The sequence below is a fragment of the Hemicordylus capensis genome, chromosome 1 (genome assembly GCF_027244095.1).
Source record: "Hemicordylus capensis ecotype Gifberg chromosome 1, rHemCap1.1.pri, whole genome shotgun sequence".
NCBI classification, from domain to species: Eukaryota; Metazoa; Chordata; class Lepidosauria; order Squamata; family Cordylidae; genus Hemicordylus; species Hemicordylus capensis.
This window is the reverse complement of record NC_069657.1, coordinates 139,052,529-139,124,617: the sequence shown is the minus strand read 5'-3', so window position 1 is coordinate 139,124,617 and position 72,089 is coordinate 139,052,529. Positions and strand designations below refer to the sequence as shown.

At 44.5% G+C, this 72,089-nt stretch overlaps 1 protein-coding gene and 1 pseudogene across 1 annotated transcript; one reads left to right on the top strand and one right to left on the bottom strand.

The window, feature by feature from the left end:
- The first annotated feature begins 26,208 nt into the window (after window positions 1–26,208).
- On the top strand, window positions 26,209–50,464 carry LOC128339393 (acyl-CoA (8-3)-desaturase-like). Its single transcript, XM_053283212.1, has 12 exons — window positions 26,209–26,433; window positions 32,695–32,805; window positions 37,898–38,095; window positions 38,940–39,041; window positions 39,345–39,473; window positions 40,141–40,198; window positions 40,879–40,955; window positions 45,770–45,867; window positions 47,676–47,772; window positions 49,831–49,910; window positions 50,108–50,233; window positions 50,376–50,464. The coding sequence occupies exons 1-12, from the start codon at window positions 26,209–26,211 to the stop codon at window positions 50,425–50,427; spliced, it is 1,353 nt and encodes a 450-aa protein (XP_053139187.1). The 3' UTR covers window positions 50,428–50,464.
- LOC128341338 (uncharacterized) lies at window positions 40,997–41,097 on the bottom strand (annotated as a pseudogene).
- Window positions 50,465–72,089: the final 21,625 nt, after the last annotated feature.

The window sequence follows — 72,089 nt, the reverse complement described above, 5'->3', positions numbered from 1 at the left end:
CTTGGTAATGATTGATCACTTTAATCATAAGTGGAAGACCTTGGTTAAAAATAAACTTCTTCAACTTGGGTTCTCCCATGAGGAAATTCTTAGATGAGGACATGATCAGGCCTGGCAGGTTATTAAGCAGTTTATTGCCAATACAGAATTACAAGTGGATACAGCCTCTCTAAGGAGTGGTATCTATCTGGGGAAACAACTTTTTAATTCCTAACTGGCAGCATATTTAGATAATATTCTTATCCCTAAATTTAGGTGTCCGTTTACTCTTGCCTGCCTAAACACCCTTCCGACGGCTGTTAGGGATGGTAGATATAAGAGGATACTATTTAATTTAAGGATTTGCTCCTGTGGAATGGGTGCCATAGAAACTAACCCTCATGCTATTTTGTATTGTAAATTTTATAGCGATGCTTGTTTAAAACTAATTTCTCTTCTTTTGGGGAAGTTTCCAGGTCACTCTGATGAATTTTATTTAGAGTTTTTGTTATCTAACTTTTATAAAGAGATCACTTTCAATGTAGCTAGGTTTTGCTACATTGTTTGTATTACACATTCTAGTCTTATGTAATGTTTTTTGTTGTACTGTCTGATCTATGATCGTAATAAAGTTGATCTATCTATCTATCTATCCCTAAATGCCTGCCTGAAGGCAGTGATGGCCTGGATGAGAGGTAACAAGCTGAGGCTGAATCTAGATAAGACGGAGGTACTTATTGTGTGGGGTCAGAACTCGGGAGATGATTTTGATCTGCCTGTTCTGGATGGGGTCACACTTCCCCAGAAGGAACAGGTGTGCAGTCTGGGGGTGCTTCTAGATCCAAGCCTCTTCAGGGCACAAAACATACAAACCAGCAGTCAAGGGGGAAGCCTGTGCAGCAGTCTTGTCTGCCAAAGCATTTCCTTTTCCCACGTCAATCTCCTGGCCACATATTTGACAATAGCAGCCTGAGAAGGTAAAAGGACAGCTGATAATAATGCAGCTACAAGTGCACCATTTTGAACAGAAGTGCCAGCAGAGGTTAGAAATCTCCACTGCTTCCAGATCATTCTAAAATCATGAACACAGCCAAAAGCATAGTGAGAATTAGTGTACATCAGGGCTGCTCAACTTTGGCCCTCCTGCAGATATTGGCCTACAATTCCCATAATCTCTGGCTATTGGCCACTGAGGCTGGGGATTCTGGGAGTTGTAGTTCAAAAACAGTGGGGTGGGGGCATGATGAGCAGGCCTGGTATAGATGGTAGCTGAACGGTCTTTCCTAAGTATGCATGAACAGGTTAAAGCCACTAGTTCAGCTACTTGGGCAAATGTTTTTGATGGCAAAGGGGCACTTTCTAGGACAGAGTACCAGGTACATACAGCATAGCCAGCTATAACTGGACCTTTTCATTCCTCATGGAGGAGCCATCAACAAATAGGATCCAGTCTGGGTTCTGTGATGGAGTATCATGTAGATTTAGGCCTGGTGTCAGCAAAACGGCTGTAGTTTCTGGACAGTCATGATAGTCTTCTGCTTCTAAGTGTGCCATCATAGGTAACAAAGTAGCTGGAGTCTTTGAGACAGGACAATGTACAACAGAAACATGTGAAAAAGAGTAAAAGTAAAAGTAACTCACACTCAGTGAGGTGACTGGCAGAAAGATGTTGCTTTTTTACTCTCTGCTATTATGCAGCAACTAAATGAGGGGCAGAAACAGTAGCTCCTCAACCCAGAGAAGAAGGTAGAAAGGGAGATGCATCTCCCCTCTCAACACACACATAAACACACACACCAGAAGAAGCTAGACTTGGGGAAAGAGCCCTCTGTAGTGTCTGGGCAATATCTGGCTGTTGCCACTAATTATTATTCTCACCCCCCCCAATCTGCCCGAGGCAGGCATACTACTGGTACGTCAGCCAAACTATTTGTACACAATTGAGTTAATTCATCACCCATTCCTGAGTTGGCTGCTGGTCAACTTGATTGAGTGTAGAGGCACTGATTTCAGAAATTGTTATTAAACGTGAAGTTTCTTGACTGCTCTCTTATATCAGGAAATCGTTTTATTAAAATTTCTAAGGTCCCCTGGAGTCCATGGGGAATGTACTCTTACCAGTCTGCCACGTGGGTTCAGGAGTTCACGCAATGGAAGCTGAAGGAAGTCCAAATCTGATTCAGTCCCATTCCTTTGCTGCTTGCTCCCTCTGTGCCCTGGTCTGAACGGGGACCCTTCAAGAGACTAAGACCTGAATGCTGGTAGTCTGGTGGTTCTGTTGTATTCATAGTTGTGGTTTCTGTGGGGCTGGTTCCCACAGTAGGTGTTCGGTGGACCTGGGGATGTACCACTTGTCATGATGGTGATAACAGTCCAATTACTGTTGTTACTTGCACTGCCATCAGTGATTGTTCTGCTGGGGGCAATGGAGGAGGTAGAAAGCCTGAAAAGAAATCTACCAAATCTTCAACTGTTTCTTCTTCCTGAGAAGAGGCTTTTCAAGGTTGAGTAGGTACAGATATAACTTGCTGTTTCAATTTTATCCTGGGAGTCCCTCAGACGTCTCACTTGAGATCCATGAAATCTTTTAAAACCTTTTCATACCAGCTGAAAAAGCATGCCCTTGGATTGGCTAATTTTAGACCCTAGTCCTCCCAAAGCCCTTCTTACATGTATGCTTTTATTTTTATCAAACCTTCCTTCCAAAGGAAATTTGGCTGGCATCCCAGCCTTTGGTGGAGTGTTGCCCTCAGACTGCCCACTCCCCATTTCTCAGTCCCAATGAGAATTTACCTACCTGGTCTGATTTTGAAGGATTTGTTAAAATTGGGATAGAGTGTCTTAGTCCAGGCTCATCCTCCACCGAGGAGGGCCAAGCACCAGGGATTTCAAAAGGTCCCTTTACCTATTTGTGCAAGCTTGTGGGGCTGCTTTCAGTCCGTCTCTGCTTTGGGTGCCCCAGATCCACCCAAACTGTGGGAGAAACAAAGCTCCACAAATGTAATTGATCACCTTCAATCAGATTTTATTTGAGTTCCTATACACACTTCAGCAGAAAGTGGGCCAAGATAATTATGAGCAGTCAGGCTGCTGATAGGCTCAAGGCCAAGAACAGAGTTTCTCTCGCATATTTATACAAATCAGTTTTTTAGTGTACGTGCAACCTTTCAGATACTGTACATTGCACATATCCAACAGGCAATAGGGAATTTCATTGTGTTGCAACAAACTAGCCATTGTTCACAGCCTTGCAATTTATTACATTTCTGCAGCAAATTTCTTTGTCCATTCCTACAGGTTTAGCTGAGGCACCTATTCATGCAAGCAACACTGTACTTTCCAACTGACCTTTTCTCGTCTCTTGGCACCATTTTATGTGAGCGCATGAAACTGCAGGTGCATCCTCAAACAGAAGCACAGCCTGGAGGACAGAGTGCACCTGGACGGTGAGGCTGGTGGAGCAGTGGGGGAGAGCAGTGTCTGGGCTAGTGAGGCAGGGGTGGGGCTGGCTAGTGGGATGGAGTGGGGCTGGCAAGGTGGATGGGGCTGGCATGGTGAATTCATTATAAAACCATTTCTTTTTCATACACACAATTATAAATTATAATTTCCATAAATAGAAAAAGGCCAAGATCTCTGCATGTTAAAGCTAAATTCTAAATAATCTTAGCATAATATAAGTCATGATGTAATACTTAAAATAGGAGTGCAAAATAATGAATGCAATCAGTACATGCTATCAGTACTCTTGTCTGTAACAGTGATGCTAATTATTATACCTAAAAACATTCTTCAAGATAACTCCCATGTAAACAAACCATTTTTCAAATATGAAACCATATGGTACTAAATCTAAAAATTTATCAAAAGTTAATTATATGAGTCATGGTGGTATCTTGCCCTCCTTTAATGAAGCACTTATTATAGCCTCCAACCAACTGCCTATACCCTCCCTGACAGATTTCATTAGCCATGAATGGCAAGGGTCAAGAGCGCATGATGTTGTCTGCACACTGCCCAGGATCTTGTCCAAATCTTCAGGCTGCACTAACGGAAAAGAATCTAACACAATAGGACTAGAGGGTACCTGAGACATGTCTGCTGGAACTGTCAAAACCCTGGAGTCCAAATCAGCACAAAGAGCCAGGAAAAGGAACAGGACTCAGTTGCCTGGACCATTTCCCCTTGTAAATACCTGCCCAACTCCCAACACCATATCTTCCTTTGCCTGCTACCCATGAAATCACCTCAGACCATCCCCACTCTTCTGCACTAGACCCTAAGGATGGGCACGGAAATGATTCCATGCACTCCCAGGAGGGTGGGGGTGGGGTTTCTTTAAGGGACAGGGAAGGTTCTTCCTACCTGTCCCTCCCTGCCCCACTGCTATACTCCCTCCAGCACTCGCTTAAACTGTGTGGGCGCAGGACTGCAGCTCCCTGTTTTGCAGCCCTGCACCCACACAGTTCAAGTGAGAGAGGGGAATGTAGTGGGTCAGGGAGGGACAGGTAAGATGAACCTCCCCTGTCCCTTAAGGCAACCCCCCACTGCCCTTCGAACCAGCTCAAATGCCAACTGATCGTAACAGTTTGTCGGAACCAGTTCTGTGCACATCTCTACCAGACACATCTCCCCAGCCCAACCACCCCCAGTTCCTCAGTTTCAGTAACAGTAGGCACAAGAGCAGCAACTACATGGCAAAGCTACCTACACCAAGGAATGCTCACACCACTCCTGACTACCCCCCCCAAAAAACACTCTAATCTATATGTTACCTTCACTCATAAAATACTGCTCCCTAGAGTCAAAAGGGGAGAGATTTTTAACCTAAGGCCTCCAACATGGGGCAAGCCCAGAACAAGAACTGATTTCACCAGTTCCAACCCACTCCCATTGTTGGGGACACCCTGACCCCAACATTAAAAATGTAGAGCTACCAACCTAGAATTATATGGAAACCAGACCTGTGTCTGATTTCATTTTATTAAGGAATCAGTTAATGCCTGAATTCAGATGACCTAACCAATACATGATACCCAGACCTCATGACTGCCTGGTAAATGATTTGTGAAGGCAGGGGTAATCTATCATTGTTTATCAGTGCTTGTGAAACTCACAAGAGACACAATGGGTCAGGCTTAATTACCAGGCTCACACTGCTAAAATTAACTTGCTCTCCAGTAATCCCCTTACCTCGCTGACAGGATGCTTCTGTCTTAGTCAAATGTATTGATTAACTAGCCACAAGCATGTAGCACTTAGCACTTAGCAATAGCAATAGCACTTACATTAATACACCGCTCTATAGCCGGAGCTCTCTAAGCGGTTTACAATTATTTTAGCATATTGCCCCCAACATTCTGGGTACTCATTTTACCGACCTCGGAAGGATGGAAGACTGAGTCAACCTTGAGCCCCTGGTCAGGATCAAACTTGTAACCTTCTGGTTACAGGGCGGCAGTTTTACCACTGCGCCACCAGGGGCTCCACCACCAGGGGTACCCCTTTTTGGTGTTACTTTAAACATTCTTTTGTTATAATTACACACTAGATAGATGTACACAAGAAGTAATTTAATTGCTGTCTCACACAATTAGATCCTTTCACTAACTCCTCTGACTTTTAACATTCTTGGGACAAGGCAGGAGATAATGTAGACCCATTTTGGGGAATGACCATAGAACAATATAATAGAGTAAGATCCTGTGTTCCCTGACTGACCAAATATCCTGAGCTAATTTTGATAATTAAAATACAATATCCAGAGGATAACAGGAATGGACACCTTTTGTGATCGAGGAGACTCAATGGACATCAAAGGATGAAACCACTATAAGAAGGAGTCTCTGGACATGGCAAATTAGCAATCTGTGCCTACAAGATAGGCTTGTGCATTTTGATTGGGGTACAAAATGTTTTGTGCCCAAAAATGGCAATTTTGGAGGTTTGGAAACCAAAACAAAATCAAGAATTAAAAAACAGAGATTTTTGTTTCAAAATCAAAATGACTGTGTTTTGGACAGAATGCTTTGTTATTTGGAAAAGCATTGCAATTGAAATTGACTTCTCTGACTCTCTCCACTCCACCTGAGGCACTGAGTGATTAGCTGAAGATAAGATATGCAAAAAGTTGTTGAGCAGGTTTAGTTAAGTATGTGTTGTATTCAGTGTGGTTGAAATGCAAACTGACTTTGCAAAGGGATTTGGAAGACAGCATTTTGAGACAGAAATACCCAAATATCTTTGGGAGCTCAATGCAATTCCAAAGTTCTTGCTAAAAGCCATGGTATAAATTGTGTGGAGAAGCTTTTCGAGAAGCTGGTTAGGAAAGTTCTGAAATTACACAGGTGTTTCTTTCCAAACGTTTAGAAAGAATCTCTTGACTTGTTCAGGGCTCTTTTGAAGAGCTCTTTTGTTTTTCTTCTGATTTTTATGAGTTATAGTGATGTCTAAGTTTTGTTGGTCAAGTTGAGCAGTCTAATGTAATTTAGGCCACAATGTAATTTGGTGGGACATGATGTTTAAGCCAGTGGTTCACAACTTTTGCCATTGCAGGGACAGGTCATCCACATGGGACTACAGGAGACAAAAGGAGTGGGGTGGGGAATATCCCTGTCAATTTATTGACATCCCCAGGAATCTTAGTTCCTTCTCTCTTTCTTGTAACCATGATCCATGGTTTTGCACTTTCTTAAATGCAGTGATGCTAAATCTCAACAATTCTGAACAGTAGGCTGGTTTGTTTGGGCTACGGCTCACTCCACTTCAGTTAAATGAACATTTGAAGCTGTTCCATAGTACCAAGGCAGTTTTATTTTATTTTATTTTATTTTTTTACATTTTATATCCCACTCTTCTTCCAAGGAGCCCAGAGCGGAGTACTACATACTTAGGTTTCTCCTCACAACAACCCTATGAAGTAGGTTAGGCTGAGAGAAATGACTGGCCCAGAGTAACCCAGCTAGTAACATGGCTGAATGGGGATTTGAACTCAGGTCTCCCCGGTCCTAGTCCAGCACTCTAAACACTACACCACACTGGCTCATTGGTCTATCTTGCTATCTCAAATGACCTGTGGTCACAGTTCCATGGGGAGGGAGTGTTTTTATTGAAAGATTGCTTGAATCCACAAATGGGTTGTGCTGCTGTGCTAGTGCCACAGGGACAGGCTTCCGCCCGCTGCAAAATTCTCAAATAACTGTGCCAAAAAATTAAGTGTCGTTGTTCATCATTCTCTTCACTCTTTCAACTTGTTTATGTGGGGCTTCAGGGGCAAAACAGTGGGTTGGGTGGCAGTGCCCCAAGGGTAGTGCACCCAGATTCCAAATAGGGCAAAGGACTGATTTCTTAGGAATTTTTGAGGTTTATGCGTCTTTAGATTTTTCCCCATAGGGAATAATGGAGGTTTCAGCAGCCCCATAACTCAACCTGGGGGGCACTGGGATGGCTCGAAGTGAGTGGTGGTGTAGTGCACAGAGGGTGCCAACCTCCCCCACCCCTCCCCCCCCGGCGTGAAACTATACTTTCCCTGAAACCTCCATCATACCCTATGGGGAAAATCAGAAAGACGCGCATACTTCAAAAATTCACCAAAAATCAGCAGCTTGCCCAATTCCTTTGAAATTTTTGTGGTAGCTTCCACTCATTGGTTACTATAACCTCCACCCACTCTTTTGACCATGTGACCTATTTTTAAATCTGAATTAATTCAGATTCAGATTCAGATTAATTCGGATACAAAACAAAACTGGGGTGATTTGGAAGGCATAATTTTGAACAAAATACAAAATGGGGTTGATTCAGATTTTGTACAAATTGAAACAGAAAAAATACAAAACGCGCAACCCTACTACAAGCAATACTTGCTCATGAGTGATCCCAGAGTTTGCTGCTCAAAGCCGCGGGGCTAAGGCAGGAACTCTTTCCAGGAAGAAGGGACTGTTTGTGACTTCTGCTGTGCAGTGAGAAATCAAGACTCCCCCAGCCATGATACTCCCAGCAAGCTTTGCCTAACCAGCAGATCTGTGCTCAAGAGCCACCCCAGAGTTTGCTGCTAAAGCTACGGGGCTAAAAGCAGGAACTCTTTCCATGGACAGGAACAGTTGGTGACCTCTGCTGCATAGTGAGAGGTCAAGACTTCCCCAGCCATGGTGCTCTCACTCTCCGCCTCACTCTGAGCAAACTACCAGCAGCCTGCTTGACTGCTTGAAGCTTGCATTGCTCCAGATCCTGCTCTCCAGCTCCTGAGTCTCTTTTTCAGCTAAAGCCTCACCACTCTCAAGCCTCTGACCTTGGTAATATGCTGCTTCCACAAGCCTTGGATCCCTCTTTCTTTCTCTCCCCCTCTTCCCCCGACCGACTCTTGATGCCAGCCACACCACTCCTGTACCTTCCTTACCTTCCCCTCCCCTTCCATCTATATCTGAATTATGTTAGGCTTAGGAAGATTTAACACACACATACACACATATGATAGTTAGGAACACTGGGTTAATGTTGCTGCTATGATTTAAATATATTGCTAGTAATACTGATTGAATGTTCTGTTTTCTGCTCAGTTAGATTGATACTGCTATTCTTTTATACTCAATAAAGCCCACTGAATCATTTAGGAGTGTTTTTGATCTTCTTTCTACCTTTGCGCCCAAACTATACATGGCCACCATATAAAAGAACTGGTCACTTTGTGACACTGATGAAACAAGCCTAATTTCATATGCTAGCTCCTGAGTATATCTAGTATACAAATCAGGCTTGGTTCACAACATCACTCCAGAAACCTCCAAAGGAAATGGCCCTCAACCTTAAGACAAACCTCTACCAGCAACTGGCTGGCAGAGTTCCAAATGGCCAATACTGAGGAGGTACTACTGTTACCCTCAAATTCTTCCATGCCTCTGCAGCCAATCACCACCACTGAGAAAAATGATAAACAAAGTCCCTGGGCCAATGTCTTTTGGTGCTCTGTGCTGAACTTTCTAGCTCTTTGTTGAAAGCAAGGGATGTTCATTTTGTTCTTTCTGCTTCTGAAGCTTGAGTCTGCTCACCTCAAGGCTGAGAGCCAGAAGGACAAGAGTCCTTGTGCTTTGCCCTTGTGCCCATGCCCTTAGCACAGCATGCTCCTATGTGGCAATCACATGGAGGGATGAAGCAGAAGCAAACATTCAGGGCCCCACCCAACAGGACTGTCTTCCCTTCCCTAGGCTCTGTCAAAACCTGTTAAGAATAGCCCTGCTGGATCAGATCCAAGGCCTATCTAGTCCAGCATCCTGTTTCTCACAGTGGCTCATCAGATGCTTCTGGGAACTCCACAGGCAGGAGACAAGGGCATGCCCTCTCTCGTACTGTTACTCCTCTGCAACTGGTAGTCAGAGGCATCTTGCCTCTGAGGCTAGAAGTGGCCTATAGTCCTCAGACTAGTAGCGATTGATAGACCTCTCCTCCATGAAGTTATCTAAGCCCCTCTTAAAGCCATCCAGGTTTTTGGCTGTCACATCTTGTGGCAGAGAATTCCATAGTTTAATTATGTGTTGTGTGAAAAAGGACTTCCTTTTGTCTGTCCTAAATTTCTTGGCAATCAGTTTCACAGGATGACCCCTCGTTCTAGTGTTAAGCGAGAGGGAGAAAAATCTCTATCAACTTTCTCCAAACTATGCATGATTTTACAGACCTCTATCGTGTCTCCCCTCACTCAACATTTTTCTAAACTAAAAGGCCTCAGGTGTTGTAGCCTTGCCTCATAAAGGAGGTACTATAGGCCCCTGATCATCTTAGTTGCCCTCTTCCAGTTGACAATGTCCTTCTTAGGATTTGGTGAGCAGAACTGAAAGCAGTACTCCAAATGTGGCTGCACCATAGTTTTGTATAAGGGCATTATAAAATTAGCAGTTTTATTTTCAATACCATTCCTAATTATTCCAAGCATGGAACTGGCCTTTTTCACAGCTTCCGCATACAGAGCCAAAACTTTCAATGAGCTGTCCACCATGACCCCCGCAAGATCCCTCTCCTGGTCAGTCACTACAGCTAAGATCCCATCAGCATATATGTGAAGTTGGGTATTTTTGCCCCAATATGCATCACTTTACACTTGCCAACACTGAACCACATATGTGTTTTGTTTCCCGCTCCTCCAATTTGGAGAGATCCTTTTGGAGCTCCTTGCAATCTCTTTTGGATTTCACTACCCTAAATAATTTGGTGCAATCTGCAAACTTGGCCACCTTGCTGCTAACCCCAACTTATAGGTCATTTATGAATAAATTAAAAGCACCAGTCCAGGGGAATCCCTCTTCTTATGTCCCTCCATTTATACCTACCCTCCAATTGTCCATTTATATTTACTCTCTGTTCCACACATGAACCTTTCCCCTTATCCCATGACTGCTAGTTTTTCTCAAGAGTCTTTGATGAGGAACTTTGTCAAAAGCTTTTTGAAAGTCCAGGTATACTATGTCAACTGGATAGTTTTGTTGTGGGTAAGCCGAGGGGGGGGGCTTACCTCCCCACTCTGGTTCGGGTCTCTTGGTTAGGTAATTTGCCAGACACCAGTATCAGAGTTTCAAATCAAACTTTATTGCAATAACACAGAGCTCAAAAGGAAGGCGGCCGCCCCGATTTTGGGGGGGGTACCTCCTTATATAGCATGCTGTTTTACAATTTATTTTTGCACCTGCACAGTTTAGTTCAACTGGTTTCTATATCTATATATGGTTATACATTTGGTTCTACAAGCCTTGATTTGCTGAGATGGTTCTTCATGTTTCTCCCCGCTCCCCTTTTCCCGAGGAAGGGCATGCCTATCTCTTTCGATTTTCTAACTAAAATTAAGTTTCGTTTTTGCCTGGCGAGTCGGCCTTGAGTTTCTAACTCCTTGCGGTCGAGTCATGTGCTGTCTCAAAGAGATAGATGACAACAAACTGCATCTTGTTACAAAGAGCCGATTGTTCACTTAATCTCACACCAACTTGAGCACGAGAACCAAAGCAGGCAAATATTTCCGCCAGAGCATGCCTTTACAGAGCAATCACAAATCCCATCAGCGCAAGCAACTATCACGTATTTCATCTTTAACAGTATCCTTTATCCACACACCTATTCTTAAATAGCAGTCACCTGGAGGAGGTTGGAGCAGAAGCAAACATTCAAGGCCCCACCCAAGGGAACTCTCTTCCCTTCCCTCAGGCCTGAACTCTCTTTCCCTACCCAAGAAAAATAGATGACATATTTGTCTCATGGTGAGATAGTATGCCTCTGAGTACCAGCTGCAGAGGAGTAACAGCAGGAGAGAGGGCATACCCTCAACTCCTGCCTGTGGACTCCCAGAGGCATCTGGTGGGCCACTGTGTGAAACAGGATGCTGGACTAGATAGGCCTTGGGCCTGATCCATCAGGACTGTTCTTATGTTCTTAATATAGACCAGCTAATGGATTTTAATAGCTGGCCAAACAATAGAGATACCAATTTAACATTTAAGATAGAACATAGGAACATAGGAAACTGCCATATACTGAGTCAGACCATTGGTCTATCTAGCTCAGTATTGTCTTCACAGACTGGCAGCAGCTCCTCCAAGGTTGCAGGCAGGAATCTCTCTCAGCCCTATCTTGGAGAAGCCAGGGAGGGAACTTGAAACCTTCTGCTCTTCCCAGAACGGCTCCATCCTCTGTGGGGAATATCTTACAGTGCTCACACGTCTAGTCTCCCATTCATATGCAACCAGGGCAGACCCTGCTTAGCTATGGAGACAAGTCATGCTTGCTACCACAAGACCAGCTCTCCTCTGGATACAATATGATGTAAAATGTATGAATTATTTAGATGTTATAGTATATAAACAGGAAGGATATCTGAATGTCTAAGAAGACACAGACAGAAACTCCTTCTCCTTTTCCTCTCTCTCCTTTCTGACTCCGCGCCCACCCCCACCCCTCCACAGGATGCCCACTGGGACAAACTTCTCAACAAAACATAAAATATAACTAGATAGATAACCCCTACTAACTGGGCAAAGAGGCACCTTTTTAATGTGGTGATTCTCTTTATTTAGCAGAGGGAGAGTAACTGGCCCTGTCCACCCCCAGCACAATACCTCCACGGTGACTGTTGCTGGTGTCTATCTGATGTTTCTTTTTAGAGTGTGAGCCCTTTGGGGACAGGGACCAATTTTATTTATTTATTATTTATCCATGTAAACCGCTTTGGAAACCTTTGTTGAAAAGCGGTATATACATGTTGTTGTTTGTTGTTTTTATAGAATAACCAGAATTGAATTGATTTAAAATTTGGTGACAAAGTCTTGAAGTCTTTTAGGTGGTCTCCTATCATGCACACTTCTCCTAATTCTTGGGTATTCTGGCAGAGGAGCTGTGTGTTATGTTCCTTCTGGTACTGAGGATTGTCTATCACTTTCATTAGCCTCAACTGTGAGATAAAAACTGGAGACAAGATCAAAGTCCTTTCCTGTTCCTCTCTGGAGACCAGACTCCCTTTCCTCTTTTCTCATAGTGTGCATGCTGGAAAGTCTCAAACTCTTCCATTTCTTTCCTTCATCCAATATGACAGCATCTCCTTGGATTTCGATTATTTGTTTTTGTCCAGAATATTGAGAACATCCCTTTCTCTAACAATCTTTATGTATGCAACCACGGCGGCTAGAATAGTATATGCGCAGAAATGGAAGAACAATGAAATGCCCTCAAAAGAAGATTGGCTGATAAAAACTTTGGAATATGCTGAGATGGCAAAACTTACAGTACTGATAAGGGATGAAAACCTGGAATGTTTTAAAGAAGATTGGAAACCATTCTTACTATACTTAAAGAACTATTTTTCTAATATTGATTTTTCAGCAGGGTTTGAAATTTAGTAATAATAGAAGGTTGAGTAGAGTAAAATCGAGTTTGTAAGGTATAGGATATATGTTTTGAATTACTATAGCAATGGTTGAATTGTATAATTAGTGATTCGCACAGATTGGCGAGCAGGAAGTCAACATTTGTTTAATTGGATGTAATGAGATTGTTATATTGTAAAAACCAATAAAAAATTTAAAAGCGAAGAATATTGAGAACATCCCTTTCTCAATGGAGTGAGAAGAGTAGTGTAGTGGTTAGAGCATTGGATGAATAGGAGTGGGAGGGGGAGGAAGAATCCCAGTCTAAATCCCGTTCTCAGCCATTAAACTGGTGACCTTGCGCCAGTGACATCTTCTCAGTCTAACCAACCTTGCAGGATTATAGTGTGGATAAAGGGGGAATTGTAGCATGGTAGGGTTGGAAGGCACCTTAGAGGCCTTCTAGTCCAACCCTTGTTAGTGCAGGAATCCTGCTTAGCTAGGAGGACAAGTCACGCTTGCTACCACAAGACCAGCTCTCCTCTCCTGCTAAACCAGCTCTCCTCTCCTGCATCTGGAGACTGTTGCCCTATCACATTCCATTCAATCTACAGCAGTAAGATTTGTAGTATAGTTAGTTGGAGTGGTGAAGAACATAACTGATGGGGAAAGAATCCAAGCCCCAAATCCCCATTTCAGCCATGAAGCTAAGCAGGTGATTTTTGTACCAATGGCATGTTCTCAGCCTAACCTACCTTGCAGGGTTTTTTTTTTTGGTGGATAAAAGAGGTATAATGGAATGTTAAGGCTGGAAGTTATATCTTAGAAGTCTTCTAGTCCAACTCCCTATAGAGCACAGGGATCTGCAAGAGCATCCCTGGCAGATGGCTCAACAGCTGTTTGAAAACCTCAAGTAAAGGAGAGCTTACCACCATACAAAGTAGACTGTTTCACTGTCGAACAGCTCTTGTGGTTTGGAAATTCATCATAACTAGCTGACCTAGCACAGAGCATCTGCACCCCTAGTTCTCCCTGTCTCCCCTCATCTTCTTTTCCTGCTCCCCCCTTCAGCCCCAGTTTGTGTGTCCCCCTTCAGTCCCATTTTGTTCTCCCCTGGGGGCCGCTTACAGCGGGTAAGGGGAGAGAAGCGGCCGCTGCTTCTCTCTGGCCCCCCTGCTTCTCCCCCACCAGTGCCAGTTCACTGGGTCGCCGCTTCTCTCCGCACCCCCAGTGACCGGCCGTTCATTGAGATGCCACTTCTCCTCCCCCCCCCCCGAGGCTGGCGGTTTGCTAGGCCACCGCTTCTCTCTGCCCCCCCCCCACTTCTCCCCGCTGGCAGCCAGTGGTTCACCGGGCTGCCACTTCTCTCTGCCCCCCCCCCAATGGTCGGTGGTTTGCTGGGCCACTGCTTCTCTCCACCCTGCCCCCACCGGCCATTCACTGGGTCACTGCTTCTCCCCCCCCCCCCGCCATCCCCGTCACTAATCGGCAGCTCGATCATGAACTCTCACGAGAGCTGCCACACATGGGATTAGCAATGGGTATGTTTAGGATAATTATATATATATATGTCTATGCTGAATCTGCTTCCTTGTAATTTCAACCCATTGGTTTGAGTCCTGTCCGCAGGGGCAAGGGAGAACAAGTCCACTCCTCTTCAAACATCTGAAGATTGCTTTCATATCCCAATATAGCGCCCACCCAATGTGCAGCAGTGAGATGTGCAGTGCATTGGGCAGAGTATTGGACAAATAGGACGGGTGGAGAAATAACCCAAGTCCAAATCAAAGACAAGCCCAGCTGTCTTCCCATACATAGCACAAGCAATGTGCAAAGTATGCTGTTTTCCATTTCATAATGTTGAGGTTGTTGTTTTCTTTGCAAAACACTGGAAATTTTCCTAACATACTGTCAGGGCCAGTGCCAGACTACTTTGCGCCCTAGGCTAAATTTATTTCAAATTGCAAGAATAGGTAATACATCAATTTTTGATTATCTTTCTCAAATACCAAAGAAAATATTATGGCACACAAATCATTTTGAACTAGAAGGGCACTTGGTATAGCACATACCTCCACCAAGGGCAACACAACCCTCAACACCACATCAAAATCTCACTTAGTGTGCCTTTTTTGTCACCAGTTCAATTTTGTCACCAGTTCAATCAGATCAAGTGCTGATGCCTGTTCATGTTCAATTGATATAGTTGCCAGGCCAACTAGTCTCTTTTGCAACATGGTTGAGCGTATGTAAGTTTTTATAAGTTTGAGCTTTGAGAAACTACATTCACCACTTGCCACTGATATGGGAAGTGTGAGAAGGATCCTTAGAGCAACGGAAACATTAGGCACATTATCCAGGAGTTCTTATTGTAGTTTGAAGCGAAGTACTCCTTGTGGCTGCATAGACTTTGGAAGTCTTCGAGCTATTGCTAGAAGTTCACAACACAGATCTTTAGCATCAATATCTTTGTTTCCATTATATATCAATGATTTTTCCAAATTCTTGCAGGCCTTAAGTACATCTTCAGTAGATTTTTTCTTTATAATTTATAAATTAAGTTTAACAGTATTGTTAGTGTTGAAAACAATGAACTGGTTTCCCCCCCTCATATTTCTACTCATTCTGGTTTCTCACACTCTTAACACATTGACACTCGACATTCTGCACCCCTCTGAGGTCTGCACCCTAGGCTATGCAGCCACAAGTCCATGCAGCCACAAGGAGTACTTCTCTTCATACTACAACAAAAACTCCTGGATAATGTGCCTAATGTTTCCGTGCCTAATGATGTCATTCATCCCAATTCAAGATGGCGGATGCGTAAATATTTGAGGTGCAAGAGTGTCCTAACTTGTGAGGATAGCAATTATCAATTAAGATTATAGTGAAAGGAAAGGAGGCTAATTAGTTCTCACCAGGACAACTTGTTTTAAACCCAGAAATGAATGGCAATGGACTGAGATTCCAGACATGGACCTCTGGTACACTCCATGGCACACAGATTTCACAATGAATTGAAATAGGTACAAACAGGGTCTGTTTTCATCCAATTCCATTGATTTTGAAAACAAATGCAGATGCTTTATTTGTGGGAACTCTCCCATGTCTGAGAACACCTAGTAGCCTTGAAAGTACCCCTTATGAAGCAGTGTCGACCATGTTCTGCACCTCCTTCAGCAATACCTCAATGTGCTCCCGAATCCTCTCTCTCTTTTTTTTTTTGGTGCTGTTGCTTGGTCAGAGGTAACACACTAGAGTAGATGATGATGATGTAAAATACAAAGCCTCCATTGAAGCAGTACTATGTCTAGACTTGGAAAAGAATATTCTACAGTTTGATTCCACTCCCCCAACATTCTGTACCTGCAGCAGGAAAGAACTGCTAAAAGAATAAAACTGCATCAGTAAATTCTCAGCCACAGATATTCTCAAAGACAGCAAACATTCAAATTCATAAAATCCTATGGATTCGGGGCAAAATATCCCCTGCTAACTTGGCAAAGAGGCACCTTTTTAATGTGGTGATTCTCTTTATTTAGCAGGGGGAAAGTAACTGGCCCTATTCACCCGCAGCATAGTGCCTCCAGTGACTGTTGCTGGTGTCTCTCTTGTGTTTCTTTTTAGATTGTGAGCCCTTTGGGGACAGGGAGCCATCTTATTTATTTGTTATTTCTCTGTGTAAACTGCCCTGGGGCATTTTGGAAGGGTGGTATAGAAATCAAATAAATAAATGAATATGATGGTTCTGTGAAAGTTTACATAAGTCTTATTTTACATATGAATGGATGCTGATTATTTCCAGCAATTACCAGCTTAGCACCAGTAATTAGTGTTTCTCTGCAGGGGAGGTAGAGTCATGCCTTCTCTGGAAAAGATGGTTTGTTTTAAGGTATGGGAGTAAGAATATATTTTTATTAATAAGTTTTTTTATTAATCTGAGCATTGTGCAAGGTCACTTGGGTACTAGCTTATTAGCTGAGAAGGAGAATTGGACACGAGTTCTTGTTCCACTGCTCTGAAGATGGTGATCTGGCAGTGCTCAGATTTATACAAAGAGATTGGTATCCTACAACACTAAAATTCTATTGTTTCCCTGTGGGTCCCCAGCTGTGGCTGGACTCAAAGGCCCATCACTCTATCATCCATTGCAGTAGGGCATGATAGGAGATGGAGTATAACACCTGCTGGATGACCAAAGTTGGGTAGTTCAGTAGCTCCAGGTCAGGGGTAGATCCTGAGGCTTGACGGTTGTGTCTGGACTTGAACACTCATTGCAGCAGAGAATGATGGGAGACAGAGTACACCTCCAGGTGGACCAAAGTTGGGCAGCCATGCTCCAGGTCAGGGTGGATCTTGAGGCTTACCAGCTGTGGCTGGTCTCCTAGGTCCATCACCTATCATCCATTACTGCAGGGCATGATGGGATTCAGAGTCCAACACTAGCAGGCCGGCCAAAGTTGGGCAGCCATTCTCCAGGATGTGGTGAGGTGACCATCCAGGCACCTTAATTTGCATACTATGCAAGTTGGCTTGTAGATAATTTGCTTATTATGCAAATCAACATGCGCACTTTCCAGTTGACTTGTATTTGCAATGGATATCTACCAATAATAGTTGCGGAAGTTTTTGCCTGACCATTTTCCTTGACATATGCTATGTCCCCTGATAACTTGGAAAACAGGCACCTTTTTTAACGTGGTAATTCTCTTTATTTAGTAGTGGGAGAGTAACTGGCTCTATCCACCCCCAGCACAGTACCTCCAGTGACTGTTGCTGGTGTCTAGCTTATGTTTCTTTTTAGATTGTGAACCCTTTGGGGACAGGGATCCATCTTATTTATTTGTTGTTTCTCTGTGTAAACTGCCCTGAGCCATTTTTGGATGGGTGGTATAGAAATTGAATTATTATTATTTCTTGTTTACACAGTCAGACAGGTGTTATTGACTGGTTTGTTTTATCCAGACATCGAGTCCTTCCCAAGGACCTGGGATGCCAGAATTTTATTGTCAATGGTTATAGATATCGTCGCAGAATATAGGCTGTTCCCAGTAAAGCTGCTTTTTGTAATTGGCTGATGGTGATTTCTGTGGCCCCTATGGTGTTGAGGTGCTCTTCAAGGTCTTTTGGAACTGCACCCAGGGCGCCAATGACCACTGGGATTATTTTGGTCTTTTTCTGCCACAGCCTTTCAATTTCAATTTGTAGATCTTTGTATTTGGTGATTTTTTTTCTATTTCTTTTGCTTCTATTCTGCTATCCCGTGGTATTGCTATGTCGATTATTTTGACTTGTTTTTCTTTCTTCTCAACTACAGTTATATCTGGTGTATTGTGTGGCAGATGTTTGTCTGTTTGTAGTCGGAAGTCCCATAATATTTTTACATCTTCATTTTCTTCAACTTTTTCAATTTTATGGTCCCACCAATTTTTGGCTACAGGTAGCTTGTATTTTTTGCAGATTTTCCAGTGTAGCATCCCTGCTACTTTGTCATGCCTCTGTTTGTAGTCAGTCTGTGCGATCTTTTTACAACAGCTGATTAGGTGGTCCACGGTTTCATCTGCTTCTTTACAAAGGCGGCACTTGCTGTTTGTGGTTGATTTTTCAACTTTTGCTCTTATTGCATTTGTTCTTAGTGCCTGTTCTTGTGCAGCCAGTATTAAACCCTCTGTTTCTTTCTTCAAGTTGCCATTCTTAAGCCATTGCCAGGTCTTGGTGATGTCTGATTTTCCACTTATATTGTGCAAATATTGACCATGCAGGGGCTTATTTTTCCATTTTTCTGATCAGTTCTTCTTTCTTGTAGGCCTGCTTTGTTTCATTGGTGTTTCATAGCTTCTCCTTATTGACCATTTTAAGTGCATCTTCTTCATTGTCCTTTATAAATTCTTCAAGGCCTCTTTTCTCCTCCTCTATTGTTTGATGGACTTGAAACATTCCTCTTCCACCTGAATGGCGAGGAAGGTATAGCCTATCTACATGACTGCGGGGGTGCAGAGCATGATTGATGGTCATTATTTTCCTGGTCTTATGATCTAGCGTCTCTAGCTCTGCCTGGGTCCAGTCTATTATTCCTGCAGTGTATCTGATAACAGGTATAGCCCAGGTGTTTATGGCTTGTATGGTGTTCCCGCCGTTGAGTTTGGACTTGAGGATTTTTCTAACTCTCCTGATGTATTCACTTCCAATTTTTCTTTTAACTTCAGTGTGTGCGATGTTATCAGCCTGGATAATGCCCAAGTATTTGTAATGTTCTTTCTCTTCCAGGTTCTTGATCTTGCTTCCATTGTGCAGTTTTGTTTTTGCTATTTTCCCTCTGTTCATTATTAAAGCAGCACACTTGCCTAGTCCAAACTCCATTGCTATATCGCTACTGAATATTCGGACAGTGTTTAGCAGTGATTCGATTTCTGATTGGGACATTCCATACAACTTCAAATCGTCCATAGAGAGCAGATGGTTTCTTTTACTTGATGTTTTAAATGCTTGGTATCCAAGGCCTGTTTTGTTTAGTATTTGTGAAAGTGGAGTCATGGCGATTACAAACAACAGAGGGGATAGTGAGTCCCCTTGGAAAATGCCTCTTCTAATGCTAACCTGTCCAAATGTCTCGCCATTGATTGTTAACTATGTACTCCACATGCTCATTGCTTTTTAAAATAAATATCTAAATGTTTTTGCTGACACCAGTTGTTTCTAAACATTTTAGTATCCATGTGTGAGGCAATGAATCGAAGGCTTTCTTGTAGTCAATCCATGCAACACTTAGATTGGTTTTTCTTCTCTTGCAATTTTCTAAAATCATTTTGTCAATCAGCAGCTGGTCTTTTGAGCCTCTGGTGTTTGGGCAATTTCCTTTCTGTTCAACTCGAAGCTGCTTGTTCGTTAATAAGTGTTGCATCACTTCATCTGCTATTATTCCAGTTAATAATTTGAACATGGTTGGCAGGCAGGTTATGGGTCTATAATTACTTGGAAGTGCACCTTTTGCTGGGTCTTTCATGATGAGATGAGTTTTCCCAGTTGTTAGCCATTGTTCAATATCACCTCCTTGCAAAATGTGATTGAACTGTTTTGATAGTTGTTTATGAAGGCTTGTTAGGTGTTTAAGCCAAAAGCCATGCAGTTCATTGTCATCTGCCACAGTCCAATATTTAATTTTCTTTGCTCTTTCACTTATTAATTCTGGTGTTATTATTAGATCTTGCATTTGTTGGTTACATTTTTTGACCTCTTTCATCCAGCCTGCTTTTTTATTATAATCTATTGGATTGTCCCATAATTCTCCCCAGAATTGCACTGTTTCTTCTTTATTTGGTGTTTCTATGTTTCTTGCAGTTTCTCCTTCTATGCTTTGGTAGAAACGTCTCTGATTCGACTGGAATTGGAGATTCTGCCTGTGTTGTGTAGTTCTGGCTTCATACCTGCTAATCTTCTTTGACACTGCTGTTATTTGCTGCTTTATTATTTCTAGGACTTCTCTAATTTTCCTTGAATCGAGGTGGTATTTTTGGATCAGATACTGTTTGGTGTTTTCATTCTTCTGCTTCTTGTCTTTCATATCTTTCAATTTACTAGCATCTGATCTAAGCCTGGAGATTTTATTTTCTAATCTAATCTTCCATTTAGGTGATGTACTACTTTCTTTTTTGACAGGTCCATTGATCTTATATCCGAGCTCTTGTGTTGTTATTGTTGCTGCACTGTACATTAGTTGGTTTGTTTCTTGCAAATTCTTGGTTGTTATCTCTGCAAGTGCAGCATTGACAACTTTTAATGCCTGAGCAAGTTGTTTTTTGGCAACTGTTTTTAGAGCTGGAAGTTGAACTCTGGTGGTTGTTTGGTTCATGTGCTCAGTTATTTTTTGCTTTAGTTCTTGTTGCTTTTCTGTTAAACGGCATTTGGATTTTTGAGGTGAAGGCAAAGGGGAGGTTGCCTGGTTTTGATTTTGAAACAGTTCAGCAACTGTGGTATCCTCTATTTCCAACACCTCCTCCATCTGCGCCTGAGCAACTGCTTCAGTTGGTGGTAATTCTTCTTCCATGTCTTGAGCCTGTGTTGCTCTTTGCAGTTCTTCCAGCTCAACTCCTGTGAATACTTTATTTCTTATTATGAATCTTCTCTGGTCTGCTAGCCTTTGTTCTGTTATTTCTGTATCTGGATGCTTCTCTTTCCAAATTTGGTACATTCTTTTTAAATAACCTCTTCTAGTTGGACTAGACTTGTAATAGCAGATCATTATTTCCTTGTTGGCATTTTTCGTATATATTTTTTTATGCTTCAGATAGGGGGTGGGGTGGATCCTGAAGTTTGCTGCTTGTGGCTGGACTCTGATACCCATCATCCATTGCAGCAGGGCATGATGTGATTCGGAGTCCAACACTAGCAGACAGGCAAAAGTTGGGCAGCCATGCTTCAAGTCAGGCGTGGGTTGCCCATCCTGAGGCTTGCCAGCTGTGGCAGGACTCAAATGCCCATGGCCCTAACAACCATTACAGCAGGGCAAGATGGGAACCAGAATACACCACATGCAGGAAGGCCAAAGTTGGGCAGCCATGCTTCAGGTCAGGCATGGATTCTCAGGCTCACCAACTGTGGCTTGATGCCAATGCCCATCACCCTATCATCCACCGCAGCAAGGCGTCCAACACTCACAGACAGGTCAAAGCTGGGAAGCCATGCTCCAGGTCAGGGGTTGGGTGGCCATCCTGAATCTCGCCAGCTGTGGCTGGACTCCAACACCCATTGCTCTATCATCCATCACAGCAGGGCATGATGGGAGACAGAGTACAACACCTTCAGACAGTCCAGATTTGAGCAGTCATGCCCTAGTTTGGGGTAGATCCTGAGGCTCACCAGCAGTGGCTGGACTCTATTGCCGATCACAGTATCAACCATTGCAATGGGCATTATGAAAGTCAGAGATGAACACCTATAGAAGGGCCAAAGTTGGGCAACCATGCTTCGGGTCATGGGTGGGGTGGCCATCCTATGGCTTGCCAGCTGTGGCTGGACTCCCAAGCCCATTGCCCCCATTGTCCATCACAGGAGAGTATGATGGGATTCTTAGTCCAACACTAGCAGGAAGGACAAATTTGGGCAGCCATGCCCAATCATTGCCAACTATTATGATAGGTGTTGGAGTCCAGCCACAGGAGGACCCACAGGGAAATAATAGAATGTTAGAGCTGTAAGGTACCAATCTCTTTGTATAAATATGAGCATGGCCAAACCATGGACTTCAGAGCAATGGGGAAAGAACCCATGTCCAATTCTACTTCTTAACCGCTAAGCTAACCAGTGATCTAGGCTGTGCATGAGAACCACTAGGATTGGGCTTGATTCTGGCAGAGCAGCACTGCCTAACCCAGCCTTTTAAGCTGGCTGTTAGTTGGGGTTAAGGGAACAAGCCCACCCTAAACCCAGGTTCCAGGATCATGTGTCTCCTCAGGCTGCACACAGCTGGAGGAAACACGGAGACTGGCACCTAGAGTACCTGTCTCCTGGGGGAATCCCCCAATGCTTGGTGCATAGTGCATTGGGGGATACCCTGGAGGCCAGGAAACATCATCCTTGCCCTCTGAAGATTGTAAGAATTTGGGAAGGGCATTTTCTATGGCCAGGTTGACCAGTCTGCTTGATAATAGTTTTAGGGAAAACTAGGTTTTGGGGGGCCCATGATGGCAAGAATGTACCTTCTAAGCTGTCTCTAATATCTGTTTTTCAAGCAGTTTCCAAATGTCAAAAGGTGATTTTTCAGAGGGCACACCAAACTGCATCTTGGCAACTTTCCCGATGTAAGGTGGGGTTCTACATCAAAAGGATATGACATTTTGACAGGATGGACATAAACCATAAAAGTCTCTGTCTGGTTCTTTTATGATGCATTCTTTTAAGGTAGAAGTTTCAAAGAAAACATCTAGGTGCAATTTTGCAGGTATCAATTATGCAAATTCTATGTAAAACCAAAGGTCAAGCATATTGGACAAATTGGGTTATAGGTTAAGGATGGTCTGGATTCTTCTGGCCAATCAATATTATGACAAACAAGGGGACAAAATTGAGTGGGTGACTCCAAAACAGGATATAAAGGTGGGGTGGCAACATACAATTAAAAAAACAAGGTTGAGTTTGCACAGCATTCACTGCCCATCTGGTTGGTCATGGGAATAGCTCCACTGTCTTTTTCATAAAAGGTATGAAGCAGTGGGGAAATAACCCATGTCCAATTCACCCTCTCAACCACTACGCTAACCAGGTGACTTTTTCCCAATCCCATGCTGAGATTAGTCAAAAATCAAATTGATTAATAATAATAATAATAATAATAATAATATCTTACTTCCATACCTTAAAACAAACTTTCTTTTTCAGAGAAGTCATGAAGCACTGGGAAAAGAACCCCTGTCCAATTTTCTTTCAAAACCAATAACCTAACCAGGCAACCGTGTGCCAATCCCATATGAAGATTAATCAAAAATTAAGTTGATTAATAAAACAAGTTGTTCTGGTAAGAACTAATCAGCCTGCTTTCCTTTCACTATAATCTTAATTGTTAATACCATCCTCACAAGTTAGCCCACTTTAGCCTTAAATGTTCACATGTCTGCCATGTTGAATTGGGGTAGATAACATCATCACAAACTACACATTTGAGGTGTTCCTATGTGTCCCAACAGCAGTAGTAAATTTGGTTCAAATTGGTTAGGTGGTTCACAATTTAGCCCACTTGCACCTCAAAAGTTTACACATCTACCGTCTTGAACTGGGGTGGATGACATCACCATGAACTATGCTGTTGAGGTGTCCCTATGTGACACTCACTATAACTGTAACATATTTAGTTCAAATCAGTTAGATGGCCCACAATTTAGCCCACTTGCACCTCAAATGTTCATGCATCTGCCATCTTGAAACAGGGTGGATGACATCATTAAAAACTATGCCACTGAAGTGTCCCTATGTGTCCCTACTGCTGTAGCAAATTTAGTTTAAATTGATTAGGCAGTTCATAAATTAGTCCAATTGCACCTTAAATGTTTATGTGTCCTCCAACTTGAACTGGGGTAGATGACATCATAATCACAAACCACGCCATTGAGGTGTCCCTATGTGTCACTCACTACAACTGCACCACATTTGGTTCAAATCAGTTAGTCCGCCCAACTAAGCTTGACTCCTTTCTCCTCTTATCAGAGGCAACAGCGGGAGATGCATACACTGTGAGTACCAAGAATAGATTTATGGCTCTTGGCACGGAGGCCCTCTCGCCCTCAGGCAAAGAGGCTTCTTCATGCAAGCTGGCTATTAAACAAGGCGCACCCAAGCTGTCTTGGAGGGCTGCTCATAGTAGCTCTCCAGATCAGCGAGATAGTGGTCCGACACTTTCCAGCCATGCATCCTGCCCCTCATCTGATCTAATCACTCAACAACACAATGACATCTGCATTATCTCAGCAGAATCTCTGAATCAAGCTGGAGGCTAGGGTGTGGATGGCCATTCTCTGTTATTGGCTCAGTCTATCCTTTTGCCCAATTGGTCTTGTCAACCTAACCCTACACAATGATTATGAATCTAGATGGATTCAGACAATTGAGACAAAAATAGCTACTCTGGGCCTTTCCCCCTTGACCTTGCTCAGCATGGGCTACGATCAGGCAAAAGCAACCATCAAGTAGCGCATTATAGACATTGAGTGCCAAAACGATCTCAGCAGGGTCCCAAAATTTCATATCAGTGATGGGCTTAGATTTTCTGCTTCTCCAGCAGCATACCTCACCCAACTGGAAGTTCCAAAGCACAGAAGTGTGTTCACTTTGGCTCGCTGTCATGGCCTCCCTTCTGGAGTGCTAGAAGGCTGTTATAGAAGGACCCCATTTGCTGAGCGACTATGCCCCTGTGGCCTAGGGCAGATCGAAACTACTGAGCATGTTCTTCTCTACTGCTTGTTCTATAGAGACATCCATGCCTCCCTCATCCTTCCATTGCTAAGCAAGTATCCAGGTCATCTGAGCCAATTCTACAGCTCCTTGCTACTCTCTGACTCTAAGCCTGCCATCGCATATAGCGCTTCCAGGTACTGTGTGGCTGTGATCAGCATTCGTCAGTGGATGACAGGCAGTGAGTCCTATCAGCCTTAATCTGACCCTCTGTGACTCTGGGCAGGCCCTGCAATTGCTCATGTGCCTCTCTTTTTACTGTTGCTTATAAACTTTAATCTGGCTGTTTTCCAGTTTTATTACTCAAGCTTTTATGTATTTCTGTCTCCTCATGTCTTTTAACTTTATTACATCCATTTTTATGCCGCTCCCCTTTTAAAAATGCCTTTCATGCATTTTTATGACTTTTACTATTTCTCAGGCTTTTAGGTCCTCATGTTTTTGCTGTATTATCTACTATTTTTAGTATTTTTAGTCCTTTTAGTATTAATTTAGTACCATTTTATATGTAATCACCTTTTATCTACTCTCACTTTTAACATGTAATCACCCTTATACTTTATGCTGGTCTGTGACCGTAATAAAGATTGTTTGATGGATTGACAGCCCACAAGTTAGCCCATTTGCACCACAAATGTTTACGCATCAGCCATCTTGAAGTGGGGTAGATGACATCATCACAAGCTACACCACTGAGGTGTCCCTTTGTGTTCTTTCAACTGTAGCAGATTTGGTTCATATTGGTCCAGGCAATGTGAAGTTGATTGTGCTGGGACTTACATACACATGGACACACACACTCAATGCCGGGTGATCTCATAAGCTTACTTTCCTTAAGGAAAGTATGCTAAAATATATATTCTTACTTCCATACCTTAAAACAAACTGTCTTTTTCAGAGAAGGTATGATTCTATCTCCCCTGCTGAGAGACTCTAATTTCTGGTGCCAAACTGGTAACTGATTTGCAAAAAGATGCAGATTAACGTTGCAGATGAAGCCACAGCTGTGAGAATTACTCAGAGAGCATCCTGCACAATTTCTCTTGCACAATTATTGGCCCCAAGAATAAATGGTTTCTCCATCGTTGTACTCAGTAGCTCATTTAAAAATCCCACTTATTATATATGTGGTTGTTTATCCAGTTCTAAGATTTGGTAAGAAAAAACATGAGCAGACATGATGGAAGGACACCTTAAGTTTTCTGAGGTGCTGGAGAAGAGGAGATTATGAAAAGGAGAGAGTAAGAGTAAGAAAAGGAACAAGGAGTTTTGAAAGAGAACGCTTGGAGCAACAGAATAATCAGGGCGGTTAGAATTGCTGCAACAGGCTGTATATAAAGCTTTTTTGGCTCACACATCAAAATAGAAAGGCACAGTTACTTCAGCTTCCACTAGACAGTGGAGAATACTTAGATTCTTGAAACCCAGTTCCAAGAGCTGAGCTGACAACAAGATGCCTCCTCAATCAGACACCACACTGAGAAATCCAGAATGCAGTCCAGAAGTTCCACCACAGCTTTTTACCTGGGAGGAGATAGGACTTCGCTCAGGCAGGAGAAACTCCAAGAAAGAAGGATGGCTGGTCATCAACAGGAAAGTCTATAACATCAGCCAGTTCTATCTGAAGCATCCTGGGGGCAGTCGCATCCTCAGCCACTATGCAGGACAAGATGCTACGGTGAGATTTTTTGTGGGAGGCAGAGCACATAGGGAGGATCATAACTCAGTTGCAGAACATATGTTTTGCTTGCATGAGTCTCAAGTACAATTGCCAATATCTCCAGCATCTCCTGGAGAACCACTGCCAAAGTAGGCAGTAGTGGACTGCTACTGGCCAACAGTCTGATTTATTTGGTCATGCATATCTGCTTGGCAATTAGCTATGACTGTGGGACAGAATGTTACTAACATTTAGAACAAGGAGGGCATAACAGGACAAAAAAAGCCAATCTTAGAAGAAGCAGCTTCTGTGCAAGATTGCAGTCGTAGGTTTCTAAACCCATCTGATGTATGTTCATTCATAAGTAAGTTGTCACCTTAATTTTAAACAAAGAGGTTCAAAGTGAATTTGGGAGTTCTTCCTCTGGCAAAATATTTGAGTAATTTTGGGGGAGGCCAAAAGAGTTTCATTAAAACCAACGAAATTTCTCAGGGTTCAGGGATGGGTGGGTGTTCTACTTCTTACTGAGTGTGTTTGGATCTTAGCTAATACACCAAGAACACTTTACCTTGGACATTGTATTCTAGTGTTGAAATTAATGTCAATATAAAATATTCCTCTTATTTGTATTTTTTTTCTTGCCAAAAAATTAGCCATTTTAGTGTCTAAAAACAGCAGGTATATTCAAACTAAATATGACAGACTTGCCACTAACGGATATAAAACAGGACCAGTTTTGCTTTTTCTCCAGGACTTCACTTCTGTCTTGTGATGCCAAGCAAGAAAATGCCAAACTCACACAACTAGGAAGAGAGAGACACCAGGGTACATGAAAAGAAAATTGCCACCCAGTAAAAGATGAAGCCTCCAGCACTATGCATTTGTACTTAGCACTAAGTCCCAAGATGCACATTGGTATTTACAGAATATGACTTGTCATTCATCATTTTAATAAACAGTGAGCACTGCAAAGACATTTAACAAATATAAAGACATATGCAATTTAATTAGTGCATTTATAGAGTTGGATCAATCAATCAGGGAATTAAAGAAAAGGCACATAATGTTATATTGTTATATTGTTAACCGCCCAGAGATGAAAGTTTGGGGCAGTGTACAAATTTGATAAATAAATTCAATAAATAAATAAATAAATAAATAAATATGGTGAATCTAAATAAAATCATGTTCTATTTCAAGACAGTTTAAGAAGAAAAAACTAGGTCAGCATCTTTTCTATCTTTAACTGAGTGTTCAGGATGGAATTGCTGTCTAGTTATACTGGCATGGCAGTGCCAGTATAGTTAAGATTAATAGTTGTTTCAATTATAAGTCCATTATAAGTCTTGATCATTCTATTAGTCCTGAACATTCTGTTGGATATAACATCTAGAATATCCAGCCAGTCCTCCAGAAATTTTGCACACATCAGCTAGGTGACAAATGCCAGTATTAGTATTTAGTAATTAGTATTTTTCAAATAATTAGAGTTTGAAGTCCCCAAACCTTTCACCCAAATTTTTTATGGCACACAACTGTGAATTCACACCAAGCATAAGGAGATTGAGCTTGTGCAAATTATTTTTTTGAGGCAATCTTCAGTGTGCCTGGATGTGTGTCCATTAACACAAGAATTGAAGTAGGAAATAGGAACTCTAAGTATAGGCAAGGGCATGGAAGCTGAAGGGTAACTATTGGCTAAAGCTTAATCTGTGTCCTTAAGAAAAGATTAAGCTTAATCTGTGCCCCTCTGATCCTGGCTGATAACTACAGATGGGAATGGGAGACAGCACTCAGGGAGAAACCTTTGTCCTATGGACTGTCCCCAGAGTACTTGTTGTCCTTAGGCTTAGCCTAAGCTAAGAGGGTAGTTGCACATAGAATAGAGGATGTGAAACACCAAAATGACCTCTGATTTCGACCGAGTGTATTATGTAAGTATCAGCTGTTCTCCAGCGAAGTATCCATCGGCACTTACTTTTTCTAGGTTACGGAAAGCATTCTTCAGAGCCAGGTATAATATGCTCTCCTTGGCAGTACTTTTTGGGAGGTATAATAAAGTGCCTCAAGCAAAAAGGATCTGTCTATGTGGTGAAGGAACACACAAGACAATACAGTACCTTATTTTATACTACTCTTTTTATAAAGACTTGTGTGGCAGGCTGATTACACCATTGATGTTCAACAGGGGATCTTTTCTCCTCTCTGATAAGTGTGCAGATACCACCAGAAAGGTAGCTAATTTTTGCTTGGCAGCCATTAAAACTAGGCAACAAAGAACCTCTGACAAGATTAGATTTGATCCTGTATACAGGACATTTCATTATTTTTTCACTTGACCTATTGTATTCATTGTATTGTAATGCTTCTAGGGGGTGTTCTGGGTTTTGGTTTTTGTATATCTGATCATTGATCATAAATAAAGTATCTCCTCCTTTTCCTCCTTGGAAACCTCTAGCAGGGTACAAAGATAACTGCTTTCCCCTAATCTCTGTTCCATTTAATCATCATGACTAATGTTCTCTGTTCTGTCTCTGTTCCATTTAATCATCATGACTAATAGCCACTGATAGGCCTGCTCCCCATGAATTTGTTTCATCCCCAAATAAAAGCCATCTAAGCTAGTGGCCATCTTCATGTGCTGAGGTGAACCCCATAAAATGATGAGGGACTGGCCGTATTTGCATGTAACATGAAATCGGAGGTGAAGTGACCCCTGGGTTAAATTTGTATACATCCAAATGCAGGCAACTACAGTTACAACAAAAAATGGACCCATGGTTTCTCTTCCTAGACTCTATTTTACCTTCAGTTTGTAGTGAGGTTGCCTGCCTGGACCTCCAATTCTGCCAGCACAGCATTATGTCTGAACATGGCACCACACCGCAGTATGGCTGCTTTTCCAACAAGAGTTTAGAGAGGAAGCTTCTCCCTCACTCTGGCCGCTATTGGCTGCTGGGACTGTCCTTCAGTAAAGAAAGAAGTCCTGACTGCAGAGAGGGAGCTCTCCATGACATCTGAATTTGGACAGGAGAGCAGGGGAGCGGTGGGGTGGACCCACTCTTCCACTTTACATGCAAATGCTGCCACTGTGTTGCATAAAGGCTTGTGAATGTGTAATCACATTCTGTTCATGGTAGAGATGATCCCATGGTAGCTTGATGCTGCCTTAGTGTCTTGTTGGTTTTCATCCTCTCTCAGTGGAGAGGGGAAAACCCCACAAAACATAGGTTATTTGTAATTTGAGTTGACAAAGGTAGTGGCTAATGGTGTGAGTTCTGAATCAGATATTGCCTTTGTCATGTGCTCAGTGGGTGGCCTCACTGGGTGGCCTTTATCGGGTGCTCACTGTGTGGCATTTCACACCTGCAATGGGGATTTTAATTCTGACCTACCTTACTGTACTGTCATATGGATTATTGAGATAATGTATGTGAAGTGCTTTGGACACTATAAAGTGTTATTTATCAAGTCCAAGAGAGTGTTGAATTTACAATCATTGTAATTACGCTTTTACAGTTTTTGTGTTTCAAAATAAATAAGAACCTTTTTTTAAATGAGAATCTTCTTTTCCCCCTGCAGACTTCTTTTTATGGGGGAAAAATTGCATTTGGGGGGGAAAATGTGTGTGGGGGGGTTTCATATAGCTTTTTATATATGAAAAAAACCCAACCATTTTCAGTGACAAAAAATATATTTCCTGTGGCACCCACTGTAAATTCCTGCTGGCTCTGCCTAACTGCATGTAATTAAAACTAGATTAAATCGAGTGATTAATTCCCATTGTTGTTGCAAAGTTGTTTTGTAACAAAATTGATTTGTAACAATTGCAAAATCTGCTTTCTGGGGCAAGAGATCATAGAAAGTGCTGGAGCAAAGCACTGATCACCAATGGAAATCCTCCTGCTCCGCTTCAGCTTCACTTCTGCAATTTTGCCAGAGACACACACCAGTTCAAGCTCATCTTTAACATAGATAATTATTCTTATTAATAAATACATAAAAACAACAAATAATCACTGAGATTTCAGAATGCTGAATTTTGAGGCCAAGTCAAACAGCCTGGGTACAGGTTACTAAGAAAACACCTCTAGTATTATTATTGTTTTCCCCACATCTGAAGACGAAACGCAAGAAAAACACTGGATTGCTGCTTTGGATAAAAGGGGCACAACTTTGTTGAACCATTTTAATTAGGTTAAAACAGAACTCTATCCCCTCCCCATGGAGTGTGGGCCTAACTTAAGTTTGGGGTTAGACAACAGTGTCCTTCCCCCAAACCTTGTGAACAACAACCTGGCTCAGAGCATCAAATCAGGTCACCAGTGATTCCTGCTCCTCTCAGCCTACACCATAAGGGTAAGGACATTTTCATGAGCTTCATCCCCCACCCCAAGCTGCTCAGTAACCTCTTTGAAAGGAGAAGAGCTGGTCTTGCAGTAGCAAGCATGAATTGTCCCCTTTTCTAAGCAGGGTCTGCACTACTTTGCATTTGGATGGGTGAGTACTTGGGAGTGCTGTAAGATATTCCCCTTGGGAATGGGGCCATTGCTCAGGGGAAGAGCATGTGCTTTGCTTGCAGAAGGCCCCAGGTTTACTCCCTGGCTTCTGCAGGTAGGGCTGGGAGAGACTCCTGCCTGAAACCTTAGAGAGCTGCTGTCAGTCCATGCAGATGATATGAGCAAGATAGACCAAAAGTCTGACTCAGTAGAAGGCAGCTTCTTATTTCCTTGTTATGTTTGTGGAACCCCTGAAGCAAATAGGAGAGTCAGTTGTAGCCCCTGAGCCACAAAGTGTCTAAGGACTGATAACTGCTCCTCCTATTCTAAACCATCTCAATAGTGCTCAACAATCAACCCCGCTACACCTACTTCCAGTCTCCTCTGTAGCTGCCCAGTTGTAACCTTCGAGCTAACTACACAAGAACAGGAAAACACAATGGAGTAAGCGAGGAAAACTTCCAAACTCGGCTGATCTCTTAGGAAACCAAAAAATTCTACTCAAGCGATCCTACTGATCTCTTAAAACTTTAAAAAAAAAAAATCCTGGTCAGCCCCCAAAAGGCTGGTCAGCAAATCCCATTCTGTACCTGGTTGGGAGGGTGGGGGAGCCTGCCTAGGTGAAGACTGCTGCAGGTGTGGGGATGGGATGCCACAAATGGTCAGCAAAGTTCCACCTCTCCCTGCCCCAGCCAATGACCCTTAAGCCTCATGCTTTCTTCAAAGAAGGACGAAGCAAATATGCCACCCAAAGCAGGAGGCTGGGGAGTGGTCCCATTCTGATTATTCAGATTTCAGTCATATTAAATGCACCATGCAATGGCATTGATACGTGAATTATTTGACTTCATAGGTACTTCCAGCAAACACTTGACACTTGCATTTCTTCTTGATAGTCCCAGATATGGAGTCAATCAAAGTGGCATTTCTTCTCATGCTTGTCCAACAGTCTCATATCTACGTGGCAAATTTCACAGTATGTTTTCCTTTCTCTCTTTCCTCTTTCTTTCTTCTGCACTTACCCTCCACTCTCATTTCTCTCAAACTGTATTTTCTGGACAGTTACTTGGACAGCTGTAAAGTAAAGTAAAGTAAAGTGTGCTGTTGAGTCAGTGTCAACTCCTGGCGACCACAGAGCCCTGTGGTTGTCTTTGGTAGAATACAGGAAGGGTTTACCATTGCATCTCCCACACAATATGAGATGATGCACCAGTGGTCAAAGAGCAGAAGCAGAGTAATTTGAGCCATTTGGAGAAGGGGAGGAGGTATGAGCTCGATGTTGAAAGGAGAAGCAACAGAGGATCAGTGTGAGGTGAAAGTTGGAGGCACCATAAAAGGAAAAGGGATATATTATGAATGTTTGACTACTATTCATTGATATTCATTCATATTAGTCAAACATCCATAATAGGTCACTTTCCCTTGTATGGTGCCTCTGATTTCTGCCTGACATTGATCCTTTGTTGCTTCCGATGTTGAGAGAATATCTCCTCCCTTTCTCTAAATAGCTCAAATTACTCTATCTTCTGCCATTTGACCACCAGTGCAGCTGTCAAAGAAACTTTGTTCTTCCAAAATCACTTAGGCATACATAAGTGATAAAATTTTGCTAGCATTTATGGCAGATGACAGAAAAAAGACCCTTGCCTTTGAAATTGCGCTCTTCTTTCTGAAGCAATCAGCATCTGCTGCTGAAAATAAATGCCCCTGGCTTTCTTGTCCATCACTGCAACATGATGGGATTCTCATTTCTTACCTCCTCCTTTTATGTGTTTCCCAGGATGCCTTTGCAGCTTTCCACAAGGATGACGATTTAGTCAAGAAATATTTGAGTCCACTGTATATTGGAGAGCTGAAGCCCGATCAACCCAGCTGTGAGCCCCCCAAAAATGTGAGTTTCACCTAGAACACCTGACGTAGTGTGTGTGGGGAAATACACAATCCACAAATAGAAAACTCTTTTATTGAACCATAGCACTTTTCAGGTACTAATGTACCTGTGCGGTGAAAAATCTTATTCTTTTAATGCCGCAGTAGGCTTTTTGTATGATCAACCCCAAAACTTAATGACCATACCTTTTAAAATGTAAAAGTTGTAATCAAAGTCTTAAGACATAGAGACCCGGCTCTTGAGAGTGCGCAGGGAGAGCAGGCTAAGCCCGCTCTCCCCGCACTCGAGCAGGGAGGGAGCCTTGGGCGGCCAGATCAGCCACCCACACTATTGCCGGCTCCGTGACAGAGCCGGCGGGGGCTGGGGAGCTTGGGGGCTGCATGGCCCCAAGAAGCTCCAGTATGCCCTGCGTAAGTGCGCAGGGCATACTGGGGAGATGCCCGGACCGGGAGCTGGCTTTTTGCCTCCCCTCCAGGGGTCTACTCATGAGTAGCCATGCTGCAGAGCCGCACTGCAGCTACTCACAATCGGGAAGCCCAGGTTTGCAGAGCGCTTGCTCCGCAAACCCGGGCTTTGGGGAGGGCTACAATGCGGGCTGGCCACTTGTAAGCCACCGGGCTCACTTGCGAGCCTGGTGGTTTACATGATCAGCAAAAATTGGGCTAGGCTCTCCTAGCCTGATTTTTGCTGATCATGAGAATAGCCCCATAGAATGGTAAATGTGGCAAAAAATACATAAAATGCTAAATGTGTGGCAAAAGATGCATAAAATATAAGCATAAACAAACTATAATATTCTAAGAAGCATTAAAAATGTGGCATTTCAAGCTACCCCAATCTCCCCTAGCCCTTTTGTATATTAAATTAATCTAAGCCATTTAACCTATACCCCTAAAAGAAATCATATTTACCCTTTTGGCAGCTTGAGGAGTTTTCAGATTTCTTTTAAAAAGTTCGCAACAAACTAAACAAAGAATTAGCTATTCAGTGGATAGGGTTAGGGTTTTCCTGGTGACTTAACAGTTTATACTCCCCAAAATCAAACTTCTCCCCTTTGTCTTCTTAGGCCCTTGATTGGTTTCCACCTGTTGTACCCAGAATTCTTATTGGCTCTTTCAATTCCCTATATCCATAGTTATTAGAAATCTCATATTCTGTGTTGATCATGGCAACCTGGACCGCTCCCCCCCCCCGCACAAAACCCAGTCCCCCATTTTTGACAGGGCTCATTTTTACTCCCTCAATTAACTGCTGCCATCAGACCTTGTAGTTCTTCTTCATCCCTCAGTAAGGTACCAACTTGAAAAGGTGTGGTGGAATGGGTCTTCTAGTTTCACACATATATTCAAAGACCTATGACCCCAAGATGTATTAGCTCTCTTATCTTCAAGCACTCTTTGGCTAAATGGTACCAAGCTGTGCCTCTCTCTTGTTTGGAGGCCTTTTCTTCAAGCAAAGTTAGCCTGAGTAACTTTTACAGAATCTTTTATAATACACAGCGAAATGCAAGATTTCCCCTTTTATTTTTCTTCATTTGGCTTAGATCCCGGCCCATTGTTCCTTTTTAGTATGAGCTTCCATAGTCCAGCATAGTCCTAAAATAGGCCCTCATCAACATGCAGAACTCGGTTTGTGGCCTTATGGCTTTAGTATCAATGATTCAAGCAATTAAAACAGGCCCCATGGATTACAAAAAGATAGAAAATAATGATTTTCATGATGCTCCAGAACCTCAATATTACACATAATTGACAAGTTAGAAGCAGTGATTAGATCCAGATGCAACAGGGCGGCAAGGAGGTATGCGGCCGCCCCGCCTGACCCTTTTAAAGTGCAGCACCAGTGGGGGAAATATGGCAGGAGGGGTAGAAGCACCTTCCCCCACCCTTAAAGGTATCCCGTCACCTTCGAACCAGCTGAACTGCCAGTCTTTCAAACCTGTTCGGAGGCCCGTAAAAGGGCCTCTGAACAGGTTCATGCACATCCCTACTATTTCATTTCACTTTGTGCTTGTAACAGTAGCTCATATATAAAGAATGTACATACTGAGGCGGGTCTCACGATCAGTGAGACCTGTCTCCAGATGGTTTGTGGGAAGAGTGGACTAAGCCCGCCTTCCCGAGCGGCCAGATCGGCTGCCCACACGACTGCTGGCTCCATCACGGAGCCGGCGGGAGCTTGGGAGTTCGGCTGCGAGCCCGGTGGTTCTCACACGTGGGTGAAATCGGGCTAGGCTCCCTTAGCCCGATTTCGCCCGATCATGAGCATCGCCTCACTGTCTTTTTAATAAGCTAGTAATGGACTAAAATAACGTTTTGAAAGTAGCTTCACAAATTGCTAAAATGAACATTAAGCCTCCTCCTCCACCAAAAGTCTATTTTTATACCCTTGCTTCAAAAATAAGGCTTTGCAAATCAAATCACAAGAAACTCATTTAAAAAACTCTGCTGCCAATGATATACTTAGTTATCTTTAAATTCTGAAAAACTGGGGTAACCATATATGGTATTCTGCTGTCCTGTTTGAAATCAAATTGGTGGCTTTCCCTTCTGTAGTGTATAGACACACTATACACACTGTATATACACTGTCGTGTATGGACATACACTATAGTTTATGCTTTTTGCTTAAACAAAATGCAAACTGGGCTGCTTGCTGCTGTGATAGGTGTAAAAAAAGGCTATTTGAATTTACTTCTGAGTTTACATGTTGAGGATTGGAGTGCATGTGGCTCAAAGTCAACATAAATATAGACACATATTTATTATTATGACACATCCTTTTCTTCTTCCAAAGAGTTCAGGGTATTGTGCATGATCTTCCTCCACACTTTTATCCTTACAACAATCCTGTGAGTTAGGTTTGGAGCGAGAGAGGCTCTTCTCACAATTAGTGAGAAGAGCCTCCTAGGGGTTAGTGGGGAGAGCGGGCTTAACCCGTATATGAGCAGGGCGGCCAGATCGGTCGCCCACACGACTGCCGGCTCTGTTAAGGAGCCAGCGGGGGCTAGGAGGATCGGGGGCCGCATGGCCCATGGTAGCTCCAGCATGCCCTGTACGAGCGCGCAGGGCATACTGGAGAGACCCCTGAGCTGGGAGGCTGCTTTTAAGCCTCCTAGTTGGGGGTCTACTTATGTGTTGCTGTGGCACGGAGCTGTGCCACGGCAACTCACGATTTAAAAAAAAACAGATTTGCAGAGTGCTCACTCCGCAAACCCGGTTTACGGGGAGGGGTTGTTTGGCGAGTTAACTGCCTGGAGGCCACTGGGCTCACCTGTGAGCCTGGTGGCTCTCATGATCAGGTGAAATTGGGCTGGGCTATAACAGCCTCAGACAGTGTCTCACCTAAAGTCCTGCAGCAGGTTTTATGACTGATTGGGGAATACTAAGTCCCCCAGTCCTAGACTTAACACTCTAATCACTATACCATACTGTCACTGGTTCTAAACAGTGGGGCTATTCTTACTATCACAAAAATCGGGCTAGGAAAATCCTAGCCCGATTTTTGTGATCGTAAGAACCACCGGGCTTGCAGCCGAGCCCGGTGGTTCCGGAGCGAGTAACCCGCTCCTGTAGCCCACCCCTTAGCCTGGGGTTTGCGGATCGAGCGCTCCACAAACCTGGGCTATCTGCTTGTGAGTAGCTGTGGCGCGGCTCCGTGCCACAGCTACTCACGAGTAGACCCCCGGCTGGGAGGCTTAAAAGCAGCCTCCCAGCTCGGGGGTCTCCCCAGTATGCCCTGTGCACTTGCGCAGGGCATACTGGGGCTTCTGGGGGCTGCACGGCCCCCAAGCTCCCCAGCCCCCACCGGCTCTGTCTCGGAGCCGACCATCGTGTGGGCGGCTGATCCGGCTGCCCAGGGCTCCCTCTCCACTCAGCACCCTAAACCGGGTCTCACAGATCGTGAAACCCGGTCCAGTGTGTGGATATTGACTGCAGGAGAAACCTGATGCAGTAGAAAAAAGGAGATTAATTATCTTTCTCAAATACAAAAGAAAATATTTTGGCACACAAATCATTTTGATTGATTTGATACACTCTGCGCCCCTCTGAGGTCTGGGCCCTAGGCAGCTGCCTAGTTGGCCTAATGGTAGCACCGACCCTGTGTGCAGCATTCCAGAAGTTCATCAGAATCCAATCCAAGTTCATCAAATCCAAGATTTGAGTTTGACATTTCTAGCATAGTGCATTTGCAAGAGAGAGAAAATCCAAGCCAATATTTTTATATTTCATTCTCCTGCTTTGTGTCTTTGCCATTTTGATCCCTCAACCCACAAAATGAAAAAGTATAATAATTTCAGAGACAATGAGAATCAGAAGTGCTTGGAGATAAGAAAACTTGGGATGTGCAAACTGGCTCGACGCTGAATGAGTTTGACAGCTTGATGTCAAACCGAACCACTCCCTGCTTGGTCCAGCTCCGGACTGAAGCCCGTGGGGGGGGGGGGGGGGAGGCAGGTTGTGCAATTTTTTAAAAAAAGTTTTTTTTAAATGTTTTCTAACCTTTTCCCCTTCAAGGAAGGTCCTCGAGGTGGTGGCGGGTGGGGGGTGGGGTCCGCAGAGATTCCCCCTCCCCCTGCCAGCCTCTGTTATTACCCCCTCCAGCCAGTTTGGCTGGTTCTTCAGCCCATTTGGGCCTCCATAGTTCGGAACAGTGGCCATTTGGGATGCTGTAGCACACGCACAAATGGCCTCCGTGAGGCCTGGCATGACCCTTACAGAAGCCATTTGCACATGCGCAGCAGCATTCAAAATGGCCACCACACTGAACTATGGAGGCCTGAACAGGCCGGAGGAGGTGACAATGGAGGCCAGCGGGGGAAGGGGAACCTCCATGGACCCTCCCCCCACCGCCTTGAGGACCTTCCCCGAATGGGAAAAGGTTTTTAAAAAAAAAAAAAAAAATTAAAAACTTTTTAAAAAGAAAAAATTCACGGATCCCCCACCCCCGAACCGAACCATGGGGGGAGTTCAAGGGGGTGTCGGACTGAACTGATCTGGTCAGGTTCGAGTCCACTCTGGACTCATACTCAACCAGGCCATCCTGTTCCGTGCACATTCCTAGAGACAACGTCTGTTGGTGAATTTCACAGGAAATGCTGGTCAATGATTTTCGTGAGCTGTACAGCACCGTGAAGAAGATGGGACTCCTGAAGCCCAGTTATCCATTCTTCACCTTCATGTTTCTGCATGCTTTCCTGTTCGATGTGGCATCCTGGTTCACCATCTGGTACTTTGGGAAATCTTGGCTGCCCTTCCTTATTGGAGTAGCAATGTTCACCATTGGGCAGGTAATGTATCACTGTCACTGCACACAGTATAGCAGGCCTCTAGACTGTTCTTCAGCTCTTCAGCAATGTTCTGGTTTCATAGCATCCTCCCTAGAAAATTAACATAGTGGCATTTCCCAGAGTGTTTGGCAAGAATACTAATGCTAATAAAGTGACATCATCATGTAAACTTACTTGGAATTCTTGTAAGAGTCCTGGGAATCAAATATTGAGGGAATCAGTTTCCCAGGTGCTCCATCTCAGGAAGGAAATTTACATGGGAAGAGCAGTTGCCAAAGAGGCATAGTGGTGTACACCCTTATATGACACACACACACACACACACACACACACACACACACACGCTTCTTGTTCCTCCAAATAGAAGCAGAAGGAAGGGAGGAGATGTTTAGTCCCTTTCTCTTCCCTCCAACCCATCTTTCCCTAATTTGGGGCCAGTAGCTATTGTTTCTCAAATGTCTATGGACAAAGTGGCATATTTCAAATATGACACAAACATATTGTGGACAATTATAGTTGAATGGAGAATGTGAATAAACACCAGCGATCCTGTACATTCTCAAGAAGGCTTGGAGAATATATGCAAATTGAGAGCTACCTCAGTGAATTTCACTTACTGTATAGCCTAGTACAGCCACCTAATGGCACAGTGGGGAAGTAACAATAGAATTTTAGAGTTGGAAGGTACCTTGGAGTTCTAGTGAAACCCAGGCATCCCTACCTATTCAGGAGTAAGACCCCCAATGAATCTGAGCTAAAATAGTGAGCAATTATTCCCTATAAACCAGTGTGTTGAAAAATTCATATCATGATACCTTCTTGTTGTTTTGTTTTTACCTTCCAGATCCAGTATGGATTTCTTCAACATGATCTTGGCCATATTTCAGTCTTTCAGGAGCCTAAGCGGAATAGATGGTTTCATTTATTTTTGATGGGAATATTTAAGGTAAGAGTCCAATGCTGAGTTTTTGTTTTTGTCAATGAGTATGGCAATGTAGTTTATTTATTTGCATGGTGGAGATTATGTTCTGCTGCTGCTGCAAGACAGATATTTTAATACCACTTTTCAACAAAAAGTTCTCAAAGCAGTTTACACAGAAAAAGTAACTATGATGTTATCCTGTTTCACAATCGAAAAAGAAAAAGAAGACAGGCACCAGCAACAGCCACTGGAGGGAAGCGTTCACAATATAGGTCCTCCATGAATAAACTGAGAGAATGCATTTAAACATTTTCATTTTCTATGCAGGGTGGGCCAGCAAGCCTATGGAACCACTTACACAACCAGCACCATGCCAAACCTAACTGCTTCCGCAAGGACCCTGATCTCAACATGCATCCACTGCTGTTCAGCCTGGGGAAGACACTCTCAGTGGAGGTGAGTAGATGCAACATCTGGGACTGGCTCAAGTTTTAGAAAAAGGAAACACTGATGGTTAGAGGAAGCACATCTCTCTCTACCCACCACAGAACGTTTCTACTCTCCTTAGTACAGCTTATGCTGTACTAAGGCTGGTTATATCGTCAGATGAGTCCCTATTTCCTATTTGCATCAAGATAGCACTCTTCCTGGGTGTGAGTTGCTAGTGTTTCCTGAGACAGGACATTACCGGTTGCTTCCTGGGTATAACAGAGATGGTGGCTGCTGCATTGGTCCCGCTGAAAAAGTTGATTTGGCCAAAGGGGAAGAGCAGAGACTGAAAAGTGGAGCCTCTGCCTCTCTTACAAGAAGTAAAACTAGGGTTAGAGGTTGATCCTGGATCCCTGCTATGACCCATAATTTACGCTCCTCCCCTGAGCCAAATCCTAGAGGGAAATGTGTGTTTAAAAGACAGCAAGCCTCATCCTGTAGCCTTTGTTTGAGAGTCCTGTCATTTTCTAGTATCTCATTTTCTACCCCGACTTGACCTTAGTCTTTGCCCATCATTACCTAGGAGATGCCAATATGTTTTGTCGGGTTTTGTCCTGAATTGTGGAAGATGGTACAATGAAGTTGGGGCTATTTAACCCCCAGTTTAACTGCTGTGTTTGCCCTCCATCTGCAGCTTGGAAAAAAGAAAAAGAAATACATGCCTTACCAGTACCAGCACACGTACTTTGCCCGTGAGTGTCTTGCCATTGTGCTCAAAAGCCTACATTGCTACTATTAGTAAAGCCATGCCCCTTTGTAGATTAGGCCATAGCTTATGGAATAATCACTAGAGTGTTTTTGGTAAAAGACTGGGATGGAGAGCAGAGGCATAGGGAGGTAGAATATGGCCCCTCACACCATCCTGGACCCTCCGCCACCAAACCTCTAGGTGCCCACCACCAGTGCCCTTTCCGGGCAGCACCTATCTGTAGCTAGGCAGGTAGTGCTACATACCGGGCAGTGCCTACCTACCTACTCCACACTGACCACTCTACATTGACGTGACCATGTTGCCCCATGCCAGTGTGAGAACATGCCTATCTTAAAGGGACCACCTGTTCTCAATGAAATGGGGCAGTGAGCGGGCGCTTGGCCACAAGTGAGTTGCCAGTAAGAAGCAGAAAGTGCACAGTGCACAGTGTAGGAAAACCTACATCTGGAGGCCACAGCCCCAGGTTTTTGTCCCCCTTTGTCCAAAGGTGGCTATGCCACTAATAGAAAGTTTGTTGGAGAGATGGAGTGCTATAATAAAAATTAATTTGCCAGTTTGACTTGAAAGTCGGATTCTTTGCAATATTCTAACTTGATCTGAATTGGGGTGGCTTACACTTGAAAGAATTTATATGGTCCATGCTTTCTTTTTTCACCATAGTCTTAGCCCCGCTGACATTTCTTATTTACATCCAGTTGGCTATATTCTACTTGTCAGTTCAAAGGAAAAAATGGATGGTAAGTAATCTGCAAAGTGACAATGCTTCCTCCTATGGTGTATAGATATATTAAGGAACTGCTTACATGTCATCCTTGTGCAGGGGCCATGCTAATCTCTGTATCATTCCAATTTTAGTATATGTGCTGCCATGGCAATCACATTAAGGAACTGCTGTTCAGTGTTATAGATTTAGAGGGTCCTCATTCCTATCTTCTCACCACTGGAAAGGTATTAAAGAAATTTCTTTCTCCTCCTGGCTCCTCAAACACTCACAAAACATTCCCCACTCTCCCCAGCAGTGAGAAGTTTATGTATTTATTTTTAAAAATTACATCCTGCCTTCCATTTTAAAAAAATCCAAGCTCCAGGAGTACAGTGCTATGTGGATTCTGCTTCCTCTGCAGTAGAGATCACTGGAAACCTATGGTGTCTTTGTTGTACTACAAATGTCCAGCTTCAGCATTAGATGGATTAAATCAGTGCCCCAGAGAGCAAACCCCACACCCTAAGGTGCTTCTGTTCTCTGTTTAGTCCAGGCATCCCCAAACTGTGGCCCTCCAGATGTTGCTGAACTACAATTTCCAGCATACCCAGCCACAAAAAATTGTGTCTAGGGATGCTGGGAGTTGTAGTTCAGCAACATCTGGAGGGCTGCAGTTTGGGGATGCCTAGTCTTTCCAAAACTCATTCTGTGTTGCACTGTGAACAACTGCCTGTCTGTTTTCCAAGCTGCTGCTGTCCTGTCCCAGCTCCCCATGAGGCAGAGGCTAGGCTAGGCTGCAGGACCATGAAGAGATCCCAGAGAACAGGTTAACTCACCACCGTCTGAAGGCAGACTGAGCCCAGAGCTAGTCTGGAGCTCAGACTGCTCCTCCTGGGCTCCACCTCCATGCCTGGAGTGCCTGAGCTTCAAAGGAGATTGCTGCTCAGTGTCTGACACTCCTCATCCATGCAAACTGCTCTTCCCTGGCTTTCTGGGATGCTGATATTAGGGGTGTGTGATGATGGCTGGGGCCAGTTCCACATCCCCACACTGCACCACATAGGTAGTAGAGATGGGGATTGGTGCCAGTTCTACCCCACTCAGTATCTGACTCAGAGTCACTACTGGGAAAGGGAGTGGATTATGAGCCCCTGGTGGCGCAGTGGTAAAACTGCCGCCCTGTAACCAGAAGGTTACAAGTTCGATCCTGACCAGGGGCTCAAGGTTGACTCAGCCTTCCATCCTTCCGAGGTTGGTAAAATGAGTACCCAGAATGTTGGGGGCAATATGCTAAATCATTGTAAACCGCTTAGAGAGCTCTGGCTATAGAGCGGTATATAAATGTAAATGCTATTGCTATTGCTAAACAAGCTGGGCCATGACACCGGCTTTTGTTTCACAACACATTCATATGCAGAGAGAGAGAGGGTAGGATGAGTCTGACACTCTCACATCACCACCTCCCATCATATATAGAGGATGTGCTCTGCCAGGATGCCATGGCTCCCCCGCCCCTTCAGGATTCTTCAGGGCCATTAAGGTCTCATTCAGAGACATCCACTCCCTCACACCCAGTGGTAACCCAGCAGTTGAGGATGGTGGAGAGGTGATGGGCAGCCCTCATGCCCAGGGGCATCCCATCTGTTAAGCATGGTGGAGGGGCTGTGAGTGGCCATTGTGCCCAGTAGCAACCCAGCTTCTGGGTTCATTGGAGGGGGTGGTGGGTGGCTCTTGTGACCAGCGGCAGTCCTGTGACCAAGGGCAGGACTAGAACCAATGGGCTGCAATTACAAGAAAGGAGATTTAGGCTAAACATTAGGAATAATTTTCCAACTGGAAGACGTGTTGCATAGTGGAACAGGAGGCAACATGCAGTGATGGGCTCTCCTCTGGAGATGTTCAGGCAGAGGCTAGATGGCGACCTGTCAGGCATGTTGGGGTTTGACTAGATGACCTCCAATGTACCTTCCAACTCTAAAATTCTATGATTTCCCTTTCATCCTCACAACCACCCTGTAAGGTAGGTTGGGAGGAGAGTACATGACAAGTGGAAGGTCTTGTGCTTTGCTCCATGGCTGAGATGGGGATTTGAATGTTGTCCCCTTTCCCCAAAGTTTTGTTCTTCAGGTCTGTAACCACTACATCATACTTCTCACTCACTCCTGTGCCTGGATGCAGGTGCAGCTGTGAAGACTCTGCTCAGGAACTGTGGACATACTTACAATCATACAAAATAAACTGGGGTCTTACTCCAGAGCAGAACTGTACAAGCACTCAGCACACACTCAGATGAACAGTATGCAGGCAGCACAGATTTTTTAAAAAGACAGGCAAGAGATACTGAAAAATGGTTAATGAGCCCTTTTTGTTGTGCAGGTGTGTTTCAGGTGCTAGAAAAACTCTATATAATTGTACATTAACATTTTTGATCCTAGACTGCAGAAGAAAGTTGGTCCTGACGATGAGAGAATTTGTTTCTCTGATCTTGAAAAAAATGTGGTTTTGTTCATACACTTGGGACCGGGTCTCATGATCAGTGAGACCCGGTTCCTAGCAGTGAGCGAGCAGGGAGCCCTGGGCGGCCGGATAGGCCGCCCATACGATGGCCGGCCCGAGATGGAGCCGGCGGGGGCTGGGGAGCTCGGGGGCCACTTGGCCCCCGGAAGCCCCCCAGCTGGGGGTCTACTAGTGGGTAGCTGTGGCACGGAGCCATGCCGCGGCTACTCACAAGCAGATAGCCCAGGTTTGCGGAGTGCTCGATCCACAAACCCGGGCTAAGGGGTGGGCTACAGGAGTGGGTTACCCGCTCCAGAACCACCAGGCTCAGCTGCGAGCCCGGTGGTTCCGACGATCAAAAAATCGGGCTAGGATTTTCCTAGCCCAATTTTTGTGATCGTAAGAATAGCCCCTTGGTGATATAATAAAATAGGATTTATCAGCAACAAAAGCCTTCTTTTAAAAAACAAACACAGAAGTCTCAATTCACTGAGGAGTTCCCCCTGAGTATGCTGCTTAAAGTACTCTGGAGGTCTGCTTTCTCTGTTAGCCATGCCCTCAAGGAGATATCTATGGATATGCAAATTATTCCCATGTGAAGAAATTGGAGAGGTGCAAAATGATGACTGAGAGATAAATTCTCTTAAGGGTTGGCCTGCCCTCCAGGGCTAAGAATATTAGGGGGGAAACAGTGCTAGAGAATATTCTTGTCCATATCTGACACCTTCCCATCCCAGACACATATTTGCTGGTTTTATTAGTGCTCCTTTTCTTCAAGAAATGCTATTATATATCACTGTTTACTGGCAGAAAGCAAGCATTACTCCTCACAGCACCAAAATAAATAAATAAATAAATAAATAAATAAATAAATAAATAAATATAACTGAAGTCTCACACTCTTTGCTTATCTACTAACTGTAGGGCAGTAATCAGAGAAAGAGCCGGGTCTCACGATCAGTGAGACCCGGTTTGTGAAGCTAAGCGGGGAGAGCGGGCTAAGCCCGCTCTCCCCACAAATGATCAGGGCAGGAGCCCTGGGTGGCCAGATTGGCCACCCACACAATTGCCGGCTCTGTGACGGAGCCAGCGGGGGCTGGGGAGTTCAGGGGCCGCGTGGCCCCTGGAAGCACCAGTGTGCCTGCACGAGTGCATAGGGCATACTGGGGAGACCCCCGAGCTGGGAGGCTGCTTTTCAGCCTCCCACCGGGGGTCTGCTCATGAGTAACTGCGTCATGGAGTAACCGCATCATGAGTAATCACGCCACGCCACAGCTACTCACGATTTTAAAAAAGGGGGGGTTGCGGAGCACTTGCTCCGCGAACCCGGTTTAAGGGGCGGGCTACTTGAGCGGGTTAACCACTCAAGAACCACTGGGCTCACAGCCAAGCCTGGTGGTTCTTACGACTGTAGAAAATCAGGCTAGCTGAGGCTAGCCTGATTTTCTACAATCGTGTGAATAGCCCCAAAGTGTCCAGGTTCAATTGTGTTCCTAGTCAACAGCATCCTAGTTTTCCAAAGTGAAATCAGGTTATTGACAGATTAGCTATTCAGCTGATGAAATCAGGTTATTCAAAGTGAAATCAGCTATTCAAAATGAAATCAGGTTATTGACAGATCAGTCCAGTGGATTCCCCACCACCACCACCACCACCACCACAGAGAGAAACTGAATTTGTCTCTATAAATTTCTAAGGGCAGGGCCATTTAACTGGTTTTGTCCCCACTGGCAACATAGGAAACCTCTAATCTGTACCTTCAAATCATACATAAAACAAACACATTCCCAACTCCTTTATTCACTGGGATTCCTTTTGTCTGGGCTGTCATAAAGCTGCAAATCCAGTTTGTCTGGCCATCTGCACTGGAGTTTTTTTAAGAGTGGGGAATAGATAGTTGGCTATCATGGACACCAACCCCCATTTCTCCACCTAACAGCTAGCCTCTCCACATATGTTGGTCACTGAAGGTCAGTGTACTGAAAGTCTTCAGTGTAAAAAGTCTGAATGACTTCAGCACTTCTGGTGGGTGAATTGGTCCCTGAAAACGCAACCAGGAATTCCTATCATGTTGAAGAGCAGCCACAGATGTTTGTAGCAAATCCACCTAGCCCTTTGGATTTAGGCTAGTCCTATCTGAAACACTGCTGGTCCCCCTCAGAGTAGTTTTGTTTAGCATGATATAATGAAATCCAAATGGGTTTCTGTGTATGCATGCATTCCCACACTGAATAATGGACTCTGTGGTCTCCATTCTTATTCCATGAAGTTTATGGGTCTGGGAATGACAAAGGAAGTTACAACACAGGTCACTGCGTGCTTTTTCCTGCTTTAACACTTCTTTCATTTCAGGAATTTACTTTCATTCTGACCTACAATCTCCGCGTCTGTCTCATGTATGTTCCGCTAATGGGATTTAAGAGTTTCATGGCATACTTCTGCCTGGCCAGGTAATCACCACTGTGCAAAACTGCACAATGTTCTGTTCTGGCAGCTGCTGCTACCTAGGTCTCACAGATTTGTAGAGTGTGAAGTTGGAAAGAGTGGGCTGTACAAGTTGGCTCCTTCTATACAAATCACACCCACCTGAACAAGCTCGTGTCATGATCCTACCCGGCCCATAGAAACAACAGGCCACGAAGGAGTTATTCTTAGGCAGCACAAGAAAGGCTGTGCTTCTGGTGGTTAACCTATAGATGGAGTGCCTTCCACACAATAATCAAGAGTTATGACTTTGTTTTGCATGAAATCCTTTGACGATTTCAGCCAGAGATAACAAGCTTTCATATTTTGCTGCTTTAATCATGAGTGATCCCTTGCACAACTGGAGTGTTCCTTTACAGGTCCATACAATGGAGTCTGCATCACAATGTGGCTATTCACATGTGCGTGCTAAACCAGGCAAAGGGAGCCCAGCCTGGTTTTTCACACTCATGTGAGCCACCTGGGTCAGACCGATCCTGGTGGCTCCATGGCAGCAAACTCACCTATTTAGCCACCCTTTAAAATGAGGTTAAAGGGAAAGAGCGCTTCTTTAACTTCATTTATTTGATCGTGTGTCATCTGCGGGGAAGGCAGGTTTAACCCGCCTTCTGTGCATCCCACCCATGAGCCCTTCTCACTGCTCATGAGAAGTGGCTCAATAAGTGATAGCACAATTTCAGGATCTTTGTCTGCTTTGTGTGTAGTTATTTTGCCTACCAGTGTTTCAGATTTCATAGGCTCAATGGAAATCCTTCCTTCCACGGGGCTACTGCCTCACAAATCTGTTCCATGGCAACAAAGGATGCAGACATTTTCTCTCTGCCTTACATAGGCCTGGCAGCCTCTAGTCAAGCATACATTCTTATAATATAAGAAGCCGATGAGGAGTCCAAACCCACATAGCTAAAAGCTCAGTTAGAAATGAGTGGGTAACATAGAAAAGAAGCAACAATTGAAGCATACAGCAGCGAGTTGAAGGAGCTCTTATCCAGCCCTTTCAGTCCCACAGTCCCTCTAAGACTGGACAGAAAGACAGATGCTTGTATAGATACAGCTCTGTTTGCTAAGCCTACAACTCTGAAGGCAAACTCTCTCCATGTCATAGCTTTAACACAAGCACCTTTTAGGTTTGCAGCTTGCAGAAAGATGCCATCTTCTGGCACAGTATTTATTGACAAGATTGTCCTAAATTGGTCAGGTGCAAAAATGATCAAAAACACAATTTGACATGAACTCTGGCTGGGGATGAGCTATGTTCACATTCATGAAACCTAGAAATAACCATCCTTGTAAGTAAAGTTGTGCCATTGAGTTGGTGTCGACTCCTGGCAACCACAGAGCCCTGTGGTTTTCTTTTGTAGAATACAGGAAGGGTTTACCATTGCCACCTCCCATGCAGTATGAGATGATGCCTTTCAGCATCTTCCTATATTGCTGCTGCCTAATATAGGTTTTTCCGATAGTTTCGGAAACATACCAGCGGGGATTCGAACCAGCAACCTCTTGCTCTCTAGGCAAGTTACTTCCCCGCTGTGCCATTACGTGGCACTTATCCTTCTAATAGAACATACTGTATCTCAAAAATGGAGATAGCACTTCAGAAACTGGTTGGGGTTTTTTAATCACTTGGAAAGGTTGACTTTGTGGGATAGTAATGAACATCCTCTAGTTTGGGCACATACGAGCAAAGTGACTGCTTCAACGGCCAATAGCAGCCATTTTTAAAATGTATGCAGATGGTGGTTTTTCATGGTTCTTCTCCTTTCCTGCACAGATTCTTAGAAAGCACTTGGTTTATTTGGATCTCGCAGATGAACCACATCCCAATGAACATCGATTATGATAAGAATTTAGACTGGGTTTCTGCCCAGGTGAGAACTTCTGTCTAGGAGCACTATCAATCTTTCATCTGATAGCCTCATTAATAAATGCACTTGGATTCAGACTATCATCATAACAGGCCACAATATTGCTATATTCCACTATGTCATGGGGTCCATGATCACATGACCATGTGAACAATGAAGTGGGTTTGCCATGTTGAAAACCATACATCATTTCCAGAATAGTTATTTTTAGAAAAGGTTAGCAAAATTTGACTACTACCAACCCCAGCACAGCATCTCTCCAGTGTCTGCTGTTGATGCCTAGCTTACGTTTCTTTTTAGATTATCAATCCTTTGGGGAGAGGGAACCATCTTTATTTATTTAAATTAGTTTTATTTACTTACTTACTGATTTATTTTCTATGTAAACCACTTTGGAAACTTCTGTTGAAAGCGGTATATTAATAGTAGTAGTAGTACTAGCTCCCCAAATGTATCGCCCAGTTCACACATACCTTTCTCCAAATAGTATACACAACTGTACAGATGATCAGTTTAGCAAGATGCATTGTTCTGCAGAATGAGGAATACAGGTGGCCCTAATTATTTGCAGGGGTTCCATTCTCACCTATAGGTGCAAATACGGAAACTGTGGATAATGAAACCTTGAGTTGATGGGAATTGGAGGGGGGGTAGGTTACTAACAACAACAAAAAAGGGCCAAAAAAGCGGGGGGGGGGCAGAAATAGGAGAAGAAAAGAACAGTATCTTATTCTCCAGGTCCCCAGCTCTCTGGCAGCATCCCCCCAAACCCCGAAAATAACTAAATAACAGACAGACAGATAGATAGATAATAAAAGAGCCTCAAAATGGCTCTCTGCTGGAAAACGGCAGCAGGAAATGACATTGGAAGTAATTTCTGTGTCATTTCCAGCCACTCAAAACCACGGATAGGTGAATTTGCCTCTTCTTCTACCCATGGATAATGAAACTGGATCTCTAAGACCCAGTCGCAGATACAAAGAACCAGATACGGAGTTCATGGATAATATGGTCCTCCTGCTGTATAGCAATATCCAGGCCAATTGCAACCTTACATTTTGCATCCATGAAAGAAGGGGAGGCTGGGGCCCTGCAGAAACTCCATTAGGGAGGATCCAGTCCCTCAGCCTGAAGAAGTTTCCAATAGTTTCTAGGTAGTGATCCAGCAACTATGTTTGCAGCTAGTTATCCACATGCAGAAACCTTCATCCCATGAACCCTCCACACACTCTATGAACACATATGATAGGAGTGTGTGCTTGCCTGATGAACATTCCCCCCAATGCTGCCATGCCCACTAGCCATGCCCCCAATGGCTATATGGAGTCCTTTCGCATTAATGATAAACGTGTGTCAATCAATGTGTTGCCAACACATGTTTTTCACTAAATGTTCAGGGGGATTCTGGTGGCTAGAGAAGCTTTTGACTCAAACAGATCAAATGGCAGACCATTTTTGAAACCTAGTGAGGCATGAGAGCTCGGGAGGAGCCATAGCTCAGTGGTAGAGCATCTGTTTTGCATGCAGAAAACCAATCCCTGACATCTCCAGGTAAGGCTGGGAAAGATCTCCCTGTCTGGAACCCTGGAGAGCCACTGTCAGTCAGTGTAGACAATAGTGACCATGATGGGCCAATGGCCAGCAGAAGGCAGCTTCATGCACTCACCGTATGTTCAACTACATTGTGATGATGTGGTCCAGGGGACTTTTGTTTGGCAAACAAAAGCCTAACTTGCATATCTCAAAGCTCTTCTTGCCTCTTTAGCAATGCAGTCAGCTGCAGTGGGAACTTCGCAAAAATCCCACTGTGAGCATGGTTCTCCTCCATTGGTGCTGATAGCTCAGTCTGATCCTGGTCACGTGGCACAAATACAGCAGTTGATTGAACCAATGCCCTTCTATGTCAAGGCCATAAGATAAACTTAAAACTACAAAGAAACAAGCCCAGTGGAATGGTGGTTTCTAATAAATCAACATTGAAAAACCACTGATGCAGAAAATACAGTGTGTTGACAATGAAAGAAGTGGCTAGAAATTAGCACATTTCTCTTTCTTACTTAGCTTGCGGCGACGTGTAATGTCGATCATTCCCTGTTCAATGACTGGTACACTGGGCACTTGAACTTCCAGATTGAGCATCAGTGAGTATGAGATATAGAAGTTGGTATGTTATAAAGCACTCGTAGGGATGTGTCTGGGAGAAGCCCTACAGAAATGAAGGGCCACCCCCATATTGGGTGTTAAGGGGCTTTGGGCCTTAAGCAGGGATGGGATACTTTGGGCTTACTCGGGGTTCTCTGGCAACCTCTTAACACCATCCCTCACCCTTTTACTGCAGCCTTTTCCCAACCATGCCACGACACAATTGCAAGAAGGTGGCTCCTATGGTGAAATCCCTCTGTGCCAAGCATGGCATTAAGTACCAGTGCAAGCCCCTCCTCACTGCCTTTGTGGATATATTGCGGTAAGCCTCCATTAACAGGGAGGTCCAAGTGGAAAGAGGATCGGGGTGGGATGGGAATATCAAGACAGGGCAGCAGTACAAGTGGGGAATGGAAGAGACCTGCAACTGAGGAATGAGACCCCTTTTCTCTTTCTCTCCACAGCTCTCTGAAGACGTCAGGGGAACACTGGCTGGAAGCTTATCGCCTGGGATAGGTGGCAGGACCTAAGGAAGAAATTGCCTCATGCTGCCCTCAGAACAAATGGATTTTGTGGGGAAGAATGAACTTGACTTCACAGTTAGGGACTAGCACAAACCTATTTCTGGCCAGAATCAACCACAGGGGGAAAAAATATTATGTCAGTTTTATTCCCATTATTACCATATAGTCTCTGGGCACTCAAGGTGCTGGTTTTAACCCTTAACACCTTAAGCAGCTTGGACACAGGGAGGGTTGCAGAGGGAACACCTTCTCCGTGCTCCAGGGCATGCTCTGAATGCACATGATGCAGCAGTCGGGCTGAGGAGAAGCAAGTCTAGACCTGGTCGGGGCCTGGGTGGGAGGCTGTCTGGGAACCCAACATGTGCTAATTTGAGTTCCATAATCAAGGCCAGATTAACCAATAAGCTAATAGGCCCTCACATTTTTAGGCACCTCTTGAAGCCCTCCTTTTTATAAGTTTAGGCCCTCATTCTGGCCCATTAATTGTAATGGGTTGTAATGTAAAAAAAATCGGGTTGTAATGTAAAAACAATAAATATTGGAAACATTGAAAAAGGTGTCCCCCAGTGGCAGAGAAGAGGTGTGAGCTTAAAGAATCAGGAGTTTGCAGTATTTTGAGTGGAGCTTATACAGAACTGGGGAGAGAGCTGAAAACTCTCCCAAGGCACCTTGTGGGGCAGGGCATCTCTCTGGGGATCAGTTGTGATCTGTTGCAATTTTGGAGCAATGCACATGCTGTGGGCTTCCACCTGATGCTCAGCTTGTAGTTTGTAAATACACCAAATGTTAAGAAGATACCACAAAGCTCTAGTGATCTGTCCTCCAAAGGAAGCCAAAACCTATGTTGTTCTGTCCCCTGGAACTTCTCACCACCCAGGGCAATGCAGAGCATGTACAAATACTATTTGTGTGGCTTTATATTGTGAATTGACTACAAAGGAAGCTGCCATGTACTGAGTCAGACCATTGGCCTATCTAGCTCAGTATTGTCTTCACAGACTGGCAGCAGCTTCTCCAAGGTTGCAGGCAGGACTCTCTCGCAGCCCTGTCTTGGAGATGCTGCCAGGGAGGGAGCTTGGAACCTTCTGCTCTTCCCAGAGTGGCTCCATCCCCTGAGGGGAATATCTTACAGTGCTCACACATCAAGTCTCCCATTGATAGGCAACCAGGGCGGACCCTACTTGGCAAAAGGGACAAAATTCATGCTTGCTACCCCAAGATCAGCGCTCCCCCGCCCCCGCATCATTCACTGGAAGCCGAATGAGATCTGGGCAAGGGGAGTGCAGAAGAAGAAGTCAAATTGAATTTGGAGAAGACGGGGAGTCTTCTCCGAAATCCGGGGACTGCAGACGGGCTACAGAAGCTGCTGCACCAAGCCAGGCCCGCCGTTCAGGGACCCTGCAAGGAGAGGCAAAAATGCCCAGAGAGAACTAGAGGTTCAAAAAAGCGGCAAGCCAAGGCACTCCCACCCCCGCCGTGGCACAAGAGGCTGCTGGACTCCAACTCCCATCACCCCCTTCGGCGACTGTGGCTGGGGATGATGGGAGCTGGACTCCAGCCAGCCGCCTCTGGGGACCCTTGGTCGGGGGAAGCTGCCGCCACATTCTGCCCCCCTGACGGTGCACCTCCTGGAGGTGTTGAGCAGCTGCTCCTCCTGCTTGCCCTCCCCATTGCTCTCGCTGTTGCACTTCCTCTTGGCCGTTCTGCCGCCAGCTCCCCTAAGCACCACCACCGCGCCTCCGCCAGCCGCAGCAGCCGCGTCCCCTTCGTGCAGGGCTGCCACTGGCTGCTCAGCAAGCCCATGGCTGCTCAACCACCACCGTTGCCTCTGCCTCCTCATGGGGACTCCACCAGGCAGCAAAGCCCGGCAGGCACGACTGCACTCAGGCGGGCACGGAACTGGCACCATGATTCCCACCAGAGGCAGCAAAGCGGTCGTGCATGCGCCGTAACCATATAGTCCCATCCCATATACCAGGACTAGAAGGCCCAGTGAGCTAGAAGTTGAATACAAATGCAACAAGCAAGATGCCCACTGTCCAGCATTCTGTCTCTTTGTCACACTCTAGCATAACAAAGAAATGGAATCCAGAGCGAGATTTGTGAGATGAAGGGGCAAGATCCTGCACATAGGAGTGGGTTTTGTTGGTGGTGGTTCCTTTTAATTCCATGCTGGGACAAAATAAGTTGGCAACACTGAGAAAAGGAAAAATACTTGGCACCCCAAGAAACTAAGATCAGGTGGGCATGGATTAGTTCTACTCCCCCGCTCTCACCCCAAGGGCCCCATGAATACATCACTTTACTTTCTCCCAGGCAAGTGAATGACACTGATTCTCATGGGGAAATAGACAGCTGTTTTTGGATGTGGGATAATCTGCCTCCTGCCTTTGAGGGGCAGCTTCCACTGAGTTAAGCTGAATGGAGATGCAGTTATCTCTGTACACTACAGCTGCACCTGTCCCATACATCAGTAGGATAGACACTCCAGAGTCATATTTAGTCAGTTTGCATTGTGACTTCTGACTTTGCCCGACTATAAAATCATCAGCAAAATGTAAGAGCAACTACATTTTTATTCATAATGGAAGGAATGGGGTGGGGGAAGGCTGGACATGGCATTACCTTAGTAATGAGACAAACAAAAACTACTGACAAATATCACCATACCGCAGGGGTTCTCAAATGTGGGTCCCTGGATGTTGTTGGACTACAACTCCCATCATCCCCAGCTACAATGGTCTGGTCATTCTAGCTGGGTATGATGAGTGTTGAAATCCAATGACATCTAGGGACTGCAATACTGCTTTGTAAGTTTAATTTTCCTGCTCCAGGAGGATTTGGGAATCAAAGGTTCATTTTAACTTGGCCACTTACTCCATGCGACCCCCAAAGAGCAACATGCCACCATAAACTCCAGAGAACCAAAAAATGTATGGAAGAGTGTTCCTGATGCTAATAAAACTGTGGGCTCATTACCTACAGTAAATGTAAAGTTGTGCCATCAAATTGGTGTTGACTCATGGCAACCACAGAACCATGTGGTTTTCTTTGGCAGAATACAAGAGGGGTTTACCATTGCCATCTCCCATGCAGTATGAGATGATGACAGCATCCTAACAGCTAAGGATGATCTTGTTGGCCACACTTTTTGTGTTCTCCTGCTCTTTTATGTTACCTGTCATGTATTACCTGGTACCTTGAAAACTAAACAAAACATTGCCAAGAACCTATTCTTCTAGCAACAGACAACAAGCCAATTCAGGTGAACACCAGATTCTTCATGTGAGCAGGATGGTCACGAAAAGAGTGTACCCATCCTGACGTCATTGCAGGACATCCCAACGCACTGCCAGGGCGTCCTTTAATGCTATGAGAGGGGTGTTCATTCAGATTGCCCGTCTAGATGTGTTCCAAGGCAGGGATTTGGAGCATGGGTAGAGGGGCAATTTCCTGAAGCACACATTTCTTATATTTAGCAAGAAGTCAGGGAAACTGCTGTAGATGGTAAAAAAGTAGTTTCACCAGTTAAACATGAAACAGGAATAGCACTCACCAGAAGATACCATAAAGCTGTGGTGAGGGGTTTTTTTTAATTATAAGAAGCCCCATTCAGACAATAAGAACAGCCCTGCTGAATCAGGCCCAAGCATCCTGTTTCACACAGTGGCCCACCAGATAGCAATAGCAATAGCAATAGCACTTACATTTATATACCGCTCTATAGCCGGAGCTCTCTAAGCGGTTTACAATGATTTAGCATATTGCCCCCAACATTCTGGGTACTCATTTTACCGACCTCGGAAGGATGGAAGGCTGAGTCAACCTTGAGCCCCTGGTCAGGATCGAACTTGTAACCTTCTGGTTACAGGGCGGCAGTTTTACCACTGCGCCACCAGGCGTGCTTCACAGTTCACTACAGCCGCTGGGCCAAGAGGACGTGCCCAGCAGTCACTCCTCCCTGCTGCCGCTGGGTGGGGGGAGGAGGTGGACTGCTCGGCTACCCGCCAGCCACCCCTCGGCCACGGAGCAGCTTTGATTGTAGGTTTTGGGGGTCTCGTGGTGGTGGGGCCTTGAGGAAGGGCTGGTGCGGGCACCAAAATCACCTGTGCGCCCCTGGTTTCCGGAACAGCAGGCACAAGAGCAGCTACTATATTGCAAACCCACCGAGTCCCAGTACAGGTCCCTAGGAGACCCTACTTCTTACGTCCCTCCATTTAGAGAACTGTCAGTTTATACCTACCCTCTGTTTCCTGTCCTTCAACCAATTACCAATCCACACATGAGTCTTTCCTCTTATCACACGACTGCTAAGTCTTCTCAAGAGTCTTTGATGAGGAATGTTGTCAAAAGCTTTTTGAAAGTTCAGGTATACTATGTCAATTGGATCACCATTATCCACACACCTGGTGTAACTCTCAAAGAACTCCAAAAGGTCGGTGAGGCAAAATTTACCTTTGCAAAAGCCAGGCTGGTTCTCCCTCAGCAGAGCCTGTTGTTCTATATGCTTAACAATTTTGTCCCTGAGAATGCTTTCCATCAATTTGCATGGAGCTGATGATAAGCAAACTGGCTTGTAATTTCCCAGATCCCCCCCGGATCTCCTTTTGAAGATCAATGTTACATTAGCTATTTTCCAGTACAGACCCAGATTGTATTGATAAAGGTAAAGTGTGCTGTCAAGTCGATTTCAACTCCTGGCACCCACAAAGATTGTATTGATAAGTTATTTATATTTGCAAATAGATTGGCAATTTCACATTTGAGTTCTTTAAGGACTCTTGGGTGATGCCATCAGGCCCATGATCAATTGTTCTAGGCCACACTCATTCAGCATATCTAGAACTTTGGCCTCTTTGTCATTAGGGACAAGCCTGGACCGGTCCGGAAGCCATTTTGAAGGCCTCTGAACTGGTCTGGACTTGAGGGCGGTCCAGCAGTCCAGCACTGCTGTGGGGGGCTCTTTAAGGGCAGGGGAGGGTGTACTTACCCCACCCCCCGCCGTGTTTCCCCCACCGGCGCCTTCGTGTAGTAGAGCTTTTAGGGTGGCAGGATACCTCCCTGCCGCCCCTTCCCCCAGTCGTCAGCAAAAGGCTTCACAAAGCCTTTTGCGCATGCGCACATCGCGCACGCATGTCACGTCTCTGCGATGCGCAAGTGCACGTGACACGGAGACGTGACGTGCACACACGACATGTGCACGTGCAAAAGGCTTTGTGAAGCCTTTTGCCAACGACTGGGGGAAGGGGCGGCAGGGAGGTATCCTGCCACCCCAAAAGCTTTACTACACAAAGACGCCGGCAGGGGAAACGCGGCGGAGGGGTAAGTAACCCTCCCCCACCCTTAAAGAGCCCCCCACAGCAGTGCCGGACCACTGGACCACGGTTCCGTGCACATCCCTATTTGTCATTACCTGAATGTACATTTACCCAGTCTATGTGTCGGTAATTGAAGTGTCCTATTATTACAGCTCTGCCTCTCTTTGACACCTCCCTGATTTCTCTCTGCAACTCCCAGTTACTGTCAGCATTTTGATCTAGAGGGAGATAGCACATCCCTAGTACCACACTTCCTTTCAGGCAGAGGCGTATCTAGGGAAAATAGCGCCGAGGGCAAGCACTGAAATTGCGCCTCCTGTCCAAACATGACATCCATCTTTAAGATAACTTTACCATAATATCAGCTGAAAAATACAAGTCAGGCTCGTTAGTCTTTTGATATTTCAAAAACTATTTAGCAGTGGATGTAGCCAGACCAAAATATGCTGGAAAACTATAAATCTCAGTATGCTGGGGCTCATGAAATACCCAAATATTATGTGGAGGTGTACTTGGAAAACTAAACAGAGGTGCCTGTCTAATTCTCTACTATGCATTGTAGCATCACTATTACATAAGTTTTAAAAATAAATGGAGAATTTGACTTTTCCCAGATACTCTGAAAATAATTAAAGGATATGCAGAGTAAACTGTGTCACTGCTTGGAATATATTCTAGTATTTCAGAAAGACAGCTAAAATGAGAGAAAGAGAGCAAGAAACTCCCAGTGGGCCTTAATACTAAGGATTTCACACTGATTCAAAGACAAACTCACCATTAATAGTCATATTATTAAGACATCACATTTAACTCACTTATCACAAGAAGCAAAGTAAGAGCAAATGAATATAATCCTAGCTCTTAAGCTTCAGCTCAGTATTCACAAGTCCTGATTCTCTGTACATAGTGCCAAACTGAATATGTGTACAGTGACTTATATTATATTAAATTTGTGGGGTTTTTTACCTGTAGCCCCTTTGGGGAGCTTCCTAAAGGCCATGAGGGGGTCTGAAAAGGTTCCCCCTCCCCCCTGCTGGCCTCTAGGGCCTCGCAGGGACTATTTGAGCATGTGCAGTGGCCATTTGAGCATGTGCAGTATGCCCACTATATCTATGTTTTCATTAGCAACTAAGCACTCCAGCCTGCCCATCTTGGCTTGGAGGCTTCTGGCATTGGCGTATAAGGACCTATACACATAATCTCTTACTTGGTGTGTGCTATCTTTTTTTTTTTTTTTTAGCCATTTTATCTCTTTGACCAGCTAGCACAGCCTCTTTATCTGGTTCTAATTTATCCCCTTCTGGTTTATCTGAAGTATTTACCCCCTTGTACCTTAAGGGATGGCATTTGCCAAATGGGATACTGCCCACCTCTTGTCGGCTGCAGAGAATCCTACGGAGAAAGCAGTGAATTAATCCTTTTTCTAGAAAGGATTAATGTCAAGATAGGAAGCACTATTCTTAATTTTCAAAAATTATGAATCAGATGGGAACTGTATAAAAAGGTTTTGGGGGAGATAATCAAACTCTTTAAAACCATGCTACTAATGAGAGTGTATAATTTTAATTTGGTTATGAATGGACAATATCTCTTGTTCATATCAGTGTTTCCCTCATTCTGATTTACTGGATTATCTGTAAATGCCATCTTCTTCTTTCCACTAGTGGGAGCCTCAACTGAACTTGGGATGAATATGCCCCAAGATATTTTCTGAAGAGGTGGAAAATTCTGAGACTTTTCTTCTGAGCTTTCAAATATTCTTTGAATATCTATATAATTATTTCTCCAAGATGGGATGTGTGGGGACGTGGCAGAAAGGAGGCAATTGGCTGGCAGAGGGAGAGACATGGGCGAGAGTTCCAGCCATGCATCCTGAGAGCACTGGCAACTGTCCCCACCCTGGAAAGGTGGACGGCCGGTGGGTAAAGCCCCGCTGCCCTGAGGAGGAGGACGGGTGCCGGGAGGAGGATGGGCACAGGCAAATCCCTCCTGGCCTGAGAAGGAGGATGGGTGGCAGGAGGAGGACAGGTGGTAGGCAAAGCCCCACCACCATGAGGAGCAAGGGGGGTGGCGGGCAGAGCCCTGCTGCCCTGAGGAGGAGGAGAATGGTCCACTGGATGTGTGGCGGTGAGGTGGCAGTGACAGAGGGCCCAGCCATGGTGGGGAGGCAATGGCGGCAGCAGAGTGAGGAGGCAGCAGCCCCTGGAAGCGGCGGGCCCTGGTGGGAGAGCGAGCTGCTGAGGAGGGAAGGAGAGAGATCGAGGAGGAGGAAGTGCCGCCATTGCAAGCTGCCGAGGATGGCTGAGCATGCGGCAAAAATGGGACCGCTGGCCTCCTCACAAGGAGGACAAGAGCTGGTGGGGAGAGGGAGGCGGGGAAGGTCGAGGAGAAGGTGGTGGTGCCACTGCAAACGGCCAGGCAGCCAACAGAAACGGACCACTGGTCTCCTGGTGAGAAGGACAAGAGCTGGCAGGGGGAGGGACATGGAGGAGGTGCCATTGTGAGCAGCCAAGCAGACGGTGAAAATGGGGCTGCTGGCCTCCGCGCAAGGAGGATGAGAACTATCAGCAGAGAGGGCAGCAAGGGAGACTGGCTGAAGGGAAGAGAACTGGCTGAGCCCTGAAATGGAGGGAGAATAAGGTAGAACTAGAAGAGGGAGAAGGGGTTGAAGTGGGGGAAAGAGTCAGGAAGGACAAGGGGCGCAGACGCTCTGCGCCCGGTCAACTAGTTCTAATAATTCTCACACTGTAATTTCTGGAAATGTTTTTTTTCCTCCTCCCCACAGCATTTCTTCAGGGTTAACTTTAACAAATCAGTGGAAGATTATTATTACCCAGATATTATCACCAATTATCTCTGTCTGTGCTTTCTCAGCTTCTCTCAAACTGAATGTAAATTCAATTGTAATTGTAAAACAGTCTCCTGTCAGATGCATTTAGTTCAGAAGGAAGAATCTGCTTCTTTAATTAATTTGATTTTTAATTAATCTCAGCATGTCCACATTCCAGGAACTTTAGCATCCAAGGCCATTGTAGCTGGGGATGATGGGAGCTGTAGACCAACAAGATCTGGGGATCCCAATTTGAGGACACTCCCACCCCCACCTTCTGGAATGTATATCCTGCCCTTCCTCCCAGGAGCTCAGGGCAGTGTATGTGATGTGATCCTCCCTCCACACAATCACCGCCACAGTGACCTATCTTACCTTTAGACCTGAAGGGAAATGGGGCATCGTGGGAGCATTCATATGCTAACAAATTCTCTGTATAGGAGGTTTTAGTCATATCACATACAAGGCCACAGACTTTTCGCTCACCATCCAGACAAACATGCGACCCAGCAAAACTTTGCTTATTAAAGTCCTGCTAGCAAACACCTACAAACTAGGGGGTGGGGGAGGTCGATTACATCCGGGGAATTGAGAGTTGCTGCTCTGACCTTGCCTCAGTTGTCAACTGCAGCTGTGTTTTGGCCAGCTGACCAGTATCCAGTCCAGCTCTAGCAATCACAGAGATAGCATGAATGATTTTGAGGGGTTTTCCTCACAGAATTATTGTGAAGAAAAAAGTGGGGAGGAAGAATCACACACACTACCGTGAGCTTCCAGGAGGATGGGCAAGATATAAACTCCAGAAGATGGAGAAAAGAGGCTTCCAAAACTTGGGTTTCTCAATGTTGTTGGATTATGACTCCCATTATCCCCAACTACAGCAGCCTTTGGCAGGTCATTCTCTTCAGTGTGACCTTTCTCAGCGGCCTTTGACTAGTCATTCTCTTCAGCCTGACTACCTCACAGGATCATTGTGAGAATAAAAGTGGGGAGGAAAAATCACACACACTGCCCTGAACTCCTGGAAGGAAGGGCAGGATATAAATTCCAGAAGATTGTGTGTGTGTGTGTGTGTGTGTGTGTGTGTGTGTGTGGAGTGGGGGGCGGTTCCTCAAACTTGGGTCCCTTAGATGCTGTTGGACTACAATTCCTATCATTCCCAGCTAAATTGGCTTACCATTTTGACTATCTGTTCCTTTTTGTAGGCACTAATGTATACACAGTACTTAATAACAAACCCTTTCTTTGATTTTTTTCCCCCTCAAGCATTAGTTATTCAAATGATGTAAAATCTCTTATTTGGCAATAGTTTTGAAGTAAGTTTTTTATTATATGCCAAAGCTGTAAATATTGACACCATGGGATTCTCTTCTGATTCATCCCTTCAGTAATATTGTTGTAAATCTGTTGGCATGGCTGACCTGACAGGATTTACAATCCTTCCAGCTCCACTTTTGCAAGTCAAGATGGAAATTCTATAGATAAGAGTAGCAGCTTAGCTGCATGAAACAAAGCGGAAAAAAGACTCTCAAAGATAAAGTAGGATAAGCCAAAATAAAGTCCCTTAAAACTAAACTAATTACCCCCCTCTACAATAACTGAAATAAAGGAGCAAGGAAGGAACAGAACAAGGACAGGCTGAAACAAGAAAGGTTGAACAATTAAAGTATGAGGAACACTGTCTGCAGAAAACAATGTTGCTGACAGTACTGACCCATGAACAGCGTCTGCTTGATATAGGGCTCGAGATAACCGGCAGCCAATCAGGCTGTCCTGACTCAGCATTTCTATTTCCTCTCCTGTGAGATCTTGCACCTGCGTGTCTCCCACTGAGCCTTTCTCTTGAGACGTCTTCTTAACACAGGTGAAAATCCAGCTTCCTCCTGATCAGTAGAGTTTCGCGTTTTGTATTTTTTCTGTTTTGATTTGTACCAAATCCAAATAAACCCCATTTTGTATTTTGTCTTAAATTAAACCTTCCAAATCACCCCAGTTTTGTTTTGTATCCGAATTAATCCAAATCCAAATCCAAATTAATTCAGATTAAAAAATGGGTCACATGGTCAAAAGAGTGGGTGAGGGTTATAGTGCCCAATGAGTGGAAGCTACCACAAACATTTCAAAGGAATTGGGCAAGCTGCTGGTTTTTGGTGAATTTTTGAAGTTTGCATGTCTTTCAGATTTTCCCCTTAGGATATGATGGAGTTTTCAGGAAAAGTATAACTTCATGCGGTGGTGGAGGAGGGGGGGCATAATGGAGTGTGGTTGGTGGTAGTGCCCAGTTGGTACAAGGAAGCTACCACTTTTTTCAGAGGAATTTGGCAAAGGGCTAATATTTAAAGAACTAATGAAGTTACGCGTCTTTCAGATTTTCCTTGTAGGGTATAATGGAGGTTCCTGCAGTCCCATAACTCCACTTGAGGGGCACTGGGGTGGCCCAGAGCAAGTGGCGGTGTAGTGCACATAGGGTGCCAACCACCCACATGGGTTGCCAACCCATGAAGTACAGGGTTTTGTTGTTCTAGAGGTGTTCTGAGTGTAGATTCTCTAGTAGCCTATGAGAGTAGATTCATGGTTTTTCATTAAAAATCTCATTTGCTACCAGAGAATCTAAACTCAACACCTCAGAAACAACAAAGCCCTGTACCCCAATGGGTTAGCAATCCAGGGGGGTGGTTGGCACCCTCCTGTGCACTACACCACCACTCGCTTCGGGCCATCCCAGTGCCCCTCAGGTGGAGTTATGGGGCTGCTGCAACCTCCATTATTCCCTATGGGGGGAAATCTAAAGACGCATAAACCTCAAAAATTCCTAAGAAATCAGTCGTTTGCCCTATTTGGAATCTGGGTGCACCACACTTGGGGCACTGCCATCCAACCCACTGTTTTGCCCCCGAAGCCCCACATAAACAAGTTGAAAGAGTGAAGAGAATGATCAACAACAACGACACTTAATTTTTTGGCACAGTTATTTGAGAATTTTGCAGCGGGTGGAGCCTGTCCCTGTGGCACTAGCACAGCAGCACAACCCATTTGTGGATTCAAGCAATCTTGCAATAAAAACACTCCCTCCCCATGGAACAATGACCACAGGTCATTTTAGATAGCAAGATAGACCAATGAACTGCCTTGGTACTATGGAACAGCTTCAAATGTTCATTTAACTGAAGTGGAGTGAGCCGTAGCCCAAACAAATCAGCCTACTGTTCAGAATTGTTGAGATTTAGCATCACTGCATTTAAGAAAGTGCAAAACCATGGATCATGGTTACAAGAAAGAGAGAAGCACTAAGATGCCTGGGGATGTCAATAGATTGACAGGGGTATTCCCCACCCCACTCCTTTTGTCTCCTGTAGTCCCATGTGGATGACCTGTCCCTGCAATGGCAAAAGTTGTGAACCACTGGCTTAAACATCATGTCCCACCAAATTACATTGTGTCCTAAATTACATTAGACTGCTCAACTTGGGAAACAAAACTTAGACACCACTATAACTCATAAAAATCAGAAGAAAAACAAAAGAGCTCTTCAAAAGACCCCTGAACAAGTCAAGAGATTCTCCAAAACCTCCAAAATTGCCATTTTTGGGCACAAAACATTTTGTACCCAAATTGAAATGCACAAGCCTACTGATCAGTCTCCTCAGCCCTCATCTCTGCCAGCTGATCAGATTCCCCTGTCTGCTGCCATTCCACCTCAGCTTCAGAGTTTGTTCTCACAGCCAAGTCCTCCCGCTCCTCCTCTGACTCTTCTGACTCAGAGGTCTGAGCCATGACAAATATCCACATACGGTTTCACACTACCGTCTGGAATCAAGCTTTTACAATAAGTGTGATTTATTTGATATTCTTGCCATAACTAAACATTACCCCAAACAGGCTTATTTTCAAGTTCCTTAGAAAAAAGGAAATATAGAAAAGAGTTTGGGGGATTGCCCTGGACTAACTGATCTCTGTAAGAAACTCCTAAGGAAGGACTCCTTTTGTTTTGCTAAAAACAGTCATTACTGGTATGGATTTTTTAAAAAATTCAGTTTGTGCCCCAAACAAATCACCCCCTGATTTGTTTTGTGTCCAAATCTACCCTGCACATCAGCCAGATTCCCTATGTATTTGCTTTGATTCTGTTCAGATTCAGACTGATTTGGACCACTTAACAAGGTCCTAGGGTCACCAGATTTGGGTGGTGGCACCCCATGGGTACCACCTACCACCCAAATTTCAAGGCAGTGGGACACTTGGTTGATTTTTAATAAATTATTTTAGTTTTTACTGATTTTGAACATTTCTGCCATAGGAAATAATGGGGATTTGACATTGCCATATGCTAACCCTAACACCAATCTCCAGCTTTCATTAAAAAAAAAAAAAAAAAAAAGCTAAGCACTAGCCCTTGTTGAAGTAGAGTTATGGAGCAAAATGTGCAGTCATTATTTTTAAAGTGTTCAGTTTCTTTGGTGTATAATAACTTTTCCTCATAATGAATTTCTATGAGGATTCATTGTATACCTTCATTTCTTCTGTTCATTTTGACTGTCACTGGACAGTGCCAACTGTCAATTGCAATGTGCCAACTATACCCCAAACCCCCACCTTTAAGGCAGTGGGGTACTCATTGAAATGTTTAGATTCTTTGGTGTCTGATAACTTTTCCTCATATTGAATCCCTATGAGGATTCATATATGCCTTTGTTTCCTCTCTTCATTTTGACTATCACTGGACAGTGCCAACTGTCAACTGCCATGTGTCAAACTACACCCCCCCACACACACACACACTGGGGTACTCAATTTATTTTCTAGGTATTTTTGAAGTGTTTAGATGTCTTCATTACACACCTTCATTTCTTCTGTTCATTTTGACCCCACTGCTTTGCAGGTGTGGGTGGGGAATTAGTGGCATCACATGTCCCAACTACCCCCCAACCCACAAGCCGCTGGGTACTCAGCTTATATTTTAGGAATTTTTGAGGTGTTTAGACTCTTTGGTGTGTAATGAATCCTCATAAGGATTCATTATGAGAAAAGGTTATTAGACACCAAAGAGCCTAAACACTTGAGGAAAAAAAATCCAAGAACATAAACTGAGTTTATTTAAACTGAGTCCCCACTGCCGTGCGCATGGGAGTGTAGTGTAGTTGACACATGGCAGTTGACAGATGGCACTGTCGAAAAGACAGTCAAAACGAATAGAAGAAATGAAGGTGTATAATGAATCTTCATAGGGATTCATTGAGGGAAAGTTATTATACACCAAATAATCCAAAGACTTGAAAAGTAGTGACCACACATTTTGCTCCATAACTCCACTTGTACATGGGCTAGAGCTTAGCTTTTTTTTTTAAAGTGAAAGCTGCGAATCTGGGGAAATTAATAGGAGGGATCCGAATCTCAAATCCATTCTAATTGAATCAGGCATGATTCAATTTGGACCTGAATCCAGCCAATGAACCACAGGAGTGATTTGTTTTGTCTCCAAATCACCCAAACCAGCTAGATTCGGGTACAAATCAATTTGAACCCAAATCGATTTGCACATCCCTATTATCAGTGAAGAGTATACTGAAAGGAAAGTAAGCAGATTAGTTCTTATCAGAACAACTTGATTTCAGTGACCTAAACTGGAACTTAAAATCTGCCTACTACACAGAACTGGGACCAAGCACACACAAAAGAGGAGTTCGAAATTAGTTCAAAGCTGGTTCAATAATCAGGCACTGAGGAGACTGTGGAGTGGTAAAGGTTCCTCCCCAGGGGCGTAGCTATAATTGAGCGAAAGGGTTCAAAGAACACGGGCCCCCAGCTTCTGAGGGCCCTCCAGCTCCATCCCTCCCTATTTTCTTCATTGTGTCCCTCACTCTGGGGGGCCGCCAGAAAGAGGGATGAACACAGGCCCCCTTTCCCATAGCTACACCCCTGTTCCTCCCTCCCTGCTTCAGCTACTAGGGCAGTGCAGTCATGTTGTTCTGATAGGCATTCTGATAGCACCCAAGTTGCACTATGTCAGACACCATTGGAATGAATTCTGCCACAAAGACGGGGCCTCCGACAGTCGGAACTCTGACTAAAATCTTTCCTGTCCTGGCAGAATTCTGTCCAAGTTGATTGACCGAGTTACCCTGCCTCTCCCCCTCTCCTCTTCTACCTTCTAACTGTTGGAAGTTAAGGACTTTGCGCTGTCTCTTGTCTCAGACAGTGGAGGACAGACTAGTGAGTCAGAGGGCTAGAGGGTCAAGACATTGGTCATCCCTTCTCCACTGCTCTGACACTATCCCTTTGGATATGTAGATTGCTTATCTCAGGGATTAACTTCCTTCCTCTCTCTCTTCCCTACCTGCCCTTCTACCTTGCAACATGGCAAGCTCCTCTCCATGCACCATGTGTGCAGAGAAGATGCAGAATCCATCTGCATCCAGCTGGATAGATAGATTAGAGATCCTAACTCCTCACTTTCCTATCTAGAATGGAGTTCTTTAATAAATGGCATATATATTGATTTGAAACTATGAACTGACTCCAAGTTGCTTTACTCTCAGCATACACGCATGCCTAACTAAATTCCGCTGTGTTGTGCCTCTGTGCACTCTGCTATAATGAAAAAGGGATTCTCTTACCACAGAGAATTTCCAACATTAACACCCTTTCCCCCTCCCGCACCTTGGACAACAATGGAACTGTGTCCTTGTCAGCAGCCTGGAGCCACCTGGCCATGCTTGCCATTGCTGAAACTTCAGTTTTAAAATGGCTGGGTTCCCCCCTACCACCTTTAACTTCTTCAGGACCCTGGCAGCCAGTGTGGTGTATTGTGGGCCATGTAGTTCTTTTAAAAGTGCATTGCACTGGCTGATAGGATCCTGAAGAGGTTAAAGGGGAAAATTTGCACTTTAAAACTGAAGCCACAGCAAGGGGCAAGCATGGCCAGACAGCTCCAGCCAGCCCAAGAGTACACTGCTGCATGCTTTCATCAGGTCAAGGTAAGGGATGGGGATGGGGGAAGGATAGTGGGAGAGGGGAAGGTTCCATAAAATTTCAGAGAAATGTGGGGTCCAATTCAACCTTACTCCAATAGTTGGGGAGTCCATGCCAGCCCTCCTGACAATTTTCCTGTCTGGATAAGCCAGATAGTATTGGATCCAATATTTTGAGGGTACACAGGCCTACCCCCTTCTATTTGGAAAAACTACATTTTCTAATGAGCTACCTGGAAAAAAAGAGGAGGAGGAGCAAGAGAGATTGATAGGCAGGGCCTAGGGCTGGTAGTTCTCTTAGTGCTCAAGCAGACATTTGCCAACCCACAGGGTATTGTCATGTCCACAAACAAGAAGATTCTTAAATGGAGGCCAGACCCTGCTGACTGAGCAAAGATACACCTTTTGAAGTGGCGATTCTCTTATATTTAGCAGGGAGAGAGCAACTGGCCCTATCCAGCCCCAGGACAGCATCCCTCCAGTGGCTGTTGCTGGTATGTTTCTTTTTTAGATTGTGAATCTTTTGGAGACAGGGAGTCATCTTTAGCTATTTTTCTATGTAAAGTGCTTTGAGAACTTTTGTTGAAAAGCAGTATGTAAATGTTCGTAGTAGCAGCAGCCGCTGCAGTAGTAGTAGAAGATCCTTGTGTTTGCTTGGCACTTCAGTTCCTCCTTGTTTTCATTCTACTGTTCCTCCTAAACAGGGTATTTCCCTGTTTTTATTATCTTGCTATGTATATTTTTTCTATATTAAAAAAACAAAAACCAGTTAATAGTTTTCTCAAGTGGAACAGTTAGAATTGTATACATTTTATAGAATCACTTTTCATGCAGAATCATGTTTTGCTTGCAATGTTCTAGTTGTTCAGAACCAAAGTGTCTGGGCCAGTTACCAAACCTTTTTTAAAGTTAGTGCCTGAACCAGAACTGAATCGTAAAGTTAAAAAAAAATTGGTAAACCCGCTGCTGTTGCAGCCCGATGAGTGAGAAAGGCTGTCACAGAAGAAGGAACAAGACTTGTTCTCTGGTAATCCAGAGAGCAAAACTAGAACCAATGACGATTGAAATTACAAGGAAGCAGGTTAAGGCTACACATCAGAAAGAATTTCCTAACTATAAGAGCTATTTGACAGTGGAGCACTTTACCTCATGCAGTGGCAGTCTCTCTTTCACTGGAGAAACCAAAGAGAGGCTGGGCTGGACAGACAGCCTTCTGTTAGGGCTGCTGTAGCAGTTTCCTGCCCTAAGCAGGGGGTTGAGCTAGAAGAACTCCAAGGTTGCTTCCAACTCCTATATGCTGTGATTGACTTTGCTTTTCTTCCTGTCACGAAGGACAAGGGCTGAACATCTCTCTCTCTCCTGCCATGGACAGCAGCCATATAGCAAAGAGGCACTTTTTAAAAACAGTTACTCTTCGGGTTATGTGAGTCAGCTCAGTTCGAGCTGGGCTTGACATCAAGCCAGCTTGGCTTGACGGGCTCAGGGTCAAACTGGACTGGCCTCGGATGGTCCAAGTTTGAGCTGAATTGGGCCCGCTTTGAACCGAGTCAGCTCAGAGCTCTACTGGTAAAGGGGCATCTGGTGATGATTCCCCATTCAGGCATGGACAGGGTTTTTTTTTGCTAAGTATAGAGGGGGTGGGAGGGGAGTAAATATGTATTTACAAGTATGAGCCAAAGGCACAGGGGTGGGCAGGAGCATCACTGGCTCCCCCTGAATAGCCCAGGCTGGTGGTGGCCCGGTTCAGGCCTTCTTTGGCCCAGTTTTGGCCTCTGCACATGCACAGAGGGGCCTTTTTACTGACCTCTGCTCGTGCACACAGGCCATTTGTGTAACTAAAGGCAAATTCAATTTTGTGCACACCTATCTATCAAGGAGAGAGAAACTGTCCCTATCCAACCCCACCATACTCTCATTGCAGTGGCTGTTGCTGGCATCTCCCTTGCATTGCTTTTTGGACTGAGAGCTCTTTTGGGGCAGGGAATCATGTTATTTCCCTATGAAATATTCATTATAGCATTGGCTGGCATGGTGAGGACAGCTACTTCGAGTAGTCCCACTAAATTAAAAGGACAAGTTAGGCAATGATTACGATGTCCTTTTAATTCCAATGGGACTACTTGGAGTAATTTTCCTCATGTAGGCCAATAATAATTTTGGTTTGTTGGATTGGAACTCTGAGTCAATTAATCAGTTGGATTTAATAAAAATATTCTAGCCCATTAAGTGGGAGTGTGTGTGTGCCTGATTACTCAGTTAACATCTTGTAATTACTTGTAATGCAAGTACTTTCAAAAGTTGCAGGTGGCTGGCATTCCTTCACCACAGACAGGAAACTCCTGTGAGGGTAGAATCCTTGGCGTCTTTGAAGAAAGAACCTCCAGCAAAAGCATTGAGAAGGCTTTGCCATTGGAGAGCCCCTTTCTGTCAGAGTAGACAGTACTGGTTTAGATGATGCGATGGTTTGAAGAAATAGAAGGCAGCTTTGCATATTCATCATAAGCCCAATTGGCCTGTGCTTTCCTTCACACCCTACCTTACATCTTCCTTCAGTACACAAAAGCAACTGGGATGTGTTTAGAATGGGCCAGCCGATTATAGGTCGAACACCCCTGAATGATGTTACTGGTCTTATTGAACATACGCACACACGGCCACTTTCTTTTCATGAAACGTAGATGGGCCTATTCACATGTGCAGACAAAACCAGGCTAAGGAAGCCCCGCCCAGTTTTGCTGGTGCGTGTGAACCACCGGGAGCCATGCAGCTCCGGTGGCACCTCAGCAAACCCGCTTAGGAAGCCGGCTGCTTAGCCCAGATTTGGGGCACGTGGACACCCTTAAATTGGGCTTAGTGCTCGTGTTTCAATGCTGTGCAGCTCTGCGTGGCACCAACACACAGATAGCCTCCCAGCCAGTTCCAGGAGGATCCCTATAATGCACCATGCTCTCACGCAGCGCATTATACGAGTTCCAGGGGCTGAGAAGACATATCCCTGTCCCTGGCCCTCCACTCTGCTAGCAGTAGCCGGTAATCATCTAGGAGGGCGATCCACTCACCCAGGAAGGAGCCCTCGATCATCTGCCGGGGAGGTAAGCATTTTAAGGCTTCCTCCCCTGCAGATTGGATGGAGCCCTTTCTCACAAACTGAGAAAGGGCTTGATGTTTTGCTCAAGCAGGCATCTCCACTCACCTTGGAATTTTTTTGCAGAAAATGAGAATCTCCATTAAATATTTGCTATTGCATTGTCACTTCTTGTTTGCATTCTGGGGCATGAATACACAGGGGTGTGAGAGATAGCCCTCAGCTTTCTGACTTTAAAATTTTCCCCCTCTCCCCCTGTCTTGAGACTCCTGAGAACTGCAAGACAGGTGTGCACCCCTCCACGACAGAACAGATGCCTTTGAATCCCCCTTTTCTTTCCAAAATGGCCCGGCTGCATTTTTCCATCCATGTATTTTTCATCCGGCAAACAGCCGAAACAAATCAGAGCCCAAAGGACAAAGCATGTCTAGGCAGACTACCCAGAATGCCATCCTTTCCCACAGGCAGTAATGAGGCATTCCTCTTTTGCTTTCATCTAAAACCACATATAAGCAAACCTCTCTTGCTTTCATCGAAAACTGCAGTTACATATGACGAAACTGCTGGGCTTGAGAGCTTCACATGAGAATAGTAATAAAAAGTATCTCTGAAACCATCAGCCTAGCAGCGATGGATTTGTTATTTCAGTGTATGCCAAGTCTGATCGAAACAGCTCAGGGGAAGTTGCATACACAATGTTGTTCTCTTTTTTCATTGAGAAGCTTGACTTCATAGAGTGAACTGCATATCAGGAAAAGCCTGCTTCTCCCTTGCACAGCATCCCTCACAGGAGTGTAGCAAGGTTGGAGTGGGCCCAGGGACAAAAAGTGAAATGGGTCCCTGTCCCCTTGCTTCTCCAGAGAGGCACAAGGGGAAGAACAAGAGGCAAGCTGACACCCATCTGGTGCCCAGGGACATTCCCCCACCCTCCTTCAGTTGTAACTACAACCCTGATTCCTCATTTTAAGCTGTATTTCCCCCCAGCATGCCTCTTAGCTGCACTCCCAGAGACACACAGGTAGCCGCACTCCCAGAGGCCCGCTTCCATCCTTATGCCACCCTATATCACTGTACACTTCCACCACTGCCCATTGCTTGTCTACCATCAGGATAACAAGCTGTGTGGGAGACAGAGCTGCTGGTGCACCTAGGTAATTTTGGAGACTGGACCTAGCAGCCTTTGGGACCCCGCCCCCTTCTGCAAGTTAAGCATAATTTTTTAACATGTAGGTTCTTGAGGACACAAACCACACCACCCAGGACAGACTAAAGTTGATTTGGGGTGTGTGGAGGCCCTGGACTTTGGCCCTGAAGTCCAGGGGAAGAGCGCCTCTGGAAGGAGAGAAGGTTCATAACAATGAGAATAAAAAGGAGATTTTGCAGGGAGTGGGGTGCAGTTGATCTTGGGTTCTTTAAGAATACTGGTTCCTCCAGGGCTTAGGTGCAAGGGTTTCTAGGCCCAGGAAGGGGGACAAGACCAATGCCATCTGAGCCTCACCCCATTAAGAAAACCATGGGTTTCTGATTTGGAGCAGTGGGGGAGATTTTTCTAGAAGACCTCCTCCTCCTCCTCATCATCATCATCCTCCTCCTCCTCCTCCTCTCCTCCTCCTCCTCCTCACAAGCCTGTTGACTAAAATGTTATGGTGAGTGGGCCTAAAAGTCCATCTGTGTGGGAAAAGAGGAATCGGTGCAGAACAATCATAACCTCCATACAGGCAGTTTAACAGGTTTAGAGTTATAGAATTGTATTAAATATTATTATGTTAAAATAACATGCCATCAAATTAATAAGTGCCTAGTGCTTTTCAGTGATCCAGCAAATTCTTATCCACCTTCCTGTTTCTCTGGGGCACCAGGCAGCCAGAGACAGGTTTCTGTTTGCTGTTCCCCTTTAATTAAGGGGGAATGGGTTAAACTAGAGTTGAGTAGAGACTGTTCTCCTGAAATAATTGAGAGTTCCCTTTGCTCCTGGCATGGGGAGAAGTATTTATTAATTTATTTTTTAATCTGTCATACTTTTATACTGCCTGATATGTTTATCTCTAGGAGGTGTACAAAATTTAAAATATTTAAAAGTCACAAATTAAAATACATGACCATAAAAACAATAGAATAAAATTAATTCTAATTAAAAGCCTGAGAGAACAGGAGGGTCTTGATGTTCTTCCTGAAAACAAACAGAGAAGGAGAGGCTCTTATTTCAGCAGGAAGCATATTTCAAAGTCCTGGGGCAGCCACAGAGAAAGCCTGGTCCTGGGTCGCCACCAAACGAGCCGGTGGCAACCGTAACTGTACCTCTCCAACAGGTGGCAGGTATTATGAAAAAGAGGTGCTCTCTCAAATAGCCTGGACCCAAGCCATTAAGGGCTTTAAAGGTAATAACCAGCACTTTGTATTTCACTCAGAAACATATTGGCAACCAGTAAAGTTCTTTTAGAACCGGTGTTTTGTGGTCCCTTCATGTTGTCCCAGAGACCAATCTGGCTGCCTCATTCTGTACCAATTGTAGTTTCCGGACGATGTACAAAGGCAGCCCCAGATAGAGTGCATTACAGTAGTCAAGCCTGGAGGTTACCAGCATATGTAACCTGGTGGCGCAGTGGTAAAAAAAACTGCCGCCCTGTAACCAGAAGGTTACAAGTTCGATCCTGACCAGGGGCTCAAGGTTGACTCAGCCTTCCATCCTTCCGAGGTCGGTAAAATGAGTACCCAGAATGTTGGGGGCAATATGCTAAATCATTGTAAACCGCTTAGAGAGCTCCGGCTATAGAGCGGTATATAAATGTAAGTGCTATTGCTATTGCTATTGCTATATGTACCACTGTTTTAAGGTCATTCACCTCTAGAAATAGATGTAGCTGATGTATCAACCGAAGCTGATAAAAAGTGCTCCTGGCCACCTCCTCCACCTGAGAAACCAGGGAGAGCTTTGGGTCCAGGAGCATTCTCAAGCTAGGAACCTGATATTTCAGGGGGAATGTAACCCCATCCAAAACAGGCAGATCTAAACCATCTCTCAGGTACTGGCCCCCCACAGTCAGTACCTCCATCTTATTTGGATTAAACTTCAGTGTGTTATCCCTCATCCAGCCCATTACTGCCCCCAGGCAAGCATTTAGGGAAGATATGCCATTTTCTGAAGAAGTCAGCATGGAAAAGTAAATTTGGGTGTCATCAGCATATTGATAACACTCAGCACCAAATCTCCTGATGATCTCTCCCAGCAGTTTCATGTAGATGTGAAAAAGCATTGGAGATAATATGGAGCCTTGTGGAACTCCACACTTCAGTTCTCGCTTAGCAGAACAACAATCTCCAAGTTGTTGGAAGTGAAGGACTATATGCTGCCTCATGTCTCAATGACAGAGGGGGACAGACTAGTGAGTCAGAGGGCTAGAGAGGTCAAGATATTGGTCGTCCCTTCTCTACTGCTCTAACACTATCCCCTTG

What these genes read in the sequence shown, in the direction of transcription:
- LOC128339393 (XM_053283212.1), top strand. Translation starts at nt 26,209, where the DNA reads ATGCCTCCTCAATCAGACACCACACTGAGAAATCCAGAATGCAGTCCA. An exon ending in TTCAAAGGAAAAAATGGATG is followed by an intron (nt 40,956 to 45,769) that starts GTAAGTAATCTG and finishes CTTTCATTTCAG; the next exon opens with GAATTTACTTTCATTCTGAC. An exon ending in TAGACTGGGTTTCTGCCCAG is followed by an intron (nt 47,773 to 49,830) that starts GTGAGAACTTCT and finishes TTTCTTACTTAG; the next exon opens with CTTGCGGCGACGTGTAATGT.